The sequence below is a fragment of the Callorhinus ursinus genome, unplaced genomic scaffold (assembly GCF_003265705.2).
Source record: "Callorhinus ursinus isolate GAN/ISIS: 27379988/994484 unplaced genomic scaffold, GSC_fseal_2.0 scaffold6, whole genome shotgun sequence".
Lineage (NCBI taxonomy): Eukaryota > Metazoa > Chordata > Mammalia > Carnivora > Otariidae > Callorhinus > Callorhinus ursinus.
This window is the reverse complement of record NW_027397068.1, coordinates 39,764,061-39,818,248: the sequence shown is the minus strand read 5'-3', so window position 1 is coordinate 39,818,248 and position 54,188 is coordinate 39,764,061. Positions and strand designations below refer to the sequence as shown.

Here is a 54,188-nt window from a genome sequence, read left to right as displayed (position 1 = left end):
TTTCTTTCTTTCTTTCTTTCTTTCTTTCTTTCTTTCTTTCTTTCTTTCTTTCTTTGAAAAATACCTTCATAATATAAAAAGTTATATCAGGAAAAAGTATATAATTTGAAGTAGAATAACAACTGAAAATTATTATTCCCTTCAAAGGATTTTAAACACTAAATATTTTCATTGTTTATACAACGGTATAGAGCTTGTAAAAAGTATAAAATAAATGCTATTTTAAAATTTTACATTAGAAAAATATTTCTTATGTAACAATGCTTAAGGCCCAAACAATATTTTTGCATAAGATGTAGCACCAGCTCTTTTTCTCTCAGGTGATGAAGGTCACCAGAAATAATGCCTTCACTACTTTGGAAATTGGTGGTCAAGTGAATAATAAGAGTTATCTCAATCAACAATTCACTCTAGGTTGAAAAGGGTAAAAGTTCTCCATTTGTGAAAGAATATGCTTGCTTGAAGGTCCTGCCTGGGTATGTTAACCATTTGGATTCCTGAAACTCCTGGGCAGTAGAGCACTTTGGGTCAGATTTGCTTCTTCTAACCAATGGCTTCATGGTAAGCCTCTTTCTGTACTAGTGTTACTATTTCTCATCAGTTAAGAACCAGTTTGGAGATCTTCAAAAAATTGAATGGTATTCTGTGATGATGCCCTACACTCAGGCACTTTACAGTTTATAAAATGTTTTAATTGAAATGATTGATTTTCAGGTTTCTGACCACTCATTAAGGTAGACAAGGCAAAGACTGTGGTTCTTACTTTCTAAAGGAGAAAATAAACTCTAAGAGGTAAAGCAAACCACAGTCCACAACTATTAAGAAAGAGCTGAAACAAGGACAAAATCTCAAGAGTTCTGAGACAGCCTAGTTAATTCACTTCTCTGTTTTAAGCCTGTCAACCTTTGCACTCGAATATCTCCAAAGTCCATGTCCTCTTTTTACTTTCCACCGAGAACTTTGAGATGATGAACTTTATGTAGTTACCAGGGAAAGAATATCACGAAAACTAAACACATCAAAAAGGGAAACAGCAGCTATACAAAGCTACCATTACAAACACCTGTTAGCCAAGAAACTAGAGTTTTTGGCCCTCTAATTCTGCATAATAACTGTGTGTCCTTGGACAAATCAGACAACCCATCTGCTCTCAGCTTCCTTATCAGGTGAAATGATCATATAAGATCCCTCCTAGACATACAACTCTGAAATATTAGTAAAGGAATCCACATTCTTAAAAAAAGTCTTGCTATGTTGCTCTCTCTTAAAATTGCTGGAATGGACTTCAGATTGCAATATTACAGCTGCCAATTTTTTTAACAGTTTGGACTGTGTAGCACTAACTTAAATCCACCTGTGGGAATAGAGTTGGAGGCAATACACCATCTCAGCTTGCTCTGTTTGCATTTTCAAAACCACTAAGGGAAGTCAGGCTGAAACTGGTTTGGGAAAAATATAGAAACTCTATATCAAACTTGACAAGAAAGATAACTCTATGCCATATTAATGACTTTTGATCATATTAGTTATTTCCTCTTGCATTGTTTTGGGATTCACTTATGTTGGCACAAAATAAAAAACAATATGGTTGCAATTTAATCTATTAAAGACTCGCTCAACGTGGGACACAGGTGCATGCTATTTGAATGTATTTAACTAGTACATTTTAAAATTTACATAATTGACAAATTGCAGGCTTGATTAGGCTGACATCAATAGGAGTGTCTGGCTAATCTGCATTTTCTGAATCTCTCCTGAGAGCCATCTTGCCTCTCTTATCTTCATTCATTACCAAGCCCTGATTTTAGCTTGATGAATTTCCAAAGATAAAATGGTCATTCTCAACAATTAACAACATCAACTCCATGCCTTTTATTTCTTCTTTCCTCTTCCATTTTCCGAACTTTAAAAAGATGATTATAAAGGACACATATTTCTCAAGAGTATCCAGCACTGCTGCCCACAAACATATCTTTGGATCCAGCAGACAGGCCTGTGGTCAGTGCCTTTTTTGCCTTCCCTTTATAAGGTAAGGTCATCCAGTTCAATTCAGAGGCTGCATGCTGAACTGCCATTTCTCTAATTCCAGAAGTAGCTTGCCATCCAAACACATAATTAAAGAGGGCAAAAGCATGTGTTCCAGAATGATGATGCAATATTTCGGGGAAGAGTCTGTTGGTAAAATCAGTAGCATACCCACCTAGCCACTACCATATTTGTCTAACTGAGGCTATTTTTCTTACTTTGTGAACATTTGAGGTCAAGTCCATTAATTGTTTCTATAAATATAGTTTGAGTCCAAGATTTGTCCATATCAAAATTAATCATACATACTCTAATGAATACAAAACTGTAGAATACCAGAGAACTCGTGTCAGTTTCCATGGTGTAAAGAACTTACCAATGACTTTTATCAAGTTATTAAATCTCCCTTTGCTTTAGAATTCTGGACTGTAATCTGTAAAATAGAATGCATAACTCCTACTTTCTTCACAGGAAATCATTATTAAAAAATTTTTAATGAATGTTAAGCCTATTAGGAAAAAGTTCTCTACAAATGCATGGTATCTTCCCACTAATTCACCTATAATTTGTCAATTCTAGCAGTTAACTTTTTTCCTATGTTTAAATTAGATCTTTAGAAATGTAAGTTTCTAAAGTGCTTCATTTAAAAAAATGTCTTGACAATTTCCACTACTAATCACTTTTCATCTTAAAGTATATCTGTTGAAATTATAAAAGAACAATAGAGATCATTAATCAGAAATGGGCAAGAAACTTTTGCCTTTTTTGTAGTTTAATAGGGAGCATATTTTAATCTCTCAACATAATTTTATTTATTGTGGAAACTAAAAGCAATTTTTTACCAAGGAACTTCTAAACCCAATTACTGATGCACACACGAAATACTGTCTATCTTCCCTTTGCCCCCACATACAAATGCCATGTCTCTTTCCTGGAAAATACAGCATAAAGAGGGAAAATAGAAATATGGAAAAAATGGAAATATTTCATGCACTTCCTAATTGCAGGGTTACATTAGTGTTACTAAGAAACTCTGTTTATCAATAATGACTCCAAAGAAAAGCAAACTCAGGAGCAGATGAGTACTAATTAAGGTCCAATTGGAAACTTTTGTGTATGTTACTTTTTAAGAAATTTTGAAAGACTTTTCTTTACTAATCTTTCTGGTAGAGGAGCCCTGAGAGAAGACGCGAACGCGATGTGCTGTTTCTCACACCATCTGTAGCTATACACATCCCTGACCCTTCGAGAATATAACTCTGGGAAGAAAAGTTTGAATCATACCACCTCCTTCCGTGTCTATAGTGCTTCAAGAAATTAAGGTAGTTTTTAAACAAATCTTGGGAGAATTAAGACCATCTAAACTTATTTTTCTAGACTTTTCTACACATTTACCAAAATGAACTCCCAGCAGACCAGTCTTTTCTGAAAAGAATAGAACTTGTCATCTGCTGACAGAAGCTGAAGGAATGGCTTTCACACCCTTTCTCTGAGTACATATAGAGAAATTGTAGTTGGGAATTAATAACACGTAATTCTGTTCAAGTTTCTTTGGAAACTGTAAATTGGATATTGGGCATTTCTGCATGAAAATCCCCTTTAACATGTCACTGATACAAAAAAGATAATTAGGAGAAAGCACCCTGGAGGTAGGGTGGAGGGTAGGGAGGAAGGAATTGCATGGCTGATGTACCATTTCAGAGAAACCAGTTTCCCCAGAGAGTATCTTAACTTTCTACTTTATTTTGCCTATGTAAATATAGCCTCAGCAAGCTTTTCTTTTTCTCCTTTCTACTCTTTCTCCCTTCTGGAATTAAGTTCTCATTTTTCTGTAGCTGCATTTCTGAATGTAACAATTTGAAAATTTATTTTATATTCAGTTTACTCAACTTATTACATAGGTCTTATTTTTTAAAAATATTTTACTTATTTGAGAGAGAGAATAGGAGGGAGGGACAGAGAGAGAGGGAGAAGCAGATCCCGGCTGAGCAGGGAGCCTGATGCAGGACTCAATCCCAGGACCCTGGGATCATGACCTGAGCCCAGGGCAGATGCTTAACCAACTGAGCCACCCAGGCATCCTACATAGGTCTTATTTATCTGTATTATCATTTTGGTAAGTGTGAAGTAAACCATATTAAGATTCAAGGACAGGTATAATGGAGGTGCAAGTTATCAACATTTAACCATCTTCAAAAAAGAGAACTTCCTAAAAACATTCCTTTCGTGGCCCTCATCTGGCATGTTTCTTTTTGTTAGGATCAAAGATTTGACAGAGATGAAAGACCCCCAACTTTACACAGAAATATATATCGACTAGGAAGAACTCTTTAAGGGGAAACATTCCTACAACAGCTTCCTTTATTTCCATCTTTTTATCTAATAAATTTTCTCAGACACCTTAAAAATGGAATGGAAGAAAGGAAATACTCTTTGTAGGCAATTTAGATTATGGCTGCATTCAACAAGCAGACTGAGAAAATATAGTCAACACAGCTACTTTTTAAAAATCTGCAAGTTTGTGTCATGTAGACCAAAGATGCAGATGACTAAGAAATACTCCATTGTTATTAAGATATTTGGCACCATATTGAAATAAAATTGGCACATAACTTATTGTTCAGACAATTGGGTAGAAAGGTAAAATTGAAGGGTGCTTTAGGTTTCTTTAAGATTCCCAATGAACTTTCTTTTTTTTTTCTAAAGATTTTATTTACTTATTCATGAGAGACAGAGAGAGAGAGAGAGAGAGAGGCAGAGGGAGAAGCAGGCTCCCAAGGAGCAGGGAGCCCGATGCGGGACTCGATCCCAGGACCCTGGGATCATGACCTGAGCCGAAGGCAGACGCTTAACCATCTGAGCCACCCAGGCGCCCCCCAATGAACTTTCTATACCATGAAGGACAAGCCATGTCCATATTTCCAACTCTTATCTAAACAGAAAATACATCTTTTATTTTGTTCAGACATATGGGTGGTTCTGTGTCATGTAGAGTAAAACATGCATATTGTTGGCATCTTATTTGCAGGGAATACTTACAAATTCATATTTACTTTGTCTTATAATTATAAAAATTTATTTTTATCATAAAAAACAGTACACAAAGATACAGAAAAGAAGAAATTAAAAATCACTTAGAAGCCCCTTTTCTCCACCATTCAGAGATAGTCATCTGCTGTTGCCCTGGAGTGGTGGGAGATTCCACTGATGTGGGGACTGTATTAAATGTCCATGGGAGTATAGGAGAGCAGGCCTTGAATTTTCCTAGGAGACAGGATATTTGAATAAAAATCTACTGAGGTGTAGATTATATACATGAAACTAAAAAAAATTCTGCACAGCAAAGGAAACAATGAACAAAATGAAAAGGCAAACCATAGAATGGGAGAAAATATTTGCAAATTACAATCCAATAAGGGATTAATATCCAAATATAAAAGGGACTCATTCAACTCAATAGTAAAAAACCAAATAACCCGATTAAAAAATGGGCAAAAGACTTGAATAGATATTTTTCCAAAGAAGACACTGAAAAGGTGCTCAACATCACGAATCATGAGGGAACTTCAAATCAAAGCCACAATGAAATATCACCTCAAGTGTGTTAGGATGGCTGTTATCAAAAAGTCAAAAAACAGCAGGTGTTGGCAAAGATGTGAAGAAATGGGAATTTTTATATACTGTTGGTGGAAATGTAAATTAGTACAGGCATTATGGAAAACAGCATGGAGCTTCCTCAAGAAAGTAAAACTACCATATGATCCAGTAAGCCCACCTCTGGGTATATATCCAAAGGAAATAAAATCACTATCTCAGAGTTCATTGCAGCATTATCCATATCAGCCAAGATTCAGAAACAACCCAAGTGACAATGGGTGAGTGGTTAAAGAATATGGGGTGTATGTGTGTGTATATAATGTATATATTGTATACATATATATATGTAATGAAATATCATTCAGCCTTTAAAAAGAAGGATATTATGCCATTTGCAAGAACATGGATGAACTTGGAGGAAATACATCAAGTGAAATAAGCTAGATAAGAGAGACATATACCATATAATCTCACTTACATGTAGAATCTATAAAAAGCCAAATTCATAGAACCAGAGTAGAATTCTGGTTACATGGCTGGGGGTAGGGGATTTGGAGAGATATTGGTCAAAGACTACAAACTTTTAGTATAAGATGAGTAAGTTCTGGAGACCTAATATACAGCATAGTAGCTACAGTTAATAGTAATGTGTTGTACAATAGCCAAACTGTGGAAAGAGCCAAGATGTCCATCAACAGATGAATGGATAAAGAAGATGTGTACACACACACACACACACACACACACACACACACACACACACACACAATGGAATATTATGCAGCCATCAAAAGGAATGAGATCTTGCCATTTGCAACGACATGGATGGAACTGGAGGGTGTTATGCTGAGTGAAATAAGTCGATCAGAGAAAGACATGTATCATATGACCTCACTGATATGAGGAATTCTTAATCTCAGGAAACAAACTGAGGGTTGCTGGAGTGGTTGGGGGTGGGAGGAATGGGGTGGCTGGGTGATAGACATTGGGGAGGATATGTGCTATGGTGAGTGCTGTGAATTGTGCAAGACTGTTGAATCACAGATCTGTACCTCTGAAACAAATAATGCAATATATGTTAAGAAAAAAAAAAAAGAAGATAGCAGGAGGGGAAGAATGAAGGGGAGGAAATCAGAGGGGGAGACGAACCATGAGAGACGATGGACTCTGAAAAACAAACTGAGGGTTCTAGAGGGGAGGGGGATGGGGGGATGGGTTAGCCTGGTGATGGGTATTAAAGAGGGCACGTTCTGCATGGAGCACTGGGTGTTATGCACAATGAATCATGGAACACTACATCAAAAACTAATGATGTAATGTATGGTGATTAACATAACAATAAATAATTTAAAGAAAAAAAATTAAAAAAATAAAATCTTGGAAAAAAGAAAAAAATAGTAATGTGTTGTATACTTGAAATTTGCCAAGAGAGTTCTCATTGTGGGGGTGGGGGTGGGGGGAAGCATAACTATGTGAGGAGATGGGTATATGAGTATGTTAATTACATTGATTGTGGTAATCATTTCACAACGTGTACACATAAGAACCTTATGTTGTTCACCTTGAATGTATACAATTTATGTCAATCATGCCTCAATAAAACTGGGGAGAAAAGCCTAGTTTCTCCAAAGGTTTTATGTTGACAGACCAAATTTAAAAATAGAACAATTTCATAGGAAACTGGTATGTTTCTGTCTGGGCTCAGGAGCCTCCCCTGAGGAAAATAAAAATCCTGGGCTATTTTACCCATGAATTTGAGGTTTGAGATCCCCCAAAAGATAAATCCACTAAAAAAAATAATATTTGTTTGGGTCATTTGGCAGAAACAAATATCCTACCCATTTTGGAAGGACTCTGCCATTGTAGAGCTGTTATCAAGAACTTTTGATATTAGGAAGATGAGGAGCAAGATAATACAAAAATGTATGTTTAGAGTGACTAAATATCAGAATAAAGTATCAAAACATAAAGAGTGAACAATAGCTAACTATGAAAAAGAATAGACTCATTTGACAAAGAACAAAATGGAAATTCTAGAAATGTTTCTTTTGTTTCCCAGAGACCTCTTAATATTAGAGACCATCAAGGCTTAGCCCTCAGTTCTCTTCTGTAATCCCTATGCTCTTTTTTTTTAAATATTACTGTAGTTGACATGCAATGTTATATTAGTTTCAGGTGTACAACAAAGTGATTCAACAATTCTATACATTAAAAAATACCACAATAAGTGTCTGTCACCATACAATGTTATTAAAGTATTATTGACTATATTCCCTATGCTGTACTTTTTATCTCCATGACTTATTTATTTAACTGGAATTTTGTATCTTTTTATCCCCTTTACCAATTTTGCTCATCCACCAGTTTGTCCTCTGTATTTATGAATCTTTCTGGTTTTGTTGTTTGCTCATTTGAATTTTTTTTATTCCACATATGAGTGAAATCATATGGTAATTGTCTTTCTCTGACTTATTTCATTTAGTATATAACCCTTTACGTACATCCATGTTGTCATAAATGACAAGACTTCATTCTTTTTTTATGGCTGAGTAATATCCTGCGTACATATATACCACATCTTTATTCATTCATATATTGATGGACACTTAGGTTGCTTCTATATCTTGACTACTGTAAATAATGTAATAAACATAGGGGTGCATATATCTTTTCAAATTAGTCTTTTCATTTTCTTTGGGTAAATACCTAGTAGTGGAATTACTGGATCGTATGGTATTTCTATTTTTTATTTTTTGAGGAAACTCCATACAGTTTTCCACAGTGGCTGTGCCAATTTACATTCCCACCAACAGTGCACAAGGGTTCCCTTTTCTCTGCATCCTCTCCAACATTTGTTATTTCTTGTCTTTTTGATACTTGCCATTCTGACAGGTGTGAGGTGATATCTCATTGTAGTTTTGATTTGCATTTCCCTGATGATGAGTGATGTTGAGCACCTTTCCATATGTCTGTTTTTCATCTGTATGTCTTTGGAAAAGTGTCTGTTCAGGTCCTCTGCCCATCTTTAATCAGATTATTTAGGGGTTTTTTGGTGTTGAGCTGTGTAAGTTCTTTATATATTTTGGGTATTGACTCCATATTATATATGTAGCTTGCAAATATCTTTTCCCATTCAGTAGGTTGATTTTTGTTTTGTTGATGGTTTCCTTTGCTGTGAAAACCCTTTTTATTTTGGTGTATTTCCAATTTGTTTTTGTTTCTCTTGCCTGAGGACACATACGTAGGAAAATGTTAAGGTTGATGCCCGAGAGTTTACTGCCTGTGTTTTCTTTTAGGAGTTTTACGGTTTCAGATCTGACACCTCATGGTCTTAACAATCTCTCTAACCTAAACATCAGATTCCTTCAATGCCTGAATTTGAATATTTAATAGAAATCTCAAATTTAATATGTCCACAACTGAATCAGATCTTATTCCCGTTTGTTTCACACACAAACATCCCCATCTCAGTTAATGGTTCTACCCTTCCTCTTTTTGTCACATCCGTGTCATCTGTTATTGTTAAATCCAGTTGGCTCTACTCTCAGGAAGGATCTAAAATTGTACCACTTCTTACCACCTTTATTGCTCTCACTATATTCTGAGCCCTTATCATCATGCGTCTCCTAGATTACTGGTATCCTGGCTTCCACCCTTGAGCCATATAAACTGTATTCAACATAGTGGTCAGTAGCAAACCAGATCTTGTCATTCTTTGCTCAGAATCTTCCATGCCTGCGCATCTCACTCGGAGTAAAATCCAAAGTTCTTAAAAGTTGCCACAAGGTTTGGCTAGTTCTGCGCCCCTGCCCCTCCCTCCTGCCCCCTTACTTTCTCATCTCCTCCTTGTTCCCTTACTGCCTCTGCTATAGGCATTCTGGTCTCCTCTCTGTTCTTCAGAGCTCTGGGTCTTTAGATTAGCTATTTTTTTTTTACCTGGAATCTCCTCCCCAGGGTATCCTCACAGCTTCTCTCTCACCTTTTTCAGATCTTAGCTGACATATCAACCCCTTTGAGAGCCATCCTGTTTAATATTGCTCCCCCTCCCCAACACTCAGTAGCCCTTGCTCTTTATTTTTCTTTTCAGAAGTTAGTCATTCTAATCTACTATAATTTACTGATGTGTTTCTTGTTTCCCCAAACAGAATACAAGCTCCATGTAGGTGTGACTTTTGTATGTTTTGTTCACTGCTAATGGGATTAAAAAGAGAAAAAACTTGATGGGTTTGTCCCTATTGTTCTTAATGACATGGTTCTCTAGGATTCTTGAAAGCATAGTATTTTTTTTAAAGATTTTATTTATTTCTTTGAGAGAGAGAGAGCATACGAGGGGAGAGGGTCAGAGGGAGAGGCAGACTCCCTGCTGAGCTGGGAATCTGATGCAGGACTCGATTCTGGGACTCCAGGATCATGACCTGAGCCAAAGGCAGTCAGTCGCTTGACCAACTGAGCCACCCAGGTGCCTGAGAACACAGTATTTTAAATAGAGTTTCTTATGCAGAGTCGCACTGAAAAAGTATTTTCAAAAAATACTGTTTGGTTAGATAAAGGATGATGAAAAAAGGTTGAATATTTTAAACTGGAGTAACGGGGTTTACTGATAAAGCTGGAAATACTGGCAATAGTTGTCACTTTGAGTTAGAAGATGGCAAAGTATTTTGGAAAAATTGTCTTTTTAGGTATTTAAAACAAAATGTAAGCAATTTGATTTTAGAGATGCAGTTTGGTTTTAGATTGAAAAACTTTTCACTTTTGGTTATTCTCAGATTAGTTATAAAAAATTCTCAAGTTTAGTGGTAGCATTTAAAATTTTTTTTATTTTATGCACCTTATAAAAACATTTGGACACTAGTGACTTTAGGAAAAATGAATCTCTCCCAATTCCTTCAAAACTAAGTTTTAAACACTTTCAATTTAGCTTATTATCCCTTGTCTGTTGTGAAATGCTTTCTATCACAGGACAAAGTGATAAAAATCTGATGGATTTTTAGTGGGAGTAATACCTATTCTTAACTGTAAAAAAGGAAAAGTTAAAGAAACAAAGAAATTTCTTTTGAAGGAGATTTTAAGTTGGGAATTTAAAATGTAAAGGCTTTATTATTCTTCTGTTGATCTTTTTTATTTCAAAATATGGCCTTTGATTTTGTGCCAAAAGAATTCTATTTCTGCTTTACTAAGAAGCTGCCTGATGGATGATGATATTGTCCATACTTTGGTTAGTGATCTGTCTCAACATTGTCCTGGTGAATTTTATACAAATAATTTTGCAAAGGTTTATTTTGTTTCTTACCACCTCCCATGGGAACTTGGGTTTGGCAGTCCTCTATTAGTGATTATAATATTTAGCTTGAGTTGAATCAGCACACAGGCTGTGATGTATTCTATTTAAAAATCCATTTGTGAGGCATTAGTGGAAAGTTTATGAGAGTATTTTAATACTGTTTAATGGAAGGTAGGAGTTCCTTTAGCTGTGTGAATAAATGGAATTTGATTAGATTTCAAAAAGTGGTTTAAGATTCACCACCTTCTTATGTATTTGAGAAGGTAACCAATATTTTAGTATTAAAAAAAAAAACCTCAGGTGTTAACTTTTAAAAACAAGTTAGAGGTAAATTCTTATGGGTTATACCTACATGAACGCAGGAATTTATCCTGAAATGGGTCAAAGTTCTTCCTACATTTTTTTTTTCTTGGCTTGCCTCCATGCTTCTGTCTTCAAAATATCAGTGGCTCAAGACTCAGTCCAGTGGTCTCTTCTCTTATTTAGTTATACACGTTCCTTTTTTTTCTTATCCAGTCTCGACATTAAATAGTATCAATGTACTGATGACACCAACATTTTTATCTCCTACCCAGAACTCCCTTCTGAACCCAGAAACATATATCCAGTGACCTGTATGCAATTGCTCCTTAAGCTATCTCATAGGCCTATTAAACTTAATATATCCAGAACTTAGTTTCTAATATTCAACACTTCTCACCTCTAATTCAGCTCCTCCTACAGTCTTCCAACTCACTATATCCAGATACCCATTTTCACTCTCAGAATAATTATTAATAGCATCCTCTTTAACTTTCAAAATACCCTCTTTAAGTTTCAGAAGTCATGATATATTATATGCTCACATTAGTTGATGATAATGGTTTCCCATGTTGCTTAGACTCCCAAGGGATATATATATATATATATATATATATATATATATATTTCTTCCATATCTCACCTGTAGTTTATCAGCACATCGTGTGGGCCTCACTGTAAAAAATATACAGAACTAAACCCACTCCTCATGTGTCCATTGTTACCACACTGATTCAAGACAACATCATCTGTTATCTGGGGCCTTGCCAGTGTCTGGAGTTCCCTATTAAAATGTGTGTCAGATGATGTTACTACTCTGCTCTAGAACCTCAGCTCTAGAACCTCAGCTAAGTAATTAAGTTCTCGTTACCATTTGCCAGACTTCCTGACGTCAACATTTTACGTCCTGCTTGGACTTAGGTGATGTAATCCCCTGTCTCAATTAAATTCCGCATTGCTACTACCTCTTACCTGTTTAGAAAAACTACAACCTCTGTCTTGCCCACTTGCCAGAACCAAAACCTATTACTTGATTTCTGGTCACCAAGGCTATCACATTGGACTTTGGTTCCTTACGTTGCATCTGTAGTTGTGTCTACCCTCTTCCTTTGCTCTTGCTTGCCCCAGCCATGTGAAGTAGGCCTTGAACGGCCCTAATAGTCCCCAGTATGCTCCATCTTGCTTTAAGTAACTGGGCCAGATCCATTTGGTTGCTTAATTAAGAACATCAACACATTCAAGTAAAGGAAAAATTAGTTTGATTACCAATAGTAGGAATGTTCATGATATTTTGCTCAAATGTATTTATTGCCAAATTACTTGTCCTTTGAAGAACATGTTTAGATTTACATTTAGAATTCACACTAAAATTTTATTATTTTCAAACACCAAGGTTCCCTTTTAGGTAAATATTTCTTGAGATGGTTGAATTTCCACAAAGACTTGAAGGAAATTTAAAAAGTTAACTTGAGAAGAAATACACAAATATTTCATCAGAATAGTCCAAGAGAAATATAGTCCTTTAAAAATGATAATAGGTAGTTTATCAGCACCTGAAATTTTTATTCAAGCCCTTTACCCAGTAAAACTTTTATGATGGCTTTTGCAAGAATTGATGTCACTAAACTTAGATTTCTTCAAAATTACAGTGCCCAAACTCTTTTTACTCTCCTTTGGGAAGTACTGAAGTTCCTCTTTTGTACTATCCTATGAATTAACATGCATGGAAATACAAAATTACACTAACTGTCTTCAAATTTAACTGAAATAATCACTCTCTTAACCCTTTGTTAAAGTGAGCAATTTGTAAAGGTTTAAAAGCATACCTAGAAAATCTTATAACACAATGACAGGTCATAATCATCATTCTTGCATTATTTTATACTGAAATTTAAACTCCCTATGCTTCTGTTTAAGTATAAAATCTGCCCTTAGAAACTTACTGAGTCACTATTCAGGATCTTCTGTTTTCAACCCAAGTAGTTTAGTGCAGTTCAGCCTTTCTTTTTTGCATTTATTTTTCAGTTTTAAGTTCTATTTTTAGTTTACTTTTGGGTCAGATATTTCCCACATCATTTGCTGTCACAAACACTTCTTTGTGGACCAGATTAAAAAATATATATATAATATTATATATAATAAAAATAATATGTTATATATTTAATATAGTGAATATGTATGTGCATCATTGTGTGATCCCTTTTAAACTATGAAATCAACTCATTTTGGTTTTGGATATTACCCTATTAGATTTTAGTTTTTATTTATTTGTATATAAACTCCTAAAGTCTTTCCCACACAAGGTCTATGGACCCTGAAGAGTCTACATATTACTCCTAAAAATGTTATGTTTGTGTTTTAATATTTGAATATTTTGTATTTTCATATATATGTTAGGCACATTGTGGATCATTAGGATCATCTAGATCTGATTACAGCCAGGTACTGCTACAAATTTCAGCACTTATTTTTTTGCTAAATGAGAACTATAAGCATGAGAACCTAATCTGTAGTTACATGTTTGTATACAATAAACTAATGTTATAGAGATATTTTAAGTCAATGTTTAAGGTCCATGAAAAACCACATAATCAATGCAGTACACAATTTTAAGTGTTTTGAAAAGGACATTGTCTTCAAAGTTCTTAGTTAATATTTGAAAATATTCAGTTGAATAAATGAAGTATTGAACAAATACAGGAATGAATGATACTTCTTTAAATGCTTTTAATAAACTAATGCAAAAAACAGTTTTAAATTGTTTCTGGTCCAATTTCTTATTGTGATTTTCAAGGATTCATTTATACTTTATTTTATTTAATTGTTTCTCTCTGTAGTTTATTAAATTTACTTCAATCTTCAAATATTTTTAATTTAACTGTTTGTTTTGAGATAATTATAGATTCATATGCAGTCGCAAGAAGTTGTACAAAGAGATCCCGGGGAGGGGGGGGCGCCTCGGTGGCTCAGTCAGTTAAGCTTCCCACTCTTGATTTTGGCTCAGGTCATAATCTCAGGGTCCTGAGATGGAGCCGCGTGTCGGGCTCTCTGCTCAGTGGAGAGTCTGCTTCTCTCCCTTTCCCTCTGCCCTTCTCCTTGCTCTCTCTCCCTCTTAAATAAATCAATAAATCTTAAAAAAAGAGAGAGATCCCACGTACTCTTTACTATGTTTTCCAATGGTAACATACTACAAAACTATAGTACCATATCATAACCAAGATATTGACATTAATATAGTCCAGATACAAAACATGGCATCAAAAGGATTTCTTATGCTGCCCTTTTATAGCCACACTCACTTCTCTTTTTGTTCCTTAATCCCTGTACCCACTAATTCCTCTCCAAATCTACAATTTTGTTGTCTCATGAATGTTACTTTTTTGAAATTGGCTTTTCCCATTCATTAAATTCTCTGAGTATTCATCCAGGTTCTTGTATATAGCAGAAGTTCTTTTTCTGAAAATTAAAACTGCAGTGAGATATCACCTCACACCTGTTAGAATGGCTAAAATCCCAAACAAAAGAAACAGTAAGTGTTGGTGAGGATGTGGAGAAAAAAGAACCCTCATGCACTGTTGGTAGGAATGCAAACTGGTGTAGCCACTGTGGAAAAACTCCTGTGGTTATTGCAGCCTTATTTACAAGAGCCAAATTATGGGAGCAGCCCAAGTGTCCATCAATAGATGAATGGATAAAGAAGATGTGGTGTATATGTACAATGGAATGTTACTCAGCCATTAAAAAAGAATGAAATCTTGTCATTTGCAACAACATGGATGGATCTAGAGAGTATAATGCTATGTGAAATAAATCAGAGAAAGATAAATACCATATGATTTCACTCATACATGAAATTTAAGAAACAAAACAAACAGAATAAAATAGATAAAACAAAAAACAGCCTCTTAACTGTAGAGAACAAACTGATTGTTACCAGAGGGGGTGGGTGAAACAGGTGAAGGGGATTAAGAGTACACTTATCTTGGTGAGCACTGAGTAATGTATGGAATTGCTGAATCAGTATATGGTACACCTGAAACTAATATAACACCGTATGTTAGCTATTCTGGAATTTTTTAAAAAGTTCTTTTTATAGCTGAGTAGTAATCCATTTTTCATGTACGATAGCTTCTTTAACCATTAATCTATTGAAGGGTATTTGGACAGTTTCAAGTTGTTGGTTTTTACATATTAAGTTTCTAAGAACATGCATGTGCAGGTTTTTGTGTGACAGTGAGTTTTCATTTTTCTAAGATAAATAACCAGGAGTACAATTACTAGGTTGATTAGTAGTTGCATATTTAGTTCTTAAAAACTTTTTTTTAAAAAACCTGTCAAACTGCTTTTCAGAGTAGTCGCACTGTTTGACATTTCTAACAGGAATGTAGAGTAATTCAGTTTCTCCACATATTTGTCAGCATTTGGTGTTACCACTATTTTTAAATTTTAGCCATTTTGCTAAGTGTATAGTGATATCTTTTTGTAGTTTTAATTTGCATTTCCCTAATGGGTAATGATACTGAACATCTTTTAATGTATTTATTCACTAAATATCTTTTTTAGTGAAATGTCTGTTTAATTTTTTTTGTCCAATTTCTTTTTGGATTATCTATATTTTATCTGTTGGATTTTGAAGACTCGTTGTATATTACAGATATTAGTCCTGTTAGATATGTGATTTGCAAATATTTTGCCCCACTTGGTAGCTTAGCTTTTTATAATCTTAACAGGGTATTTCACAGATTAAATATCTTTGATTTGATGAAGACCAATTTATCACTTTTTGCTTTTTGGAATTGGTGTGACACATAGGTAGAGGTTTTGGTTTTGTTTCTGCTTGTCTGGCACCATTTATTGAAAAAGTTATCCTTTTATCAATGGATGAAATGGATGAAGATGATCAAAAGGTATAGACTTCTTTGATTTTATTTCATCTTTGGTTTTAGTTTTAAGCATATACATCCTATATTTTTTGTTAGATTTACACTTAAGCGTTTAAATTTTTAAATGATTATAAATGGTATGCATTTAAAATTTTAGCATCCACATGTTTATTACTACTATATAGAAATACAATTGATTTTTGTGTGCTTATCTTGTATCTCGAAATCTTGCACTAGAGGTTTTCTTCCGAAAACCTCTACCTAAGTGTCACACCAGTTCCTAAAAGCAAAAAGTGATAAATTGGGCTTCATCAAATTCAAGCACACAACTCATTTGTTAGTTCTAGAAGGTGTTTTGTGTGTTCTTGGAATTTTCTATGTAAATAATGATGTCATCAGCCTATACAGTCTGTTTTATTTCTTTCTTTCCAAGTTGTCTGATTTTTATTTCCTTTTCTTGCAATATTGAATGGCTAGAACTTCCAGCACTATGCAGAATAAAAGCCATGAGAGCAGATATCTTTTATTGAATTTAATTCTATTTCTCTTTTTAGTTTATTGAGTTCACTTCAAACTTCAAGTTGTTTTTAATCTATAAGAGTTCTGACCAGTGATCTCTATTACATTTGTGTGTTAACAAGCATTCAAGGCTGCCCACTTTTAAAATGAACAGACATGCCTTCTATTCATATCTTTGAGTTCCTAAAGACAATATTAAACATTATTAGAACAATATGACTTGAGAATCACCAATTGTAAATATCCTTGCCTTGGCATAGACAATGCTAAATCTTTTCTGTGGATACAGCTGTTAATAAAAGAGTCAAACAAGAAAATTCCAATGGAACCTACAAGCGATTGTTTCTACCTCAACTACTTTACAAGGTGAGGCAGGAGAAGAGAATGGGAAGAAATGTGATAGTACAAAGCAGAGAATAACCACAGAGCAGAGGTCTCACTGGTAATGACAGGAAATTTTTTTAGGTTCCATGGAGTCTAGAAACTATAATATAAAGCAGACTGAGGCCCAGAAATTATTCACATTTGGCTTTATCAGTAACTAGTATATGACCTGGGCATGTATCTTTGCCTCCTGAAGTCTTTCTTGATGTCTTTAATTTTAATTTAAGGATAAAAATATCTACCTTAAGGAGTTAAGAATTAGATCAGACAAAAGTATAATATTTATATGGTATAACAGTCTGGCACGTGGCAGGTATTCAGTAACAGTTTTATTTTCCTTCTTCTCCATTGTTCTGCTTACCCAAAGTGTTCCACAAAACCTATTGTGGTACTAAGGAACAGAGAAGGTAGCATTTTATAGAAGGTACATGGCATCATGTGAAATGAGGACAGAAATACTACGTGATGCTTCGATAATTACTACCATTTGTTCAGTAAAAAGTACAAACACAAACAGCTATTGATGTGGACATGTTTGTTTGAGACAGGGTACTGTATTTTAAAATATATATGCTGAACATCTGCAGAGGCAGGTATTTCTTACAGAGTGTGGAACAATCTAACATGGAGGGTGAGGAACCATGGGACAAGAAAAGGACCAACTGGTAACTAAATGAGCAAAAACAGGAGACAGTTGGAACAACAGGGCATATTTCCTAGTGACTTCTATCTAAGGTTTACTCTAATGAAGAAAAATTGGTACTTTATTCTAGAACTGCATAAGCTTACCTTAATTAAATCTATAGGTGACTATTCTTTGTGAGGATAACCTTATTGGGTAGCCTTATTGTTCCCAAATCTTGATAAATGGCAGTTCCCGATAAAGGAGAGATGTTGTGTTTATTTTATTTTTATTTTGAGAGCTTTATTCGTTGTTTTCTCTGTGAAGAGGACCTGTAGCCTGTTGGGTGTGCCACTGATTATACAATTGTTTAAGAGTTGGGTTTACTAAAAAACTATGCCATACAGGAAAAGACTCAGAATTATTGCAAATGTCAAAAAAGATGACAGCTGAAGTTTACCCTTGAGAAGTAACAGTCCGTCATAAAAAAGTGTTCATATTTGATGGCTGAAGTTACTGCTCCAAAAACAAGGCTGGAAGAGTACATTTTTCTGGGTGGTTTAATAACTGATCTTTGATGCTTACGTCTTTCAAATTTAATAAAATATCTTTGAACATTCCTGCTAAAGAACTACATGGCAAATCAAGATGCTCCACCTGGCTGTTGCCCTTTTAGTTGGCAGGAGCTGATGAACTGTGTAATTAGATAAGCATTCCCTCCAATACCAGTGGTGCAGTAGTGTTTTTCATCTTTTCCATTATCATACACTTAACTCTGAAGCATATACTCATTGGTATTCTAAACACTTTTGATTGATTTACAATGTCAGTAACATTTAAAGATTATGCATTCCAAAAAATAAGAGGGAATTAATGTCTTAGGAAAAGTTTTTAGCATAGCTCCTCTTGCCAACAATTTTTTTTAGTATTAGTGTGTCTAAGTGTACAGAGGCAAGTAAACATGGATAAATTGTAATCCAAATAAAATTGCTCAGAATATTATTTTCCATTTCATTTGCTCTGGGTTTATGAGTAATAGTTCTTGATGTATACTTTGAAGTATGTCCTGATTTTTATTAGAGATGTCAAAATAATGTTCAAAATGCTGCATCACATGTTGTTATATATTCCTTTGGACATACTGTTTTTTTCCCCCCAGAAACATATGTACATTTATTTTTTTAAATTTTTTTATTATGTTGTGTTAATCACCATACATCACTAGTTTTTGATGTAGTGTTCCATGATTCATTGTTTGCGTATAACACCCAGTGCTCCATGCAGAACATGCCCTCTTTAATACCCATCACCAGGCTAACCCATCCCCCCACCCCCCTCCCCTCTAGAACCCTCAGTTTGTTTCTCAGAGTCCATAGTCTCTCATGGTTCGTCTCCCCCTCCAATTTCCCCCCTTTCATTTCTCCCTTCCTACTATCTTCTTTTTTTTAAAACATATAATGTATTATTTGTTTCAGAGGTACAGGTCTGTGATTCAACATACGCACATTTAAACCAAATGTAAATACAAAAATAAAAGAAGCATAAAATTAATTTTGAAGATGGAATATCAAAGCACCTCTTGGTATTTCATAAGCTTTACGTTGGCTATTAAGAAATAATCTAAAATTTTTCACAATTTATTTTAGCTTTACTTACAAATTTTACATACCTTATTATAAAGGCTATTCAAACAACCAAGAAAGTATATCTCTAAAATCTAGTTTCAAATCTAGAAATTTGACAGCTATATAAAATTCTTCTTACTGTTACTTAAATCACAATGTGGATATACCAATAGAGAAAATAAGTATTATTTAGAATGGTTATATATTATTGAAAGTAAAAAATCAATATTTTAAAGTCTGGGTTTAAATAAGCTCCACAGCACTTTGTTTTATAAAATAATTACATTTAGGTTTTAGACCATTCTTTCATTTATGATTTATAAAAGGCAAATCTACTATTTTAGGGATTAGGTGACTTTTTAAACTAAGTATTTAGAATCTCCAAAAGGCATTTTAGCTGTTAGGAAAGGAATCAGATTTTTAACTAACAAAAGAATCTATTTATAATCAAGTCCTGAATACCTTTTTGTTCAGGTCACATTCTGAGTAAGTGCAGACAGAATTGCTTCATGGCAATTTAGTGTAAAGTGTGGGTGTGTGTCTGATTCAGAGATACATAACTTGGCTTCTGAAGAAAATGAATATCCGCATGGGATTAGGACACACACATTCCTAGTGATGGAGTCAGTGAGCAGAGATTATTAGGGGACATGTGATTATGCCAAACTGTAATCAAAGGTGATTTTTCTCTTTGGGTATATAGCTGGCTATTTACGTGACTCCTAAGAAGTCTGGATGAGAAGAGAACTTTCTTGGTTTTATTTGTTGTTTTGATTTTGATTCATTTCGATCATGATGAGTGCATTTTTCATCAGATATTGAGAAATCTTTTTGGGCTATCAGATGGCTTTTTTTTTAAGATTTTGTTTATTTATTTGACAGAGAGAGAGAGACACAGCAAGAGAGGGAACACAAGCAGGGGGAGTGGGAGAGGGAGAAGCAGGCTTCCCGCTGAGCAGGGAGCCCGATGTGGGGCTCCATCCCAGGACCCTGGGATCATGACCTGAGCTGCAGGCAGATGCTTAACGACTGAGCCACCCAGGTGCCCCTATCAGATGGCTTTTGATTTTAGAATCTAAAGATTGAATTATTCATATTTTTCCTTTATAAAAGTCCAAAGAGAAGAGCCGTTAAGAAGCCACAAAGACTTTCACTTACAAAAAATTATTCAGGTACATAATGAGACTAAGCTCATGTTTAAGTGTTCCAATAAACCTCAGGGGATTCATAGAACTTCTCCAATGATTCTTGTGGTGGAGGGGTATTTGGGTTAAGAGGTGGAGACACAGTGGGCATTCATGGTATGGATCCTCTGCTTCAATGAGAACAATTCCACCTTTATCTCTTACATATTTATTTTTAATGTAGGCTTTCATTTAAGAAAAAGTTCAAATGAAATTTAAATACTACTGGCTGAACTCAAATTTGCATGCTTTTTAAAGAGACATTATCTAGAATTTAATTCAGTGCAACACATTAACAAATCTATCAATTTAAGTGTCTACTATGTGTCTAGCATTTTTTCTGTGTATTTTAAATTATTCAAAGAAATAGAACCATACAGTATCTTCTATGGTTTAATTTTTTTTATTGAAATAGAATTAACATATAACATGAGGTTAATTTCAGGTGTACAACACAATTCAGTATTTGTATATATTTTAAAATGCTTATCACAGTAAGTCTAGTTAACATTGTTCACCATACTAGTTTTTTTCTTGTGATGAGAACATTTAAGATCTACTCTCTTAGCAACTCTCAAATGTATAATATAGTATTATTAACTACAGTCACCCATTTTATCCCCATGACATTTATTTTATACCTGGAAGTTTGTACCTTTTGACTACTTCATGCATCCGGCCCACCCCCTACCCCATGCTTCTGACAACCACCAGTCTATTCTCTGTATCTATGAGTTTGGTAGTTTGTTTTCAGATTTTATATGCACTCTACATATTTTTCATAATACCATATAAAATCATGTGGTATTTATCTTTCTCTGTCTGACTTACTTCATTTAGTATAATGCCTTCAGGGTCCATCCATGTTGTCACAAATGGTAAGATTTTCTTCTTTTGTGTGGCTGAATAATATTCCATTGTATTTACATACCACATTGTCTTTATCCATTCATGCATTATTAGACACTTGCTTCTATGTCTTGGCTATCATTAAAAATGCTGCATAGAAAATGAGAATGCATATATCTTTTTGAGTTAGTGTTTTTGTCTTCCTTTGGATATATATCTAGAAGTGAAATTGCTGAATCATATGACCGTTCTATTTTAATTTTTTAAGGAATCTCCATAACTGTTTTCCATACTGGCTGCACCAGTTTACAGCCCTTACCTCTCATGGCAGGTGAGCACAGAGTTTTCCTTGTCAATACTTCCTTGTTATTTCTTGTCTTCTTTTTTTCCCTTGTCTTTTGATAATAGTCATTCTGAAAGGTGTGAAGTGATATTTCTTTGTGGTTTTGATTTACATTAAGTGATGATTAGTGATGTCCAGCACCTTTTCATGTACCTGTTTGCCATTTGTATATCTTCTTTGGAAAAATACCTATTCAGATCCTCTCCCCATTGCTTAATGGAATTGTTTGTTTTTTTTTTTTTGTTAAAACTTAAAACTCATGAATTATATGAGTTCTTTGAATATTTTGGATACTAACCCCTTATTGTATATATGAGTTGCAAATATTTTCTCCTATTCACAATGTTGCGTTTTCATTTTGTTGATGTTTGCTGTGCAGAAGTCTTTTAGTTTGATGTAGTCTCACTTGTTTATTTTTGCTTTTATTGCCTTTGCTTTTGGAGTCAGATCCAAAAAATCATCACCAAGAATGATGTCAAGCAACTCACTGCCTGGTTTCTGCTAGGAGATTTATGGTTTCAAGACTGATGTTCAAGTCTTTAATCCATTCTGAGTTAGTTTTTGTGTATGGTGTAAGATCCACTTTCTTTCTTATTTCTTTTTTTTCTTATCATTTTTGTTTGTTTGTTTTGCATGTGGCTGTCCAATTTTTCCCAGCACCGTTTACTGAAGAGACTGCCCTTACCCCCATTGTATATTCTTGGCTGTTTTGTCATAAATTAATTGATCATATATACATGGCTTTATTTCTGGGTTCTATTCTGTTCCATTGATCTATATGTCTCTTTTTATGCCAATAACATAATGTTTTAATTACTATAGCTTTGTAATATAGTTTGAAATCAGGATGCATGATGCCTCCAACTTTGTTCTTTCTCAAGATTGTTTTGGCTATTTGATGTATTTAATAATTTTGCTTGAAAAGAAATGAAACAAGGAAAAAAGGTAACTGTAGTGTTGTCCACTGAATTTTTCTCAAGTAGAGAAAAGCCTTTGTTTAGAAATGAACTCAAATGGGCATGTATGTTAAATAATATAAGGCCCTTGTTGATTTGCTTGTCTTATTTGGTATGGGGCAAATAAGTAGCTAAACTACCCTAAGAAATAAACAGGGATTTAGAATTAGATGAGTAGTTAGATTGGAGGATAAGGGAAGTACTCAAGGTTATAATCCAGCAAAGGAAAATACAAATCTAAAAGAGAAAAAGATGAAAGAAATAAGAAACAGTGCAGAGCAAAGGTATCGGTGGAATGTGTCAAGTTAAAATGAGTAATGGTGGTTTCTTCCTTTCTGCTGTAGGCTCTAGTGGCTGATGTCAAGATGGGCAAGTTCATGAAACCCAGGAAGGTGGTGCTGGTCCTGGCTGGACACTGCTCCAGATGCAAAGTGGTATTGTGAAGAATATTGATGATAACCCTTCAGACCATCCCTACAGCCATGCTCTGGTGGCTGGAATTGACCACTGTCCCCACAAAGTGACAGTTGCCATGGGCAAGAAGAAAATCACCAAGAGGTCAAAGATCAAGTCTTTTGTGAAAATTTATAACTATAATCACCACATGCCCACAAGGTAGTCTGTGAATATCCCCTTGGACAAAACTGTCATCAACAAGGATGTCTTCAGAGACCTTGCTCTTAAATGCAAGGCCTGACGAGAGGCCAAAGTCAAGTTTGAGGAGAGGTACAAGACTGGCAAGAGCAAGTGGTTCTTCCAGAAGTTGCAGTTTTAGATATGTTTTGTTTCAGTCATTAAAAATTCCAAAAAAATAAAAATAAAAAAATAAAATGAATGATGGTACATAATAAAAAAAGTTACTATGTAAATTTAAAGAGAAAATTAATATATTTGATCACAGGGAGGGTGGTAGCAGACAAGTTTGAAGAAATAAGTTCTCCTTTTGGAAAAAACCAAAATCTTAGATTGGTTTTAAAAATAGTCAGTAAAGAGGCTCCTGGGTGCCTCAGTTGGTTAAGCGTCTGACTCCTGATTTCAGCTCTGGTCTTGATCTCAGGGTTGTGAGTTCAAGCCCCATGTTGGGGGAACTTAAAAAAAGAAAAATATCTAATAAAGACACACTAAATAGACTAAATAATAAATAAAAAACAAAACACAAGAGATTTTGCATAGTACACTTAAGAAGTTTGATGTAATATACTGTATGTATATAAATATATACAATAAATAGTAAATACACTTTCTTTTTTTTAGTTTGTAAGGGTTATCTTTTATTGAAAAAAAATTTTTTTCCATTTGGCAAACAAATTCCATGCTTCAACTCAAACTGAGATGCTTTTCCTAATTATGAGAGTCACTGCAGATGCATTTAGTACTACTCAAAACAATGTATTTTAACAATGTCGCACCTTCTAATGTCTTTTTTTCTTTAAATTTTTATTGTTATGTTAATCACCATACGTTACATCATTAGTTTTTGATGTAGTGTTCCATGATTCATTGTTTGTGCATAACACCCAGTGCTCCATGCAGAACGTGCCCTCTTTAATGCCCATCACCAGACTAACACATCCCCCGCCCCCCTCACCTCTAGAACCCTCTGTTTTTCAGAGTCCATTGTCTCTCATGGTTCGTCTCCCCCTCCGATTTATTCCCCATCATTCTTCCCCTCCTGCTATCTTTTTTTTTTCTTAACATATATTGCATTATTTGTTTCAGAGGTACAGATCTGTGATTCAACAGTCTTGCACAATTCACGGCGCTCACCATGGCACATACCCTCCCCAATGTCTATCATCCAGCCACCCCATCCCTCCCACCCCCCCACCACTCCAGCAACCCTCAGTTTGTTTCCTGAGATTAAGAATTCCTCATATCAGTGAGGTCATAGGATACATGTCTTTCTCTGATTGACTTATTTCACTCAGCATAACACCCTCCAGTTCCATCCATGTCAATGCAAATGGCAAGATCTTATTCCTTTTGATGGCTGCATAATATTGCATTGTGTATACATACCACATCTTCTTTATCCATTCATCTGTCAGTGGACATCTTGGCTCTTTCCACAGTTTGGCTATTGTGGACATTGCTGCTATAAACATTGGGGTGCACATACCCCTTTGGATCCCTACATTAAATACACTTTTTTTTTTCAAAGACACATAGAATAGTCTTTGAAAGTATTAGACTAAAAAGACAATTTAAAAAGTTCTAAGGAGAAAAGGAAAGATTTTATACAGATCACAGTTTCTGACAACAGTGCAATAAAAAAAAGTAGCAAAATTTTTGTAGATATGGGCTCTAAGGTAAGGGAAATCCATTTGTCTGCTGATGGACACTTAGGAAATGGGACTACTTTCTAGCACCATATACAAAAATAAACTCAAAATGGATTAAAGACCTAAACATGGGACCTGAAACCGTAAAAATCCTAGAAGACAACACAGGCAGTGATTTCTCTGATATCAACCATAGCAACATTGTTCTAGATATGGTTCCTAAGGCAAGGGAGATGAAAGCAAAAATAAACTATTGGGACTACATGAAAATAAAAAACTTTTGCCGCATCAAAGGAAACCATCAACAAAACAAAAAGAAAACCTACTAAATGAGAGAAGATATTTGCAGATGATACATCCAATAAGGGATTAATACCAAAATATACAAAGAATTTATACAACACCAAAAAACCCAACAACCCAATTAAAAAATGGGTGGAGGACCTGAATAGACATTTTTCCAAAGAAGACATCCAGATGGCCAACAGACACATGAAAAGATGCTCAACATCACTCATCATCAAGGAAATGGAAATTAAGCCACAATGATATATCATCTTACACCAGTTAGAAAGGCTAAATTCAAAATGACAAGAAATAACAAGTGTTGACAATGATGTGGAGAAAAGGGAACCCTTATGCTCTGTTGGTGGGAATGTAAATTGGTACAGACACTGTGGAAAACAGTATGGAGTTTCCTCAAAAAATTAAAAATAGAAATACTACATTAAGAATTCCACTACTGGGGGCACCTGGGTGGCTCAGTTGTTAAGCATCTACCTTTGGCTCAGGTCATGGTCCCAGGGCCCTGGGATCGAGCCCCGCATCAGGCTCCTTGCGCCACAGGAAGCCTGCTTCTCCCTCTCCCACTCCCCCTGCCTGTGTTCCCTCTCTCGCTGTATCTCTCTCTGTCAAATAAATAAATAAAATCTTTAAAAAAAAAAAAGAATTCCACTACTGGGTATTTTCCCAAAGACAATGAAAACAGTAATTTGAAAAGATATATACACCTCTCTGTTTATTTTAGCATTATTTGCAGTAGCCGAGATATAGAAGCAACCTAAATGTCCATCAATACTTGAATGAAAAAAATGTGATATGTATACATATATACATAATGGAATATTATGCAGCCATAATAAGGATGAGATTCTGCTATTTGAGAACAACATGGAGGGTAGAGGGTATTATACTAAGTGAAATAAGTGTGAGTGAGAAAGACAAATACCAGATGATTCCATTCATAAGTGGAATCTAAAAAAAAATGAATAAACAAAAAGCAGAATCAAACTTATAAATATAGAGAACAAACTGGTGGTTGCCAGAGGGGAGGGGAGTAGGGTCTTGGTCAAAACAAGTAAAGGAGGGAGGGAGATAGAGGCCTTCAGTTATGAAATGAATAAATCATGGGATTAAATTATGGAATGAATAAATCGTAGGATTAAAAGGCACAGCATAAGGAATACAGTGAATGATACTGTAACAGTGATATAAGACGGCAGATGGTAGCTACACTTGTGGTGAACATAGCATAATGTCTAAACCTGTCAAATCACCAAGTTGGTCATTGAAACTAATGTAACATTGTATGTCAACTATACTCAAATAAAAAAATAAAAAAATAAAAGTTCAAGCTTGCCACTAACAATTTAAAAATTAAAAACACTATTTATAAACCATTTAAAAATAAATAAAAATGAATGTGGCCAACATGGTTCTCAATTGAAATTTTATAACTCTAACTGCTCAAAGGTAAAGAATTTAATCAACTAGAAAAATAACAAATTAAATATATATAATAGTAAATTAGAAGTAAAATAGTCATTAATAAATAAGTAAATATTCATTAATTAGAAAATCAGAGAAATTAGGTTTGCTCAATAACCAATGTGTGCTTTCAAAAAGATAAATGAAATAGAAAAAAGGAATCACTTTTGAAAGTCTGTTTAATCAAAGAAAGGAGACTATGGAAATTAACATAAATGAAAATATCATAGTAATAGGAGGAACATTAAAAATATTATCTGACTCCTTGTTGCCCATAATAGAGAGCTAGAAGGAAAGAAAATATAAGAAACAAATGATTTAATAAGAAGGTGCCAAGTCTTGTAAATTAAAAGAAAAATTAAAACTGGTTTCTATTTCTCAGTGTCTTCAGATAGTGAATGATTCCAAAATTAGCAAATGGGCTTCTGTTCAAAGATCAAAATCAAAGCATCAAAGAGAAAACATGTTGTAAAGACAAAGCCTTTGTGAAGACCCCAATAAGATTTGAGATACTATCTCACAGATCCTTCCAAATAGGTACAAGGTCCTGTAAGTGTCTTGAAACACCTTGTACACCCTTGCTGGTAAACATTAGGGCTTCTGAGAGTGTTAGAGATGTTGTTCTTCCTGCAGGTTCACAGAGATCCCTGAAAAAGATTATTTCTTTCAAAGAGATTGTTAGTGGATTATAATGGAGTCCATTACAAATACACATACAAAAACCTGTGAAAGTTTTTTTTTTTTTTTTAAATTATGCTAGCTTAGGCTGAAAGGAACAGGGATAGTACAAAAGGGGAAAGCTTTGGGTTCCTTAACTTCTATGGGCAGGAAATGGACCTAAAACCCTATTCTACTGCATATGTGGGCTAAATTAAATGGAAAAGAAAGGGTAAATACAAAAGCCTTGATGGCAAAGTCAAGAGCCACAGTAAATAACTCCCGGACAGTAGGAGCTCCAGTCAGGGACTTGGCAATATGTGCAGGCTGAATTTCAGAATTGCTATGGGTCATCGATTCCTCTGAGGCTCAGACTTTTAACCTTTTTGAGTGGAAGTGTGACTAATGATTATCTTATGCCTGTCTTACCATTACATGTTGGATGTGTGGGTAGGGTAGATAATTTGTCTCTTTATTTCAAAAATCCTTAATTGAGGGCGCCTGGGTGGCTCAGTTGGTTAAGCGACTGCCTTTGGCTCAGGTCATGATCCTGGAGTCCCGGGATTGAGTCCCACATTGGGCTCCCTGCTCCGCGGGGAGTCTGCTTCTCCCTCTGACCCTCCCCCCTCTCATGCTCTCTCTCTCAAATGAATAAATAAATAAAATCTTTAAAAAAAAAACAACTAAAACCTTTAAAAAAATCCTTAATTGAGTGGAAGTGTACTTGAGGAGTTGTACCTGAGGAACTATATTTGAGCCTCATTCATGCTTCAGCTTGATTTGTTTGACAAGACCCTGGATTTTGAGCTTGTTGTAATAAGATGATGTTTCTGGGTCTTGGGAAAGGGATGAGTATTTTTTCCATGTGGGAGGGATGTAAACTGTGGCTAGAGAGTGTACTGTGGCAAGTTGTATTTTCTCCAAATGGCCATTATTGGCCAACTGTATTATGTATTGTGTTGTATTGTATATCATATATTATATCATATTATATTATAATCACTACATTGTGATGAGATGTGATATTACATCATATTGTGTTATACTGTGATGTGATGTTATATTATATCCTATCACACAAGACCTTCTCGTGGAGTGATACTGATATTCTTCCCATCAAGATTGAGGAGGAGGGGTCTATATTATTACTCGTTTAATCTGAGTAGGTCTTGGACTCTCGTTGAAGAAAACTATGTGACTTCCATGGTCATGTCATAAAGTCTGATAAGTCTTCTTCATAGTTCCTGTTGGAATACTTACTCTTGTATTACCATGCTGTGTGCAAGCTTAGGCCACAGGGAGAGAAATGAGAAAGAATGCCCTACTGACATGAAAAATGAGTTGTTTTTGTGAAGATAGTTTAGAAAGTAGACCAAGCATAGTATATTTAGGAGGCATTATCATAAAGAAAGAATATATAGTACCTGATATTTTCAATGTATGTGAGTACTTTATTACATAAGCAGTTATGGGATTTCAATATCATGAATAAGAATAATGGGCCAATAAATATACTTGAATTCAGTTATTCAATGGTAATGCAAATTACACAGCCCAAGACCAGAGGCTTACAGGTGTTTTCTTCCAGGGTAGGTAACAGAATCATTTTCCTCTCCCTCTAAATTGAGCCTCTATTTTGAGCCTCCTCAGCACCTTTTTTCCCCAGCTTATACCATCTATTTTTTCCTTAGTGCTAACCCAACCTCCCAATAAGCACACAAATAAATAAATGTTGATGGAAGGATGAATGAACCTCACTAGAACATTGACAGGTGCTCTCCTAGGTGCTAGGATTATACCCTTAAATAGCCAATGATTATTATCCATGAGAAAATGCATTTTAAACTTTTTTTTTTAAAGATTTTATTTATTTATTTAACAGAGAGAGACACAGCGAGAGAGGGAACACAAGCAGGGGGAGTGGGAGAGGGAGAAGCAGGCTTCCCGTGGAGCAGGGAGCCTGATGCGGGGCTCAATATAGGACCCTGGGACCGTGACCTAAGTCAAAGGCAGATGCTTAATGACTGAGCCACCCAGGTGCCCAAGAGAAAATGCATTTTAGTAGACTGCATCAAAACATCCTATTCTTTCTGTTGAATCTATTTTGGGTATTTTGTATTTTTCTGGATTGATTTTTTTTATCTCTTTCAACTCTTTTCTTAATATTATTTCAACAATTCATGACAATATAGTTTTCTTACCAAAAAAAAAAAATCTCTTAAGAGGGACAGGCAAATATTTCTTCTAAATCAACTTTATAAACTTATGCAAAGATAATTCACTTCCTCCATACAAATATATGTAGCTATTGGATGATAAATACCTTATGTATTTTATATTTTCATACAAATGAAATCTTTTTTTTAAAAGTTTCTATTTCAATAAATAAATCTTAAAAAAGGGGGGGCGCTGCCTGGATGGCTCAGTTGGTTAAGCGACAGACTGATGATTTGGTTCAGGTCATGATCTCATGGGTCCTGGGATGGAGCCCTGCCTCGGGCTTCGTGCTCAGCAGGGAGTCTGCTTGGGATTCTCTCTCTCCCTCTCCCCCTCCCCCCACATGCATGCACACACACATTCTCTCTCTATCTAAAATAAATAAATAAATAAATATTTAAAAATAAAGTATTCATTATAGCTAAAAATAAGTAAATGAATGATATAATCATTAAGGTTTATTAAAAATAATTCTTTATGACATACCATAAGAAGTGAAAATGTTACCACAAAAAACTTAGATTATAAGATTTTAGCCTTATGCTGATTAAGCTCAGTATATTAGTCAAGTACTTTTATTTTAACTCATACCATATTAAAATGGTCAAGAAATGGAAAACCCAAATATAAGGGAAAATGCTTTATTTTTATGGCTTTTAAAGCTTTCTTTGAAGCAATTCTAGAATATAATAATTTATCTTCATATGAAGCATGACTTAGAAAGTTATAGAAGTGAAAAATCTTTCAAAATAACAAAATAAGTAGACTCTGTATCAATACAATAGAACATAATCTCCTTAGAGTGGGTGGGCTTTAAGTATGTACTTTCCCCATGGCAAAATACCATGGCTTTGTTTTTTGCAGAAAACGCAAAATAAAAAATGTTCAATAAATTGTTTTAAAATGTGTTTTCATGTTGTAAAATGACAAAACAGATTAATAATTTCACTAGGACAGAGTAATAGGCTGTGTTATGAATTTAATCATAAACAGAGTCAGTAGAGTCTAGTGGCTAAGGCCCAGGTGCTGGAGCCAGACTTCTTAGATTCTAGTTCTGGCTCTGCCAGGTACCAGCTGAGGATTTTGGGTAAGTTATTAAACCTCTCTGTATATGGGATAACCACATGACCTGTACTAGAAGGTGGTCATGAAGATTCAATGGTTAATATATGTAAAACCCTTAAAACAGTTGTAACACATCGAAAGTGCCATTAAGAATAGATTTTTTTTTTTGCTTATGCTTATTGTAATATATTGAAACAAAATATAAGTACCATTCATTTGGTACATAGAAATCTCATTTATATACATCCTCCAGAAAGATGTTAAGAGTTTTGTACATAAGGATTTTTCTTTTTAAATTTGTAATGCTCTTCCCCAGCTTTAGCTACAACTATCCCTGTCTCTGTCTCTCTGTCTCTATCTCTTTCTGTCTCTGTCTTTGTCTCTGTATTTCTTTTTTTCTGTCTCTCTCAACAGGGAGATGTGCTATAATATCCATTTGTCTTTTAATTTATTATGGCCATGTATTCTCCATAGTCTCACATCTAAATATTTGTAGGTGACCTTTAACTTGGTCTGCAATATTTGTTGGAAATGTTTTCTTAATTTATTCTTTTTTACTACTTTATAATACTCTTGACATACAGATATTTTACAACTATGATTTTCCTCTCCCTACAGCCCGTAACAACCACCATCTTACTTTCTGTCTTCATAATTTTGACTATTTTAAGTAACTCATATAAGTGGAATCGTACAGTATTTGTCTTTTTGTAACTGACTTATTTCAATTTCCTATCTTTCTAAGGCTGAAGAATATTCCATTGTGTGTATATATCACATTTTACTCATCCATTCTGTCAAGGGACACTTGGCATTGCTTCCATGTTTTAGCTATTGTGAATAATGCTGCTATGAACACAGGTATACAACTATCTCTTCAAGACTCTGCTTGTTGTTCTTTTGGATATATACTCAGAAGTAGAATTGCTGGATCATATGGTAATTCTGTTTTTAATTTTTTGAAGAACCACCATACTGTTTTCCACAGTGGCTGTACCATTTTACACTCCCACAACAGTGCACAGGATACTTGAAAATATACTGCTCAAAGGTCATTTCTCATTGCTCCTTGAGACCTCTACTCCCACACACCTGTTCTTTCTCCTATATTGTATATTGTCCTTGACACACAAATAAGAAATCCAAGAACCACACATATAACTTCTTAACTTTTCATCACATTTGCTAATACTTCATCTCCATTTCCTCTTCTGCCTTCGTTCAGGACCTCATTATTTCTCACCTGAATTTCTTCAGTGGACTCCTTATATGTCTCCTATCTTTAGTTTCTCCTTTATCTAATCCCTACATGGTGGAGTAAGCAGCAGAATATATCAACTTAATGCCCTCCCCTTCCCATCCTTCAATATAATTTCCCAATTATAACATCTTTCTATCATGTCCTTAGGCAGAGCATTGAGAATGGAAACAGCAACCCCCTGATAAACTGATAGTCTCTATTACATGGCTCATGTTGTACAAGAATTCAGTACAAGATTGTGTCAGTCATGAAATGGTGGACAAAAGCATTCATATTCGTTATTTTAATCTTGAAGACAATTTATGACTACATTTTTTCAGTGCAACAGAATATGAAGAAAAATGATATTTAAAAATCAGTTCTGTAAATATGATTGGAAAATACATTTCAGATAATTTGGGGAAGAGAGGGATATTTGTAACCTGGAATGTTCACTATGATTCACTTCCTCTCTACATGCCATGGGAAACCCTATTTGCTTTTAGAGTAGTCTTTCTAAAATACAAATTTAATAATGCTGCTCATTTGCTTTGAAATCTTTCAATGGCTTCCCATTGTCCCTAGGACAAGATCGCAACTGCATATGACAACAAGGAAAGCGCTTCAGGACCAGGCCCCCACTTCTCACTCCACTCATTTCTTTCATTTTACCGTGTTTGGTGAGCATTAACTCTTTTACACCTTTTGCAAGTCTCTGAATGATATATATATATGAAATATTTTTTTTTAAACTCTGCTCTGCTCTGCCTTGTCACTGTTCTGGTTTTCCTTGTTTACTTGTCTTTTAATCTTACCCAGAGAGTCCCTTCTTCTATAAGTGTCTCCTGAGTGCCTCATAGGCTGGAATTGGTGTAGCAGATGAGCACAGTCAGTTTGGGGACTGAATACCATTTCTACTATTAATATGGAATGTTAGTTTTCTAATCTCTAAAATTTGCATGTAATTGTCCAATTCAGGTCACTGGAACCCTAGGCAAATACCTTCTTTTGGTAAATACTAGGTACTTTTGCAAAGAATGTGTGAATCAAGGGTTCTGTGTAGAGTTGGAGATTTTTGAGTATTCTTTTAGCATTTAATTCATTCTCCCCCTTAAAGTATTGAAAGTTTGTGAAAAACCCTATAGACTCCCAAGAAAGCTATTAACATCATACCCTAGGGAACAAATCCTCTTTGCTCATATGGAAACGATCTCTTCCTGACCTCTTTATTTACTGAAACCTAATAAGGCTACATCAAATCTGAGGCTGCTCTTTGTAAACAGGCTGATTTTAATCCATTTGGCTGCAGATACAACCTAAAGTGTTTTTATGGCTCACAGTGAGAATGTTTTTACTGAGTTCTTACACAACATAAGCCATGTAATAGGTACTATCAGTTCATCAAGTGGTTGCTGCTACATTCATGTTTTTGTTGTTGTTATCATTATTATTGCTTTTTGGTGAACATCATGGATGATGAACATTTAAAAAATAATGCTTAGAGTGATGGAGTTTGGACTCTAGTTCAGACTGCAGAGGGTCAAAATTCCGTTCTGCCACTTACTAGCTTTTGACTGCACACAAATCACTTTTATTTTTTAAGAATCCATTTCCCATTATAAAAAATAGAGATCATAACAGGATAGTTGGGAAGATTAAATAATATGGTTCATATTAAATATTTAGTCCAGTGCAAGTTACAGAGTGATCAGCAATTAATAACAAACTATTGTTTTATTATTAAATATAAAATCATTTTCCCTCACTTAACTTACCTTACATACTTAACTAATGCACAACATCAAAAGTGAGAATTCAATTGACAAGGTTATCTCCATTTTTCTTGAGATCCAGACATCACCATCTAAATAGAGGTTATGTTGGTTATTATTGTTATTTTTAAAATATATTTTATTTATTTATTTGACAGAGAGAGAGAGAGAGCACACAAGGGCGGGGGAGAAGGAGAGGCAAGCTCCCTGCTCAGCAGAGAGCAGGATGCCAGGGGAATCCCAGGACTCTGGGATCATGACCTGAGCCAAAAGGCAGATGCTTAAACTACTGAACCACCCAGGTGCCCCAATTTTGGTTATTATTGTTAAATAGTATGTTGTTACTTGAAAACTATTCAACTTGACTTAGAAATACATTTAATTCTCATTTAACTTTTATTCCAGATTCAGGCATATATGTTTCATTTAAAATGAACAGCTAGACAATGATCACTTTTGGTAGATTTTAAAAAGAATTTCTTATAAAGAAAGAACAAAATAATGGTTGAACATCTGGTAAAATTCTACGCCTACAAACATATAAACTTTTATTTTCCTACAGGGAACTATAAAATTGTCACACACCCTCAACCTTCCTATATTTCATGCATAACATATCAGTAACTTTCTTAAAATCCATTGCATTAAGGACAGAGTAAGTGAATAATAATGTACATAATGGAATAAAAAAAAAAAAACACTAGGCTTTTCTTTTTCATTAGGTTTCCCACCCCTACCCCAAACAAGTTTACCCTTTTATGCTTCTAGAAAATCATGAAGACATGGGTTAAGATTTGGGGATTACATATCCTTAGTCCTGTTTGGAGAAGAAAACATAATAAGGAACTGTGGGTGAGGAATTTATAATCTATAAAGAAGTCCTTCTAGAGGCAGGGAGATCCCAAGAATTATAACCTGTAAGACCCTGGTTTGTGGATTGCATTCAGGAGGGGAAGTCTAAATAAAATCAATACAAAAAGTTCTTTGAGAATTTTATTATTTTGACTAATTTCTTGTTTTTATCATTTGTTTATGTTAATCATTAAAGTTTTACTTTCAAACTCAGCACTGTGAGTGGTCATGTTGCAGATGCATCTGGCATAAGGATGGTAGAAGCAGGATGCTTCTTCGTCGAAAAATGGGTATCAGCTGTGTGTTGGTATCAGGAATCCAGTACCAACATCCAAAATTTACTTTTTCCCTTTCTCCCTCTTTGCCTCCTTCATGTCTTCCAATTCTGCTTTAATGCCCTTGTTTCCAACTACCTCTGGGACCCACACATCATTCACCTTCACTTTTGCCTCTGCAGTATAGATTCTCTATCTCAGGCATAGTCCTTCTTGCTAGATTTATAAATGTACTAACACATCTCACATTTCTTCACTCTGCCTTCTGCTCAACCACCTTCATCTCTTCCATTTTGGTTTAAATACCTTGGTAAAGCAGTACATAAACTCTGTCTCCACTTTTTTACTTCTCATTTATACCTCACACCATTAGAATTTAATATCTTTTCTCATCTTTTTACTGAAATTGTTCTCTCAGAGGTCAGTAAGATATCCTAAATATAATAATTAGTTAACTCCTTATAATATATTTAGTAGGTGCATTCATCTCTGTGGCCAGTTGTGAACTACTTGAGTCCAGGAACTGTGTCTTTTCTTAGTTTTACAGCTCAGACACCTAGAACAGTATTTGGTAAGTGATAAACACTTAATAAATATTTATTGAATTAAATATTCAAACTTCTTGGTAAAAAAAAATTCTGACACCCTGGAAAGAAAAACAAAACTGAAATGATCTTTTTAAAATCCTCAACAGATCCTGTGGAGTAAGTACCATTATCTCCATTTAGTTAGGGAGTGAAGAATCTTATTAAGAATAAATTAATATTTCTTGAGTGCATTTTTGTAGGCATTACATTATGGGATTAACATACACAGTCTCATTTATCCTCTCAACAATCCCAGGTACTCAAAATTATGATTTTTATTTTTACCATTAGAAACTTAAGACACAGTTTAATGTGCTTAAGATTGTACAAGTTGTGAGCAGTCACAGTAGGATTCAATCACACATTTGACTGATTATCTAAAGTTGGTGTTCTTTCTACTCTTTTTTCAAGCATGTTTAATATCATGTCAGCAGCCTTCCAACTTGAGCATGAGTACTCCTGGGGTCTCCAAAGACTTTCCAAGGGATTCACTGTCATGGAGACTTTTAGCTACTCAATTTCTAGTCAGGGTATTAATATGGGTTCTACTTTCTACCTTTCACATCTACCATTCTTCCACTTTAAAAAAAAGCTATCTTAATCCTTAATGTTGCCTTGGAAGATTGTCTCAGAGAGTTAAAAAAAAAAAAAAAAAAGCAACTTCATGGTGACCAAAAAACAGTTGAAAATATCATTCTGGGAAGTGTTCTTTACCAGGGTACCATGTGTATCTCAGTTACATCTTTTTCATGGAAGAGGAGTTAAAAAGTTTCAAATTTAATTCTGATGATCCAGTGTTAAATGTCTAAGTAAAAGAAAAACAAATTAAATTAATAATTTATAAAAGTTAAAGTTTGTAACATAAAATAATATTCTATATTTTCTTCAATATTTTTCCCACTTGTAGGCATTTTTTCTTAACACGGGCAAAATTCTTCTGCCACTGTCACTCCTCAACACTTTTTTTGTTTATTCAGATTACATTTTGATTAATTTAATATAGTGTGTGCCATGTAAGACTCAGTAACAGTGATTAACACCTTTGGTAAGCCACACCCTGAAGTGGCTGAATACTTTCTCTTCTTTTTTTTCTATTTTCACAAAGTCCTTACCCATTCAAGCACCAAGTAATATCTGTTCATGAGTGCATCAACCAGTTGGAATAAAGCTCCATCCACATTACTAAAAAATGTATTCTTCAAAATATACTTTTATTGTAATAACTATCAACATTTGGAGTATATTTATATTGTTTTGGTCAATTACATACAAATACTATTTGAAGAAATTGTTTTAATGCTTAGACCCTGAAGTGACAGAAAGTTAAAAAAAAAGCATTCAAATATATTTATATATATTAGTTATAGCAAAGTATGTTAGGGTGATTTTAAGGGTAACAATATATCAAAATAGGATATAACTATGTAGGGGAAATAGAATGGAAATATAAATTCAAAGAGAAAGGGAAGAAGTCAGACAGTAACTTAAAACAATTTGCTCATGTATTTTATTTATTTATTTATTTATTTATTTATTTATTTATTTATTTATTTTAGAGAAAGGGGGAGAGAGTACACGCACGAGTTGGGGGGAGGGGCAAAGGAAGCTGGAGAGGTGGAGAACCTCAAGCTGACTGCACACTGAGCGGAGCTTGACACAGGGCTTGATCTCACGACCCTGAGATCATGACTGGAGCCAAAACCAAGAGATGCTTAACCCACTGAGCCACCCAGACACCCCTGCTCATGTCTTTTAAAAATGAATAATGATTGGTACTAAAACACTACAATATATGTTACACTGGATAAATTAAAGTGATGAAGGAATTTTATTTTTTATTTTTTTAAATTTTATTATGTTATTTTAGTCACCATACAGTACATCATTGGTTTTTTTTTTTTTTTTTAAAGATTTTATTTATTTGACAGAGCACAAGCAGAGGGAGAGGGAGAAGCAGGCTCCCCACCGAGCAGGGAGCCTGACAGGGGACTCGATCCCAGGATCCTGAGATCACGACCTGAACTGAAGGCAGACTCCCAACAGATTGAGCCACCCAGGCATCCCAGAGGAGTTTTATTTTTAAATATATAATTTAAACTGCATCAGAAATCACCACATTTATGACTACTTAAACTTTGGAAACTTTGTTCACTTATAAATGTTCCAGGGGTTAGAAGTGTTTTCAGAATTCCTTTCGGAGACATGCGAGCCAAAATTTTCGAAGACAACTTTGTAAAAGTTATAGGATGTGGTAGGGAGTGCCCTAAATATATACAGAAATCTCCAGAGTCCCTGGCAGCTTCTGCCTTCGCAGAGGACTCACTAATCCTATGAATTTGGACAAGTTACTTTACTTTTCTGGGTCTCCCTTTCCTCACCTACAATGTGGGTATAATCACGTCCACCATACAGGTGGTTAAAAGAAGAAGGGAGTTTATATAATGCAGTTAGCACAGTCTTGGTCACAGAAACCTCTCAATAAAGAAACCATAGTTAGTATTTTTTTACTGATATTCTTGTTATTGTTACATTTTAATGACCAGGCACTAATGGCCCTGATATCAATTTGCTGTGGATTTGCCAGCACTTGGGAAGGGTGGATCTGTGTCAGCTCTCATATCCAAATTTCCTTCACTTAGTGAGGGCACAAATGTTCACATTTTGCTTCAGTGTGAATCTGTTTCTTGTTTAAATAATTTGTCTGGCCTTTCCTGTAACTGCCTCTCCAGTACTCTTCCTTCCCCTCCCCAAATATTGGCCCCAGGCCCACTCAAAGGTTTCTCTCTTCACTTTTGTCCAAAACTGCTGGTCTCAGCATGAACTCCTCTACCTTGTTGACTTCCTTCACCCCTCCCCACGCCCTGCCCTGCTGCCCACCAACACAATTTAGCCTTCCTCCAACTCTTGCCCTGGGGGGCCAGGAGAGCCCCCATTCCATCTTAAGCAAGCTCCTAATTCTTCTGGAGAAACTCTATGCAAAATTATTTTGAGATTAGGTGTTATGCATCATATCATTTTAATTAGTTAACATGTTAAAATTGTCAAAAGGAAATGCTGATAGGCCGAGTTTAAGTTGTTTCCCAACAAAAATGCATTATGTCAGTGAAACGGCAGGAAACCAGAAGAGGCTATTGTGCACTGAATTAACTTTCGACAACGTTAGTTGTGAGCTGCATATTACACTCAGTCATGTGGTAAGCAATAATGTCCAGAAATATGCTAAGGAACTGGTTAAGAAGGAATCTTGAATTTCTAAGATGAAGGAAACTATAAAAAATATAGCAATACCCTTCTTTTGCAGCTTTATTAATAACCTACTTGAAAATAAATTTATGCTACTTTTTAAGTCCACAAGGACAGTTGCAAAATATTATCAGAGAAATAGAGGAGATAGCAGTCTCAGATGCAAAATATTATCAGAGAAATAGAGGAGATAGCAGTCTCAGAGATAAGAATTCTTTCCATCAAACATAAATTTAAGCATCTTCCACATGGCAGTTTGAGGTGTCAATCCTTCCTCTCCAGCCCTTGACCAGTTATGTTAATACTGAATATATAGAAATTGGGGCTCGTGGATGGCTCAGTTGGTTAAGCATCTGGCTCTTGGTTTCGGCTCAGGTCATGATCCCAGGATTATGAGATCATGCCCTGTACCAGGCTCTGTGCTCAGTGCGGAGTCTGCTTAAGATTCTCTCCCTCTTCTCCTGCCCTCCCCTGGATTCACACACACATGCTCTCTCTCTCTCGAATAAATAAATAAATTTTTAAAAAAAATATTTAATATACAAATAAATACACATACCATATATGTAAGTTATAAAGCAGAATAATAATGATAATGACAACATACACTGAATCTACCACCTAAATGTAAATGATAAGAGTATTATTAATTCTGTGTTAGGTCCCTGTGCTCCACACAAGTTTTCCACCATTTTCTACCTTATCTGTTGCCACTCTCCATTTGCTTGGGGCACAAATGATTTGTGTAGACTCATTCAAATGCTTCTACTCATCCTATTTTTTTTATTTCTTCTCTTTCTTGTTCTTTATCTGTTTAAATTGATCCTATTCATCAAGGGCCACATCAAATCCTAGCTCTTCCACTACAATATCCCATCCTAGGCTCGCTCAGAGCAGTAGTCCTTCCCTTTAGCAAATGTAAAACATGTCTGTACCATTTACCTGCTACTTTCCTTCCTAAAATAGTAGCTTATCTTAGCTAGTTGTTGGGTGCTTTCTGTTCATTTGTTCAATAACTCATGGAGAACCCACCAGGTCTGGCATTGATCTAGGCAGTGAGGCAAGAGCTGAGCTGTGCTCCTTACAGGCATCATCTCAGACACTCCTCCCAGTCATCTGTGTGCTAACACTGGTGTTATCCACAGCTTGCAAATGCGGACATTGTGGCTTGGAGAGGCTAAGCAACTTGCTTAAGGTCACACGGTGAGCAAATGAGTGGAGACGCAGAGACTAGCTTCAGAGCCTAAGCACTGCTAATCTGCTGTCCCATTGCCAAACTCTTCACTGCCACGGTTACCCCACTGGGGCTGAATAGTCATATGCTTAGTACACATAGGTGTCCCTCGGTCTGCAGATAATTCCTAAGCCTCCTAGGTACAATCTGTTCTTGGTCAGAGTTCTCTTGAATCTTTTTTTTTTTTTTCCTGACTTGTAGTACTTTTTTTCCCCCATTTTGCTAGTTCCAATCTTTTGTTGAATGACTGCTTTAAAACTCTCACATTTTCTTTGATCCCTGTGGTCTAAATGGCTGCATTTTATAGACTCAGAGGCATTTAATGTCTGTTAAGGAAAATGGGAATAATCTCCAAATCCCTATTGCCTTTCCCAAATTATTTACAGATTTCAGTTACTAACTGAACAGAAGGACTTCATTCAAATATGAATAAAGGGAGCAATATGGCATTTACTCAACATTTCATTTTTTCTTGTTGGTTCCTTTTACTTCCCAGCTGCTCACAGCGTCCTTTCTCTTACATCCAGACCATGCCAACCTTACTGATCTTGGCAGAGAAGGGAGGTCTGTCCCAAGAGGAGAACTGAGCTCTCTCCTGTCATTTGTTTTAAATATACCTACCCTAAGCTCTGTTTCCTAGGATATTGGCCTTTCCATACTGAAATGATGGTGTTAGAGGGTGCAGGCATTTTTCTTTTTGAGATACACCTGTATGTTAAAACATGTTACGTTTGTAACTTCTTTCGATTATAAGAATAATACATGTTAACTAAAGAAAGTTTGGAAAATGGGGGAAGTATAATTTCCTTCCGTCTTATCTTTGTGCTTATTTTATTTTTATAAAATTAAGATCCAAATTGTTTATATAGTGTTAAACTTAATATTTTCTACTTGATGTTTTTGTTAAACATGTTAAAAGAATATAAAAGGAAGAATCCTGAAGGAAAATATTAATGTTTGGCCATGTAAAATTAAAATTCTTCAAATAGAAAAAATGTTATGTAAAAACAAGTAAACATCAGAAAACATCTGAAATCTATGAAAGATAAAAAGAACTATAAACCAATAGATGAAGAGCTCCCACAAATAAAGATGAACAACCTAATTAAAAACAATCACAGAACATAGGCAACCAATTCATAATTGAACAACACTCAACATTACATATTTTCAATCTTTTAAATCACTGTGTATCAGGCTTAAAAAAGATGCACTGTTATTTCATTTGTAATTCTCTAATAATTAGTACTAACCCACTTTTAATATAACCTTTACAAAAAGGGCTGCAGTAATGATTGGAATTTCAGAGTAAATTCAGAGAAACTATGTTTTGGTGATAATTTTCAATTATCACATGTGAGTAGCTTATGCTGCCTCCTAGTCTGCGAGTTTCTTGATGTCAGGAACCATTTCTTTTTGTCTTCAGCATCTGGTTCAGAGCACGGGGATAATATATGTCCAATGCCAATTTTTGAAAGAAAGCCTAATGTCATCAAGGTTTTTAAAATCTCTCCTTTTATTATTATATTATATTATTATCATTATATCAATTAAAGCGTGCATTTTCTAAAATTATTAAGTAATGGTATCACCATGGAAATAGTTGCTGTTTTACTCTTTGCTCAAGGGAATTTAATATCTCAGCTTCAGCTTATGAGGCATAGGGTGTGATTATCAATATATGGGACTAGGCACAGTCAACATGATGTTGGTTAAGTTTATCATATTAAATTTTTTGCCGAGTCATTATAAGTGACCTATAAAAGGAGATTTGGCAAGAAGACAATCATGAAATAAGGCAGAATAAGAGAAGAATGGTGGAAAGAGGGAGAATGACCAGAAATTAATTTAAAAGTGGGGGGAAATTTAGCAAACTAAGCAAAAGGAAAGAACTAAAGCTGAAAAAGTATAACTAATGAGTTGTACGGTTTTGGCATCTATTCTGTTTTATGGACTCATTCAGCACATTCATGTCTCTTTGGGCCCAGATCCTGAGGTCACAGCTGTTCTTAGAAGCCATGTGGGTGGGAGCTGGGAGAGTACCCAAATATGACAGCGTTGGCTGACGTGTTGTTACCTCTGTGTCAAAGGTCAGGGCTAGTGCTGAGGTGCTACCATTATGTTGCTGCAGCTTCCTAGGAAATTTGTGGTGAGATTTTTAAAATGATTTGGACAACAAAGCATAACTCCTCATTCTTTTAAGTGTGGACTACACATAGTGACTTCTTTTCAAAACAATATAAAGAGGGAGAAAAAGAGTAACTTTACAGTGGAGAAACTCGATAGACTATCTCAGCTATAAAATTAAGGTTAACATCAAAGGTGGTAAGTCATATCAAGTACATACCCTTGATATGATATGGTAAAAAATCCACTTTACCTCTGCATTCTTCCTCCTGATCTTGGTCTAAGTATGAAAAAAAAACAACAAAAAACTCAATTGAAGGACTTTCTAAAAAATACCTGACCTCTTCAAAATGGTCAAGGTCATCAAAAACAAGGAAACAGGTAGTTGGATCTCCCACCTTTGGGGATTGGCAGTCTTGCTGCTGAAACAGAGGGCTAACTGTTAAAAATCAAATTTTGAAAAATAGGAAAAAAATAAAATAAAACTCAGAGTGACTCCTATAAATAGGAAATTGCTAGCAATTTCAGAGTTGTGTTTGCCTTTTTTAATAACTAATATGATCTAATCTTAATTTTTATTTGTCCATAAAAGATGTCTTTAAACATCACAAGTGTTGTCAGTAATACTTTTTATTTTCTAGCAAAATTGTATTTTCTGGTACTATATGATTCTGGAAGACAATACCAATTTTACTTAAGCTGGCAATTTTTTTCTTTATAAATAAAGCACAAATAGAAGTCTAACTTTCTTAGAGTACGTTTTCTGTTAACAAATATTAAATCCAGTGTAGTCAACAATTTTTTTAAAGAAAAAAACTTCTCATACATGTTCTTTCTCTCACTGTGCCTCTGGGGGTACTAAAAGCACTCCCTAATGAAAACTTGCAAAGTTTTCTTTTCATTCTGCAATGTTATGTGGAGGAGCCATTAATCAGGCTATGTTGATTTAGTTACATGCACTGGCCACAGCGTAATTTATCACTACAAGCCTGTGCTGCGGTCCCCTTTCTTGTTGTTTCCTGGATATTTCCTTGCCTGTGTCAGCATGGTGATTGATTTTTTTTTTTTTTTTACTTTTTCTAGTGTAAAAGTAGTAGACACATGTTGCTGTTGCCTATGCTTTGGCATTTTAGGAACCATACTGAGGATGAATGTAAAACTAACAATTGAAGAAAGCATTGTTTTATTAAAAATGTTATGAAATCAAAGCAACAATTTGTGATATAAATTATTAATATATGTCATCATTGTCCTTGAAATTAAAGTCATCAATTAGAAAGCCAAATCACCATTTCTATACTTCTGCTATGTGTATGTTTAACGTAGAAGGAATATTAGATACAGATTTATCCCGTTGGTTGAATTAATTGACTCAAAGCACATATACTTGTAGTTAATAATTTTTATCTTCTGGGATTTCTATTTTAAGATGAAAATTCTGGAGCTCATTTTAAGTTTGGTAAGATAGGCTACTGGAACTAAAAATAAAATCAATGTGATCTGATCAAAACATATAATGAATAATGTATTTACACAAAACAATGTGACAAAAGCAGTTAGAAAAACTCCTCCATACGATTTTGTCACAGAAAAATAATAACAAGTTTTAAAAGTACATACTGGTATTTTTTGGACAATAGAAAGAACAGACATGAAGCTAACAAAATATAGAAACAATTTGCCCATCATATTAAGTAATCAGCATATTGATATGCCATGGAAGCATAGGCTTCCAAGATCTCTAGGACTGGAAAGAAACCCCAAGGTTGATCACTCTGTCAACTCATGCAGGGCTTTAGGACATGGTCATCGAGTTTTTGCTTGAACTCTTCCAGTGAAAAGGTTGGTTACTTGCGTAGAGCAGTTCTTTCATATTGAACAACACGATGATGGAAATTCATTATGTTAAATAAAAATCTGTCTTCTTGCAATTTCCATCAGTTTTTCCTGATTCTGCCTCAAGTAACTAAATCTCACAGCCACACCACAGTGAGGATCACATGGACTAATGTGCAAATTGCTGGGTGTTTGTTTCTCTTTTCTTTCTTTCTTGAAGCACAGATTTTATTACATCATTCCCCAATAGGAACACTTCCAATGACTGCCCCACTGCCAAAAGAATGAAGTCCAACTTCTTTGATTTCTACAAGTGATAGTGACCAATATTTATCCCAAACATCTGCATTATTTTTTTTGCTATCTTCGTGGAGGCATTTATCCCTTTCTCTCTTGTATGTTATTTATATATATGTCAGCTTCCTTCTATGCCACTGTGACATCCTTAAGAGTAGGATCTCTGTTTGATATAATTTTGTATTCCTACAATCTCAATTTTACATGTGACACTGTAGCTCTTCAGTAATAAAAGAATAAATCATGTCCTCAGAAAATGGACATGCTCCAGATGGTTTTGATAGAACAGAAGACAATAGAACTATCCCTTCTCTTGTCCTTGACAAACTCAACTTCTATTAATGCAGCCTAAAGTTGCCTCTACTATTTTAACAGCTAAGTCATGCTGCAAGTTCATTCTGACCTTGCAGTCAACTCCAACTGCCAAATCCTTTCACATGAATTGCTGCTAATCCTGTAAGTATGAGGTTAATTTTTTTTTCCAGAAATGTAGAACTTTATGTTTTTAGTTCTTAAATTTCTCCTTGTTTTTTCTGGCTGATGCTGTCAGCCTGTTGAGCATATTTTGAGTCCTGATTCCAACATCTCTCTTATTAGCTCTCTCATCTAGTCTTATATCATCTAAAACATTGGTAATCATGCCTTCTCTTTCTTCATCCAACTGTTAACCAAATGTTGAAAACTTGCCTGGCCAGGGTGCAAGCACGGGCATGCTAGCAGACAGAGATATCCTTCCAGATGGCAGCCGTCCAGTCCTCAGTCCTTATTTGGTACAGTCAATCAGATATGACCATGTATAATTACTATCACCAGGTTTAGGAATTTTTCACTCCTTCACCAAATATCAGAAGAGATTTTATTAAATGTCTTAACAGAAGTCACAATGAACTCCATAATAATTGTAGTTTTTTGAATACCTATTTATTAAAGTCCTTGAAAGTAACATATTTATTAAATACCTTTTAAGTTTGAGGCTCTCTCTAGACCTGGAACACAACTTAACCTTTTTGAATACTATCAGTTCTGGACATTATTATTGTCCAGACATTATTATTTTAAAGGTGAGAAACAAAGTCCCAGAATGATAAGATACTTACCAGAGACTTCACAGCTGGCAAGTGTCAGGACCAGGCTTCCAACCTAGGATCCAGCTAATGCAATGCCAAGTCTATCCTTAATTCTTCTCTTTGTTTAATTCTTCCATCCAATCCATCAGCAGCAAGTCCCACCTCCAATATCTATTTCCCAAATTCAATCTTTCCTTTTATCTCCACAATATTCTGGTCCTGGGGGATCATCATCTCTTCCCTGGGTCCTAGAGTAGTATCCCATCTGATCTTTCTGTTGGCACTATTGCCCCTTATAGTCAATTATTTACAGAACAACCATAAAGATTTTTTAATCCTAAATCAGATTATGCCATTTCTCCCTTTAAATACTCTTCAATGGCCTCCCATTGCACTAGCAAAAATTTTAAATGCATGTTATGGACTATATGCCCTTAAAAAATTAGTCTTTTGATTATCCCTCAAGTATTTGCTACATTGCTTTCCATTTCTCATATTGTGGCCACACTGGGTTTTCCTGACATCCCTTACATATCGCCAAGGTTACTTCTTCTTCCTAGAAAGTTCTTCTAGCATATCCTTGTACATCTGGTTCTATCTTAGATCAAGGGCTCAGTTCAAATATTCTCTCTTCAGAGAAAAGTTCTTTCCCTCCCACCTAACTTATTTGTCTCTTCCTAGTTCTTTGTTATTTTTGAGGTGTTATTTTATTCACTTCTCATATATTTAGTTAAAATTATTGTAACTTATTAGTATCTTTTTTATATAAAAAAACAACACTTCCCCCTTTTAAATAGAAGTTCCATGAGGGCAGAGACTTCAATTGTATTTTTCACTACTATATCCCCCAAACCTAGCTGATAGGAGATTTGGGAAATACTGATTAAATCAATGAAATAATTCTCTGATTTCATAATAAACTGAAGTAAGAAGTCCTTCCTACCCATGTATATAGCGACTTAGATGAGAAAGAAAGGGAAAAACTGAATAGGGTGGAATTAAAAAAAAGAAAGAGCACATTTCATTAGAATAACTTAGGAATACAAATGAAAGTAAAACCACATTGAGAAGGAATGTACTTTCACACATCATGACAGTATTTTTCAATTTAAGATGTATCATTTCTGGCACACAAATTAGAGGAAATAAGTGCAAGTCACAGTGATGGGTATGCATAGAAATATAGGCAAAGGTGTGGGGGGAATACTGCTTTATTTCTTATAAGAGAACATTTAAAATCTTTCTTCAATAATCTACGCAAATTTATCTATAAAGCTAAGGTTGTATAACTTAACAGGCATTAGTATCAGTGATAATATCTTTCAAGTGATATTCTATTTAAGCTAACTAAAAAAAATCTCTACACTTAACAAAATCATGTTCCATAATTCCAGGAATTAAGGAGAAAATTACTTTTATTATACATCAAAAAGACTTAAATATATGTAAATATGCATAAATCTTAAACATAATTTTATAGCAAATTATTTGTTAAGCTTCTACACATTACTCAGCATATTATTACATCTAAGAATTTATGTTAATAATTTTACTTTCATTGGAAGGATTTTAGGGGAAAATTTGAACATTTTTTCCCCAAATAGTTCATTATTCAAAATCAAGCATAAATATGTTTGCCTCCCAACATTTGCTTAGGCTATTGTCTATTTTTGGGGGGGATGTCCTACCCTTTTTGGCAAAACTATATAAATACTCCAAGATCCAATTCAATTTTCACCTTCTCTATGGAGATTTTTATGATCTTCCTCCCAACATATATATAATGTGATGATTAGTTGTTCCCTCTCTGATATTCCCAGAGTCCTTTCCTATATCTCTATTATAGCACTTATACTTAATTTTCATTCTCAAAGGTTTTGTAATCTAATGTGAGATGACAAATACACAGCTTGTATTACTCGTGTACTCTTCAGGACCTCTAACATCTCTGGAACATAGTAGATTTTTAAGATTCCTTCCTTCTTTCCTTCCTTCCTTCCTTCCTTCCTTCCTTCCTTCCTTCCTTCCTTCCTTCCTTCCTTCCTTCCTTCTCCCTTCCTCCTTTCTTCATATATTTATCCAACAAATACTTATTAAGTGCCTACTATTTACTAGGTACTATTTTTAGTGGTAAAAACATAGCTGTGATTAAGACAAACCCTCCTACATTCTAGTGAAGGAGAGACTAGAAATGTTAAAAAATAATGTCAGCTAGTGATTAAGTGTTGAGCATAGGAAATAAATAAATAAATAAAATGGGCTAGAGGAGGAAAAAAAAATGACTGGGGCAAGGAATTTTTAGGGTCAAGGAAACCTCTCTGGGAAGGTGCCCTTTGAGTTTAAACCTCAATGGCAAGAAGAAACCAATTATATCAACTTCCTGGAGAAGAGTCTTTCAGCCAGAGGAACAATGAGTAAAAAATGCTAATGGGAGAATAAACTTGATTTGTTTTAGGATAAAAGGAAAACTGAAAGGATTCTTTTTTTTTTTTAACAGAGGCTCCACAGCCAATGTGTAGCTTGAATTCATGACCCTGAGATCAAGAGTTGCATGCCCTACCAACTGAGCCAGCTAAGCACCCCTGAAGGGTTTCTTTTAATATCAGTCAATATAGATTTCTGAGCAAAAAATATTTCTAAGATAAAGTCATTTTACATAAAGGGTCATTCATCAAGAGGAAATCAATAATCCTAAGTGTGTAGGCACCTAATAGAAAACATTCAAAATAAATGAAGTAAAAAAAATAATAAAAGTAATAATAATACAACTAAAAGGAGGAACAAATAAATCTACAATTGCAGTGGGAAATTCCAATTCCTCTTTCTCAGTAATAGATGAACACATAGACAGAAAACCAGCAAGGTTAGAGAAGACCTGAAAAACACTACTAATTTTACCTAATTGACATAATCTGCCCAACAACAGCAAAATACACATTTTTTTTTTCAAGTGCAAGTGAGACATTTACTAAGGTAAACCATATTCTGGGCCATAACACAAGTTTTAATAGACTCTAAAAGATTCAAGTCATATAAACTATGTTCTCTGATCACCACTGAATTAAATAAGAAATCAATAACAAATATATATTGTAAATCCCTAAATATTTGTAAATTAAACAACACATTGTTAATAACACATAGTCAAGGAATATATTACAAAGGAAATGAGGAAACACTCTGAATTAAATGAAAATTTTAAAAAATATTGTGAGATGTAGCTAAATTAGTGTTTGGGAAGGAACTTTATAGCTTTAAACTTTATATTAGAGATAAAAGATGATTAAAATCAATGATCTTAGCTTCTTCCTGAAGAATCTAGAAAAATGAGAAAATTTAACCCAAATTAAACAGAAAGGGGGAAGTAAAAAGATAATAGCAGAGATCAATAAAATAAAATTTAAGGAACAGTAAAACAATCAATAAAAATTAATGAGACAAAATGTGGTTCTTTGAGATGATCAATAAAACTGATACATCTCAGGCCAAACTAATCGGGAAAAGTGAGAGAGAGAGAGAAGATAACAAAGTACCAATGTCAGGAATCAGAGAATGAACATCATTTCAGATCTTACAGACATTAAAAGGTTAGTAAGGCAATATTATTGCCAAGTTTATGACCATAGAGTTGACAAATTAGATAAAAAGGGGAATTTCCCTAAATGGTAAAAGATACCAAAGCTGACTCAGATATATTCTTTGGTTTTGGCTTCATTTTCTCCTATTGCAGAAGGGCGTCCATCACAGGGTGATGATGCTGAATATTTGTGTCCCTCTTTTCTCTCTTTCCTAAAGTGAAACATAGCTTTTTTTGTATGTCCATACCAAAAGAAAAAAAAAATAAAGAAGTGCTAGAAAAATTTTCTGATTAACTTTTCTTAGGTCAGGTACCTAACCTTTGGCAATTACTGTGGCCGTTCCTGGGCCACATATTCACTCTTTTGTCCAGCAGGCTAGATACAGTGATTGGTAGACTCTCAGAGCCACAAGGAGTGGGGGAGTGTATCCCCCACCCCATGCCCTACAAAGGGACTGGTGTTATTGAAGGAAAGGGGAGAGACATGTTTGGTTGGCAAAACCAACACGCGTTCCAAGATCTATAATTAAGGAACTTCCGTGGGAAAGTGTAGAAGACTACAAAGGTCAAGTTTGAGCAGTATCAGTTTGAAATTGAGTGGTTTGTTCAGGAGTCAGACAAAAGAGCATCTTTGTTCTCTAGTGAATAGAACTGAAAAAGGAAGCTTACTTCCCTTATCCATTACTGAGATAGATGAGGGTGAACCATAATAAAATAATCTGTTTTATTTATCATAGTAAGTAATTGGGGATACAAACCAACACACACACAAGCAAGCAAACCTACACTGCCCCCAAAATAGATAAATGGCTATAAAAACAATGATTTTACTGTATATAAGTAGAATAATGATTATAATACCACTCACCCTTATCATTTCTGCCATCTACTAATGCCTGGATCAGTTGCCATTGGTTTTTAGTCCCTGATTCATTGCTACTTTCCCTAAATACTATTACTATTTTAATTCTTGGTCATTTTAATAACTTATGACAATAATCCCTTCAGTACCTCACCTCATGGATCTGAGCCAGGATTTGATCGATGCCAACTGCAACATCCACTGAATGTGTTTCCTCAATGTCACTTTAAAAAGCTCTCCTGCATCCAGATAGGGCATGAACTGTTCTGCTACAGCCCATTCTGAAAGCAACATTGCAATATCTGTGAGATGGCTTTCTGCGTTTCTGAGGTCTCGAAAGTTGTGCCTCTTTAAAGATGTTGAGGAATTTCCAATGTAATCTATAGTCCGTAAGTCCTAACATAGGAAAAGAAATACACATACATTTATGTAGCGTGAATAGCTTACAAGAAATAATAATCTCTTTTTTACAAGTGATGACATGGAAGCAGGTGACTTTGTCTGGAAGAGCCCCTTCTCATTCTCAGCACTATTGACATTTGGGGGCAGATGATTTTTTGCTTTAGGGAGCTTTCCAGTGCACTGCAGGATGTTTAGCAGATTCCCTGGCCTATACTCACTAATGGCACACTACTCTCCCCTCTGTGACAAGCAAAAATGTGTTGGTCATTACCAAATATCTTCTGAGGGGCTAAATTGCCCCCAGTTGACAACCACTGGTCTAGAAGCTGATACAGCAATAACCAAAACGATCTTTATTTATTAGTAGGGACTGAAATGTGTCTTATAAAAATTATTTCCTGAACATGAAAGAAATTTGATGTGTTTAAACATATGGATACAGAGACTGAGTATTTCTTAGCAACACTCCAGTGATACAGGTCTCTGAAAATAATGGCATGGTTCTATAATCCAAAGACCAATGCTCAATAACTTTGCTGAAGTCCTGGATCCAACTGTGTTGTGTGTTGACTAAACAATAGAATGAAATCTTTAAACAAATTATTTAAAACTTTGTACACTCAGTCCAATGATAAGTTAGAGTCTCCCCAAGAATTAAAAAATGTATTTCCTGTCTGCAGTGAAGTGCAAAATGAAGAATCACCAGAGAAAATGCAATGACTGAACCATTCAGCCCAGCCCAAATAAACACTTTTATTTCCTCTCCTTTTCTAAAACAAACAAAAGTCAACTACAAGTTTATCTTTTCTTTATTTGGAATTCTGTTGTGCTGCTCATATCACACAGAAAAAGTGAAATGTTAGTGAACAAGCATGCCTCAATAGAGGAACATAAGGCATTTATTACAAATGAATTCCAAATAATTAGTGGAGGAGATCATGAAATGTTCAGAGGGAAAAAAGGGGCTGAATTTGAAACAGGAGGGGGTTTGAGCTATTAATGGGTAATCTGCATGACTTTTGTTAATCCCCTGGGGCTTCTGTTACAGGTGGTTCATATTTCTAAGCAGTGAAGTGTGTGAGATGAATGGAAAATTTCTCCTTAACATTTTCCACTACCCAACCTTAGCATGAAAAGCCCTATACCAGATCGGGCAGCTGGTTTATTATAACTTCAAATTCAGAAACATATCACCATTCAGTATTCCCACCCTTTGCTACTCACCAGAGATTTTCCTTTCTACATTTTCCTGGTATAGAATTTCTTTTGGAGAAAGTTTGCAGTTAACTTTTAATATAGACGAGAAGTATTATTTAGTTTTGAAAAGACTGGAGCACTTGAATCAGTGTTCATATTTGTTAGGTCTGAGAAGGGGAATTCATGTTTTATAAAAAAAAGTTCCATATATTGTACATATGAAATGCTCTAACCTCTACCAATAGTTGCAGGAGAGATGAATTAGAAAAATATGGATTACTTTTCTTATATACATCATCTGTGTTTAAAAAGTACTGAAAAAGTATGTAGAGAAATTAGTTTTTAATTTTATCCAAAAAATGTAAAAAAATTATTTAGATGAAGTAGATTGACAAATGTGCAAATACACAGAGAACCAAAAACTAAAAAACAAACCCAAACAAGTAGTGCTTTCCTGAACTAAGGAAAGAAAATACTACACTGAAAGTTTAATCGTTCACGTTTGAAGTATTCTTATACTTATTCCCGTGAGCCCCTGCCACAGTCCCTGATTCTAGTGAAGTTGGTCTTCTTCTTCTTTTTTTTTTTTTAAAGATTTTATTTTATTTATTTGACAGAGAGAGACAGCGAGAGAGGGAACACAAGCTGGGGGAGTGGCAGAGGGAGAAGCAGGCTTCCCGCTGAGCAGGGAGCCCGACGTGGGGCTCGATCCCAGGACCCTGGGATCATGACCTGAGCTGAAGGCAGATGCTTAATGACTGAGCCACCCAGGCGCCCCGAAGTTGGTCTTCTTATTTCATTAAAATGCCAGCTTTCTTTCTCTCCCCATGCCTTCCTACTTTTCCTTTCCAGAGGCATTCCACTCACCCTTTTCAACTTGTCCTCTACAACACTCCTGATATTAATTAATCAAAAGCTATTTCTGTCAGTTTCAAAATATATTTAGATCTACATCTTTGCTCAGTTCTCTGGAGTTTTTAAGTAGGTGCAGCCCTGGCCTTAAGCCTGGAATCATCAGAGGAGACCTGAAGAAGGTGAGATGCAAATAGGACTTCAAAGATATGTGAGATATTTCATAGGAAAGGAAGACTATAAAAGGCATTGATGTGTCTGTTTCTTATGTTGTTTGTCTTCTCCTTCCCCCTTGTACTGGTAACATCAATTTTGAACGTTTTAAGCTTTTCATTAAAAACTTGGAAAATGCAGGAGCACGTGGGTGGCTCAGTCAGTTAAGCGTCCTATTCCTGATTTGGGCTCAGGTCATGATCTCAGGGTTATGAAATCGAGCCCCACCTCGGGCTCTGTGCTCAGCACAGAGTCTGCTTCTCCCTCTCCCTCTGCTCCTCCCCCTGACTCTCTCTCTCTCTCTCTCAAATAAATAAATGAATAAAATTTTTAAAAAACTTGGAAAATGCAGTCAGGTCTTTCTTAGTGCTGTTAATATATGATTGTTGTAGCAATTTGTTTGTGAATTATTATCCCCACCTCCAATCTTTTCCCTTCTAAAGATTCATTCTCCATTGCTACTAAAATTCTTTTGCTGATATGCAGATTATATTACATCACTCCTCTACCTTAAAGATTTTATTGGCTCTACTTTGCCTATAGCAGAAAGTCCAAACTCCTTATCATGGCATGTAATTAAGCTTGTTCATGATTTGACCCCCCACTCTCTCTACAGCCACATTTTCTGCATCTCCCCCGCTCTTTCTCTGCACTCAAGGACCCAAATACTTGCAGGTCCTCAAACACATCCTGATACAGCGTACCTCAGCTATACTGCAGGTTCGGTTCCAGACCACTGCAATAAAGTGAGTATCACAAGAAAGCTAGTCAAATGAATTTTTTGGTTTCTCAGTGCATATAAAAGTTATAGTTATACTATACTGTAGTCTATTGTTTGCATTATGTCTAAAAAATAATGTACATACCTTAATAAAAAATACGCTATTGTTAAAAAATTCTAACCATCATCTGAGATTTCAGTGAGTTATAATCACTGATCACAGATCACTGTAACAAATGTAATAACAATGAAAAAGTTGGAACTATTGCGAGAATTACCTAAATGTGACACAGAGACCCTAAGCAAGCAATAGGGTTGGAAAAATGGTGCCAGCGGGTTTGCTTGATGCAGGGTTGCCACAAACCTTGAATTCGTAAGAAACACAGTACCCGCAAAGTGCAGTAAAGTGCAACAAAATGAGGTATGTTTGTATTTCCTATATCTTTATAATAATAGCTAATGCTGTTCTAAGTACTGTATGCAGATCAAGTTATTTAATCCCCAAGCAACTCTTTGAAGTAGATACTATTATTTCCATTTTGTAGAAATGAAAGAACCGAGGCACAGAATATTGAGTACCGAATAGACAGTCACTCAGTATGTGTCAAGCTAGAGTCAGGATTTGAACCCAGCCATTCTAGTACCAGAGTTAGTGTTTTTCCTCTTCTTTCCACCCATGTTTGCCTGACACAGTTCAATTCATTCTTCAAGGTCTAACTTTTAGTTTCATTGTTTTCTTAAATTTTATTTGACCCCCCCACCCCAGGCTGAGTGAATTATTATCCTCTGGGCCACTACTGTTCTTTAAATATTCTTGAAAAATACAGTTGTAAGACTATAATACATATATTGCAATTAATTATTGACATGATTCCTCTTAATTCAGATCAGGTTCCAAATCTTATGATTTTGTTTTTTTTTTTTTAACTCAGTGTGAAGCACTGTGTTTTATTTGTGAATAAATAGTTAAATGAACATCTTTTTTTTAAAGTTTATTTACTTAAGCAATCTCTACACCCAACATGGGACTCGAACTCATGACCCTGAGATTAAGAGCTGCATGCTCTACCAACTGAGATGGCTAGGCACCCGGGACATCTTTTAATTTAGTTAATGGTTGGTACATAGCCCTTTGCTGAATTAAATGTCGTTATAAACATGCTAGGATAGCTGGGTGATGGAATGATGGGTGATTTTAATTCTTTCTTTCTTTCTTTCTTTCTTTCTTTCTTTCTTTCTTTCTTTCTTTCTTTCTTTCTTTCTTTCTTTCTTTCTTTC

General features: G+C 35.0%; 1 pseudogene; it reads left to right on the top strand.

Annotated features, from left to right (window-relative positions):
* The first annotated feature begins 3,208 nt into the window (after positions 1-3,208).
* On the top strand, positions 3,209-23,343 carry LOC112815020 (large ribosomal subunit protein eL27-like; annotated as a pseudogene).
* The last annotated feature ends 30,845 nt before the right edge of the window (positions 23,344-54,188 follow it).